General features: G+C 43.9%; 3 protein-coding genes across 4 annotated transcripts; all 3 read left to right on the top strand.

Annotated features, from left to right (window-relative positions):
* Window positions 1-8,368: 8,368 nt before the first annotated feature.
* On the top strand, window positions 8,369-9,016 carry LOC139379218 (E3 ubiquitin-protein ligase rnf152-B-like). Its single transcript, XM_071122027.1, has one exon. It carries the CDS (start codon window positions 8,369-8,371, stop codon window positions 9,014-9,016), a length of 648 nt encoding a protein of 215 aa, XP_070978128.1.
* A 602-nt stretch (window positions 9,017-9,618) lies between these two features.
* Window positions 9,619-29,591, top strand: LOC139378972 (segment polarity protein dishevelled homolog DVL-2-like). Its single transcript, XM_071121628.1, has 14 exons — window positions 9,619-10,100; window positions 18,075-18,144; window positions 19,459-19,619; window positions 20,226-20,335; window positions 20,845-21,065; window positions 21,199-21,268; window positions 21,685-21,824; window positions 21,948-22,024; window positions 22,140-22,207; window positions 22,864-22,995; window positions 24,927-25,058; window positions 26,964-27,140; window positions 27,362-27,589; window positions 27,758-29,591. The coding sequence occupies exons 1-14, from the start codon at window positions 9,940-9,942 to the stop codon at window positions 28,321-28,323; spliced, it is 2,313 nt and encodes a 770-aa protein (XP_070977729.1). The 5' UTR covers window positions 9,619-9,939; the 3' UTR covers window positions 28,324-29,591.
* Window positions 29,592-29,715: 124 nt separating this feature from the next.
* LOC139379446 (uncharacterized) lies at window positions 29,716-45,260 on the top strand. Of its 2 annotated transcripts, none has more exons than XM_071122256.1 (8): window positions 29,716-29,995; window positions 35,110-35,240; window positions 35,612-35,765; window positions 36,211-36,310; window positions 36,484-36,659; window positions 37,282-37,415; window positions 41,576-41,714; window positions 43,883-45,260. In XM_071122256.1, exons 2-8 carry the CDS (start codon window positions 35,217-35,219, stop codon window positions 43,993-43,995), a joined length of 840 nt encoding a protein of 279 aa, XP_070978357.1. In that variant the 5' UTR covers window positions 29,716-29,995; window positions 35,110-35,216; the 3' UTR covers window positions 43,996-45,260. The 2 variants fall into 2 exon arrangements, with proteins under 2 accessions (XP_070978357.1, XP_070978358.1); XM_071122257.1 differs by having other exon boundaries at window positions 41,582-41,714; window positions 43,883-45,257.
* Window positions 45,261-63,988: the final 18,728 nt, after the last annotated feature.

Here is a 63,988-nt window from a genome sequence, read left to right as displayed (position 1 = left end):
TACGACCTCATGAACTGTCATACATCACCAAACACGCCACCTTGGGTTTCTTCATTGTACCCAGACCAAAAACTGATTGAATGCGTTGCTCAGTTGTGTATAGAGCCATGTCATCATGGAATGCTCTGCCACTAGAGGTTAATCAGGCAAAAACCAAGTTTAGCTTTAAAAAACTGGATTTAAAAAAACATTGCTTTTCTTAAACATGGCTTTCGGACAAGATACCCCCCATGGCTATCCAACTCAATGGATTCCCCTTTCAGTGAGTGGACAGGTCAGTGGAGTTAGGGAAATGAAGAGCGGTCTGCCTCTTCATCAACAACAAATGGTGTGCTGACTAGAGCGTAGTGGAACTCTCGACCCATTGTTCACCCGTCTTGGAATACCTGATGGTCCAATACTGAATCTACCTCTCGAGGGAGTTTTCAGCTGTTATCGTGACTGTTGTATGCATTTCACCTCAGGACAAGAAAAATAACAATCTGGAACTTAACGAACTGTAAGAGACTATAAACAAGCAGGAAAACTTGCGACGCGGAGACTGCTTTTCTTGTTGCCGTCGATTTTAATTATTCGTCATTAAGACCCGTGATGCCCTATTTTCATCAACATGTCTCCTTTGCCCTCAGGGGCGATAAAGACCACTGTTATTCTACCACAAGCAAGCACACAAGGCCCTCCCTCGTCCCCCATTTTGGTAAATTAGATTATGACTCCGTACTCTTGCTTCCTGTTTACAAGCAGAAGTTCAAAACAGGAAGTACCCGCGACTCGCTCCTTTGAGAAATGGTCATCAGAATCAGAGATTGTGCTACAGGACTGCTTTGCTAGAGTTTATTAGAAACTGATACTCTACCCACAAGCAAGCATACAAGGTCCCCCCCCCCTTTCAGCAAATGATATCATGACTCCGTACTCCTGCTTTCTGTTTACAAGCAGAAGCTCAAACAGGAAGTACCCATGACTCGCTCTGTTGAGAAATGGTCATCAGAATCAGAGATTATGCTACAGGACATCTTTGCTAGGGCTGACTGGAATATGTTCAGAGTCTCTGCTGATAAAATCAACAAGCTTATGACCTTCGTCACCGGCTTCATTTGGAAATGCATCAGCGTGAAGGTTCGCTGCTTTCCCAATCAAAAGCCATGGCTTAAGACCGAAGCTGGCATTAAACTAAAGGACATGGCTACCGCACTCAGGGCTATCTCAGACAACACTGAGGCTACAGCTGAGGACAGGGGCCAAAGGAAGACCCAGCCTTGATCTGCCCAATGATACCTGTCTACCAGTTGAAGTCAATACATTTTTATGCACACTTCGACAATAACAACACCGTGCCGTGCGTGAGGGACCCTACTGACTCAGAGGACTGGGTGATCTCGCTCTCCAAGGCCGATGTAAGGTCTTTAATCTGGTCAACATTCGCAAGGCCTCGGGCCGGACGTTATTCCAGAGTGTGACCTCAGAGCATGCGCAGAACAGCTGACAGGCATATTCACAGTCATTTTCAACCTCTCATTAGCCCAGTCTGCAATCCCCAAATCTTAAGGTTACCCCCATCATTCCTGTTCCCAAGAACATTATAGCTTCATGAAACAATAACTGCTGCCCTGTAGCACTCACACCTGTAATAATGAAGTGCTTTGAAAGGCTGGTTATAGCGTACATCAACTTCATAATCCTAGACACCCTTGCTCTCCACACTGTCCTCATCCACCTAGATAATCACCTTGGATGTACAATGGTCCACACACACACACAGTCTGTTGAAAAGGTTCAGCATGGGTCCTCAAATCCTCAATAAGTTTTATAGTTGCACCATTGAGAGCATTTTGACTGGCTGTATCACTGCTACAGAGGGTGGTGCGGACAGCCCAGTACATCACGGGGCCGATCTCCCTACCATCCAGGACCTCTATGTAAAGCAGTATGAAAGGAAGGCCTGGAAAATCATTAAAGCCACCCAAGCCATAGACCCATCATACTCAACTCTGGACCTCGAAGCCAGTTCCACACCATTTTTTCATTGTTCCCTCTAATCAGGAACTGATTTAGACCTGGGACACCAGGCGTGTACAATTTATTATCAGGTAGAACAGAAAACAAGCAGGCTCCGGACCTCATGGGGTAAGAGTTTGAATACCCCTGCCATAGACTGTTCCCTGCTTCTGCACGGTAAGCGGTACCAGTGCATAAAGTCTGACACAAACAGGCTCCTGAACAGCTTCTATCTCCAAGCTATAAGACTGTTAAATAGCTAACAGAATGGCTACACAGACTATCTAAGCTGACCTTTGTATTACATTTTGCACACTCACAGGACTCTACACACTCACGCACACTGACACTCCAACACACGCATGCTTAATTTGCTCACAAACACATCATATGCACACACATTTATACTGACTCTACAAGCACACACACTGACATACAAATCATCATATCTGTTTATCATATATCTTGATGTTTAGTCAACAACACATTTCACTGCACCTATCTGGTGTATGTGGCAATAAACAAGTTCCATGGTCTCTCCTATCATTGCTATACAGATGACTCAACTACTTTTCTCATTCCCCCCTTCTGACACCCGGGTGGCGACACGCATCTCTGCGTGCCTGGCAGATACCTCAGCTTTGATATCGGCCCACCACCTAAAGCTCAACATCGACAAGATGGAGCTGCTCTTCCTCTTGGAGAAGGCCTGCCCGCTCCAAGATCTCTTCATCACAGTCGACAGCTCCAGTGTCAACCACCCAGAGTGCAAAGAACCTTGGCGTGACTAGGATCTGCAAACATCAAAACAGTGACTCGCTCCTGCAGGTTAATCCGCAGAGGACGACCTTTCCTCACACAGAAGCAGCGCGGGTCCAAATCCAGGCACTCGTCATATCAGGTCTTGCAACTTACCCAGAATGCCGCAGCCCGCCTGGTGTTCAACCTTCCCGAGTTCTCCCATGTCACCCCACTCTCCACTGACTTCTAGTCGAAGCTCGCATCCACTACAATACCATGGTTCTTGCCTATGGAGCAGCAAGGAGAACTGCCCCTCCCGAACTTCAGGTTGTGCTCAAACCCTACATCCCAACCTGAACACTCAGTTCTGCCACCTCTGGTCTCCCTGCGGGAGGTCAGCTCCCGCTCAGCCCAGTCAAAGCTCTTCTCTGTCCTGGCACCCTAATGGTGTAACCAGCTTCCCCCTGATGCTACGACAGTAGAGTCCCCATCCATCATCCAAAAACGTCTGAAATCCTACCTCGTCAAAGAGTACCTTAAATAAGACATCTCAGTCTTATCCCCCCCTCTCCTCCCCCAAAATAAATAAACCTTGCATTTTCTACTAGCACTGCTGATAACTTCTTTATTTAGGAAAAATGTACTTACTATGACTGTGATATGTGGTTATCTTACATAGTTATCTTAAGATGGATGCACTAACTGTAAGTCGCTCTGGATAATTGTTTTCTAAATTACTAAAATGTCAATCTTTCAGGGATTTTTTTGTATTGCTTGTTAAACAAAATCGCTTACTCTAAAAATAATATTTCCCTTTTCTTTTTTTGAGCATCCAATATGTATTATTCATATTATACAATCTTTTTTATCAAGGATGCCAATAATTATGGGTCAGACTGTATATTTATATGTGAATAGTGTGTAAATATTAATGTATAATTGTAACACATATTCACACACAAAAATCATACCACAGTGCGCGTGCACAGACACACACGCTAACACGCACACACAATATTTGTGAAATGGGCAAAGGGTGATCTGTTCATGTCCTGTTTTTGGCTACCTATTTAATTTATTTATTTAACCTTTATTTAACTAGGCAAGTCAGTTAAGAACAACTTCTTATTTACAATGACGGCCTACCCTGGCCAAACCCTAACCCGGACCCATTGTGTGCCGCCCTATGGGACTCCCAATCACAGCCGTTTGTGATACAGCCTGGAATCGAACCAGGGTCTGTAGTGATACCTCCAACACTGAGGTGCAGTGCCTTAGACCGCTGCGCCACTCGGGAGCCCAACTGCCAACCAAACTTATTGGATCTGTATCGGGACCTTATTTGGCTGCATACAGTACATGCATGATCAGAGAAATGTTTTTCTGTAGATAATTCACAGAGGATGTTAACATATGCAATCGGTTTCCTATGGTCTTACAGACATACAGATAGAAGGCAAGACATTATGTGAGTTCCATTAGACCAGCACCAGTAACTCAACTATTTATCAGATTGCTGCTTTTTGAACTGATACCAAAATCATAAACAAATGAATTCCCCTCTTGATTGACATCCACAGCAATTTGACTCACAACAGTATGTCTTATGCTGTCATTCCGAATAACCTGTACATTGACAAAATCTATGTAAATACAAATGCTGTACTGTCAGGACAGTGAGAAGTGTCAGGGTTAGAGGAGGTGGCTACTACCTATTACGTGTCCCTGGTTACTAGTTACCACCACGTCACCTGGAGATGAATTAATTAATGTCAGGGCAACCAGGAGACAACCCTGGGCCCAGTAGGAGAGATGAGAAGATGTCAAGGGATGGGTAAAGCAAGGGAGGAGAGGAGATACAGGGTGAAGAATAGAAAGGGAGAGTAAGCGAGCCAGCAAAGATAAGAGGGAGAGAGGTAGATTTGATGTTTACTGTACGTGGTGGACAGAAGAGGAGGAAGATATGTATTATGTCTTAGTGAGAACTTTGGTACGGAGCCGTGATCCGAGGGGTGTGTAACTGTGTGTGTGAGGAGGTAAGTCTTCCTTATCTTCTGCCCACACTACATAGTGATGAAGTGTCAGTGAGTTTCACTCCCATGGTGTTTTGATATCAACTGACGTACATAGATAAAGTAGCAATATATTAATACACAGGCTATCATAACCGTTATCTGACACCATCAAGTAGGCCTACGTATTATTTGTTGTGCTTTCAAACTATAGCAACATTTATTTAAGATAATCGCAGGATTTGCTGTGATTAATCACACTTTTTTATTTAACAAGGCAAGTCAGTTAAGAACACATTCTTATTTACAATGACGGCCTAGGAACAGTGGGTTAACTGTCTTGTTCTGGGGCCGAAGGGCAGATTTTTACCTTGTCAGCTCGGGGATTCGATCTTTCGGTTACTGGCCCAACGCTCTAACCACTAGGCTACGTGCCGCCCCGACATGCTCAAATTAAGCTGTAGTTTAAGATTTTTCATACAAAAAACATTACAATAATATTGTTTTCTTAATTTTGTCTAAAGTAACGGTTAGCTAAATTAGGTAAATTGAGAAAGCACACTTTAACCTCAATCTTATTTTTTACATTGCATTGTTATTTTTAGTGGTATAGATCAGTGGTTCCCAACCTTTTTGGGTACTGTACCCTAAAACACTTTGACCTGCATGTAGTAACCCCTCATGCTTGTGCGACCGGAGTGATTCATAGATTCATAGGTGTAAATTTGACAAAATGTGGGTTTATGCACCCAGTGAAGTTTGGCAGACTTGTTTTCAATGTCAGGGAAGTAGGAGTTGAACTCACTGTTGAGTTTGGATAAATGTGAGCATACTATTTGCACCATAGGAAAAGGTTTGGTGTCATGTAAAAGGTTTGGTGTCATGCTGCTGGAAACAACTTATTAGCCCCATCTTCACAGTTCCTCTCCCAGAGTTTCATCTTCTTCATGAATCCACAGACTTTGTCATACATGTTTAGAATGTGTGTCTTTACCAGGGGTGCAACTTTCACTAGGGACATTATGAAATTGCATTTTTGTCCTCCCCCGTTTTATCATTGGAATGTGATACAAAACAAGGCCACGGTGTGCTGGTCGGATAGGCTGTTTGGAGTGTTTATCTGACTAGATAAAAAAATATTGATATATATTATGTCCCCCTCACTACTCCCTTGTCTTTACCTCACAGAGTTAGATTCAGGTTGTTCAGTTTGCTTAACACATCAGCAAGATAGGCAAGGAGGACACCCCAGTCTGTGTTCCACAAGGGGTGTGAGTGCTCAGACAGAAAATCACTTACTTCAGCACACAGCCAAAAAGCCTCTGTTGCGATTTCCCTCGGTAGAGACAACGGTGGTCGTCGCTATGAAGCAGTAGCTGCTGGTGCACAGTCCCACTATCATCACAGAGCCTTTCAAACATTCGGTGATTGAGACCTGGATATTATAAAGTGAATCACTTTCACTGCATCCTTCAAAACATCATGCATCTCAGGACTCATTATCTTGCTGGCCAATGCCTCTCTGTGAACGATACAGTGGGATTTACCTTCTTTGTGTGGCCAATTAACGTTAATAATTTCCCTCTCTCAGGCATTGATGCAGCACGATCCCGTGCCCACACGAACACAGGTTTTCAAATCCAGATTGTGCTCTGTGAAAAAGCTGTCAATGACGTTAAACACAGCCCCACCTGTACTTCTCCCCGTTAGCTTCTTGCAGAACAGAATGTGCTCATTCATTACCGAAATGTCTCTGTATCACAAAAACGAAATCAACTGGGCTTCCCCATTGACATCAGACGATTCGTCCAACTGTAGAAAAAAAGCTTATTTTTTTCCCACCAATTGATCAACGATATCAACGCCCATGTCATAGATCCTACGGCACACTGTGTTATTTGACAATTGTAACGTCTTCAGTGCATCTACTTCTGTCTTACCATTCGTAGTTTCTGTCAGGATAACAGCAGCAGGCATTATAGCCCTTGGAGCAAAGGATCACGAGCACTTGGCGCGAGCAGAGGATCAAACGTTGAGCCAACCCGCAGGCAGGCAGAGGCCAGTAAAGTCAAAAAGTAGGCCTAAAAATCTAAAATAACTACATATTTCACACCAGTGACCGCAGTAAATGTTTTCCTGCGTAATAACATTTTAATAAATGTACTATATATTTTTGGTAATATTTTTCCCAATATTTGTTCTTCTACCAAATACCCCCTGGGGACTGCCCACCTACCCATAAGGGGACGCGTACTCCCGGTTGGGAAACACTGGCAAAGATTATGTATTTGGTATGTTCTCAATGTATTTTGAATGCTTTCAGACAATTTGATTACCGGTAATAATGATTTAAAAAAATGCATGTACTAAAATTACAAAAACGTAACATGAGTTAACTGATTAACTCTGACAGCCCTAATGTTTGCCATTCTGTGTCATTTGTGTCTGTGCATGTCTAGGAGTTGGAACAAGTCATTAGAATTATTGTCAACCAAATTACACAGGGTAAATGTTGACCAAATTTGTGTGGAATATCTATTGAGGTTATTGAACAAAATCAAAGCTATAACTTCATTACTTTGATCTTATTACATGTACAGCTAGATCAATTCCAGTTGTAAATGTGTTTCTTACCATCTCTGCTCCCGTGGCCCAATACAAAATAGATCCCTACTGCTAGGCAACTGCTCTCTTGAGTCAGGCTTGCCTTGCTCTGTCCCGTGTGAGTGGAGGGTTGGGACTAGAATAGCACTGTTTATGAAAGTACACTGTGATCTTAATGAGGTAAACACATAAATGCCTGAGGAAATATCAGATGAGTATGCTACACTTGAATTGGCCCTATTATGCAGCAGTGGAACAACGCTCAGAGATTAGATCATTGGCAGTTTACTTGAAACAAATCTATATTTCACTAGTCAACTATCAGTGGAATTCCAACTCAGTAGGCCTGAGGCTGTTCTTCTGCATTATATGAACTTCGCGTTGGTGTTGTTAGCGCAACACCATTATAATGTTACCTAGCTTGCAGCAAGAAATACCTCAAACACAACGAGAGAGAGAGAGAGAGAGAGTATGTGTGTGTAGGCCCCAGTAATCACTTCCATCCACAGCTCCTGTCCTCCTTTGTTTCTCTACTTCCACTGTTCCGCCTTTTTTAAAGTTTATTTTTAATTTATTTTTACCTTTATTTAACTAGTCAGTTAAGAACAAATTCTTATTTTCAATGACGGCCTAGGAACAGTGGGTTAACTGCCTGTTCAGGGGCAGAACGACAGATTTGTACCTTGTCAGCTCGGGGGTTTGAACTTGCAACCTATTTCCTCAGCTCCAAACTGCTAGGGACAAAGGGGCAGGCTTTACATCGATTTAACGTTTTAACCCCATATAGGCCAATTTTATTTTCTCTATGTTACACACATACTGAAACAGGATGAAATGGCCTATACTATAGGAAACACGTATACTGTACATATAAGAATATAATCAATATTTGATCATATCATATCTCCCTCCAGGTTCTGCAGACATACAAGAGAACATCTGACAGTCTAACCCTGAACCCCCTCTCCCCCTTCCACTCCCATTCCCACCTCCATCTCACCCTCTCACTCACCATGGCTGAGCCCCCGGAACCAGTGCTCTTCCAGGGGCGCCCAGTCTCAGCAGCCACCCCCAGCCTAGGGGAGTCCACAGATGTGGAGTGTCCCATCTGCTACCAGGAGTACAACCAGAGCAGCAAGTGTCCTCGCATGCTGGAGTGCCTCCATGTCTTTTGCACCGAGTGCCTCCAGAGGATCCAGCTGTCCCCGTATCCAACTGACCCCTCGGACCCCCAGAGCCCTCCCAGTCCTGCCATCTCCTGCCCCCTTTGCCGCCACCCCACCACGCTGGAGACAGGGGACCCCGTCACCTTGCCCTGCAACTCCCGCATCCTGGCCCAGCTGCCGCCCATGGCCTTCCGCATGCCCACATCGGTGGCCACCCGACTGGCCACAGTCACTCAGAGTGTGGTCCTCTCCCTGGAGGCCAGCAGGGATTCTCGCTTCATCATCCTGCCCACAGTGAGCCTCCGGGTGGAGCAGATGCACCCCAGCGATAGGCCCCACAGCGGAGGTGGAGGACTGGTTGATGAGGTAGAGGTGCTGCAGCACCACAGGAGGACCCTGGTATGTGTGCAGCTGCTAGCTGTGGTCTTCTGGGTGTTGTTTGGGGTGACCTGCATAGTGGCGGTAGTGTTCGGGCCAAGCTTCTTCTGCAAATGAGGGGAGGATGAACACTTTTACATGCATCCTTCTTTCCTTGATTACTTTCTAAAGTAAGGAAATGTGTATTGTCAAAATATTTGAATATGGCCTCGATCCAGAATGAACTATAGGCCTACCTCAAACAGCCTTGAAACTGTAAAATACAAATATGCTTACAAGATCAAAGTTGATGTATACAGCCTCATAATCAGATTTAGTTGATGTAAGTAGCGCTAATGTTGTTCAGAAAATTCTGTATACAGCTCTGTTTTCTGCTATGCACTGATTTAGAGTTCCCTCTAGTGGTGTAATATAGGCCGTTCTCAACTGTAAAGATGGGCATTAATGGAGTTTTTATTATTACATTGTACTACAGTCCTTGGCTATTTATTAAAAGCATTTCATGTCTGTTTCATGTTTTGACTTCCACGTGTGTGTGTGTGTTTAGCATAACGGTTATCATCATGAAGATGAATTATGTTGTGGAATAAAATTCCTGGAATATTTCTACAGACCATTGGATACAGACAGACGGTGGCACGTTGAGCGAAAACGTAAAGGGAGCATACCTGACGTCATACGCCGCGTTGGCTTGTAATAGTCGAGAGAAAAGTTTTAGGCCCCCCCTTGTGTTTTTGTTGGGGGAGAAATTGTGGGTAGCGGATCTTGTGAATGTAGCGTGTGCGTGGTTTTTAACCCCTTCGCCATTAGGGAATTATATATTTTTCTTTGGGGGATATAAACTAAGGCGATATGTTCGTGATATAAGTAGATGTTAAACTTTTTTATTAGTTCTGGCCAGGGCAAACTCACTGCTGGCTAGTGTTGTAAGAGCACTTCTCCTCACCCCCTTCTCCCGTTAGCATAGCTAGTGTTAGCTAACTAGCTACCTTTCTCTTCCATAGTTTGTGTGGTACAGCTGAAAAAAAGTTGCTGGTGAAATGGCGGAAACCAAAATAATATACCACATCGACGAGGAGGAGACGCCGTATTTGGTGAAGATTCAGATTCCTGCCGAAAATATCACTTTGTTGGATTTTAAACAGGTCTTGAACAAGCCCAACTACAAATTCTTCTTTAAGTCTATGGACCAGGACTTCGGGTAAGTGAGAGCCAGTGATGCATGATTGTGCGGTGTCGTGTTGTGGGTTTCAAGCAAATTATGATAATAAAGAAAACCAACCCGAGTCCAGTAGTTGATTAGATACATTGTTGCAAAGTCTATTTATCTTTGACTATACTCCCAAAGACACAAAGGGTGAACTGTTGCTACACTTTATTAACGTTAGTTACAATAGTTAAGTTAACTGGTAACCATTTAACTGGATCAACTTGCATGATCCAATGTTGCAAATGAAAGGTGTCATTCAGTAACTATGTTTACAGATTTAAATGCGAATATGAATAAAACTGCATTAAAAAACATGCGCATTTTCCCACCAGATATGTTTTTATCAAATTGACCTGTTGCAGCAGATTAAAGGCTGTGCGTGATGACATTGTGCACATATAAATTCAATGGTGTGCAATTCGGGGCGTTCCTGCCCCACCCCCTCGAGCATCCAAATAGTTACTTCATGAACACCCCCGCCAAGTACCCCATTGGTCCATCCCCCCTCCCCCGGTTCAAAAGGGAAATAAAACTATCTGGGGTTTTTTGTGCCCACCCCCGGAGTATGCCTTGCTAGCCAGCTGGTCGCTACCGCCTGCCGAACCCCTGCCCTTACTGTTGTTAACAGAACTGCGGGAAAACAGTGCCTGCCAGGTGGGGGCTAAGGACACGTTGTCACCCCGCCTTCCGCTAGCACAGCTGGTGGGAGGATGGGGGATACACCGTGTGCTAGCTATCTTGTTAATTAGCGACACCGTGTGCTAGTTAGCTAGCACGCAGTGTCACTCTCGCATGCTGTACACAGGAGAAAACCGAGGGCGGAGGGCTGCAGCGACACTGTGTTAGCTAACTCGCTAGCTTGCTAGTTAGGGACACCGTGTGTTAATTAGCTAACGAGCACACAGTGTCGCCTCCTGCCTGTTGTGTACTGGACTAGTTGGCTAAGCTAGCACACAATGTCCTTCGCTCCCGCCTGCCGAACACCTGCCCTCGGCAACGTTGACAGAAATGCAGGGACGAAGAACACTGTTTACCGATGTACGGCTAGCCAGCAGCTGTTGTCGGCCCCACCCCTTCTATGGGGTTTATTGGTGGCTGGCATCCAACGTTATTGTGCATTAACACCACCTACTGTACTGGAACTCCCCCGCATCTTAAAAATGGTTCAATAGAAGTATAAATAGGTGTTCCTGCAGATGCTGGAATGCCCACATGCAGGAACGCACTGAATTGCAGGTCGCAATTGCACCTTTCTCGATGTCCCATGTAACAAATTAAAAAAATACACATTAAATGGGTTTCCATTGCATTGTCAACTCTACTGATGGTTTTCTCAAACATTTCAAATCAAATTACACATGGCTAGCAGATGTTAATGTGAGTGTAGTGAAATGCTTGTGCTTCTAGTTCTGACAGTGCAGCAATATCTAACAAGTAATCTAACAAATCCATAACAACTACCTAATACACACATCTACATGGATGGAATAAGAATATGTACATGTAAAAATATATGGATGAGCGATGACCAAGCGGCATGAGCCAAATGCAATAGCTGGTATAAAATAGTGTATATACATATGAGATGAGTAGTTTAAGATATGTAAACATAAAGAGGCATTGTTGCGCCTTCTTCACCACACTGTCTGTGTAGGTGGACCATTTCAGTTTATCCGTGATGTGTACGCCAAGGAACATAAAATGTTCTCCTTTCTCCACTGCTGTCCTGTTGATAGGGGGGGTTCCCCCTCTGCTGTTTCCTGAAGTCAATGATCATCTCCTTCGTTTTGTTGATGTTGAGTGAGAGGTTGTTTTCTGACAACACAGTCAGTGCCCTCACCTCATCCCTGTAGGCTGTCTCGTTGTTGTTGGTAATCAAGCCTACTACTGTTGTCGTCTGCAATCTTGATGATTGAGTTGGAGGCGTGCATGGCCACGCAGTCATGGGTGAACAGGGAGTACAGGAGGGGGCTTAGCACGCACCCTTATGGGGCCCCAGTGTTGAGGATCAGTGAAGTGGAGATGTTGTTTCCTACCCTCACCACCTGGGGGTGGCCCGTCAGATAGTCCAGGACTCAATTGCACAAGGTGGGTTTGAGACTCAGGGCCTTAAGCTTAATGATGAGCTTGGAGGGTACTATGGTGTTGAATGCTGAGCTGTACTCAATGAACAGCATTCTTACATGGGTATTCCTCTTGTCGAGATGGGATAGGGCAGTGTGATGGCGATTGCATCGTCTGTGGAACTGTTGGGGTGGTATGCAAACTGAAGTGGGTCTAGGGTGGAAGGTAAGCTGGAGGTGATATGATCCTTGACGAGTCTCTCAAAGCACTTCATGATGACAGAAGTGAGTGCTACGGGGCGATAGTCATTTAGTTCAGTTACCTTTGTCTTTTTGGGTACAGGAACAATTGTGGCCATCTTAAAGCATGTAGGGACAGCAGACTGGGATAGGGAGCGATTGAATATGTACGTAAACACACCAGCCAGCTGGTCTGCGCATGCTCTGAGGATGCGGCTAGGTTGCCGTCTGGGGACAGCAGCCCTGCGAGGGTTGACACATTTAAATGTCTTACTTACGTCAGCCACGGAGAAGGAGAGGGGGGGCCCGCAGTCCTTGGTAGCGGGCCGCGTCGGTGGCATTGTATTATCCTTAAAGCAGGCAAAGAAGGTGTTTAGTTTGTCTGGAAGCAAGACGTCGGTGTCCGTGACTTGCCTGGTTTTCTTTTTGTAGTCCGTAATTGCATGTGGACCCTGCCACATACATCTCGTGTCTGAGCCATTGAATTGCGACTTCACTTTGTCCCTATAATGACATTTCGCTTGTTTGATTGCCTTACGGAGGGAATAAGTACACTGTTTATGTTCGACCATATTCCCAGTCATCTATCCATGGTTAAATGCGGTGATTCGCGCTTTCACGTTTGTGCGAATGCCGCCATCTATCCAAGATTTCTGGTTAGGGTAGGTTTTAATAGTCACATAGGGTACAACATCTCCAATGCACTTCCTTGTAAACTCACTCACCGAATCAGCTTATAAATCAATGTTATTCTCTGAGGCTGCCCGGAACATTTCCCAGTCTGAGTGATCAAAACAATCTTGAAGCGTGGATTCCGATTGGTCAGACTAGCATTGAATGGTTCTTGTCACGGGTACATCCTGTTTGAGTTTCTGCCTATAGGACGGTAGGAGCAAAATTAAGTCGTGGTCGGATTTGCCCAAGGGAGAGCAGGGGAGGGCCTTGTATGCATCAAGGAAGTTAGAGCAGCAGTGGTCCAGTGTATTTCCCACGCGAATGCTACAAAAAATGTGCTGATAGAATTTAGGTAGCATTGTTCTCAAATTTGCTTTGTTAAAATCCCCAGCTACAATAAATGCATCCTCAGGATATATGGTTTCCAGTTTATATAAAGTCCAGTGAAGTTCCTTGAGGGCTGTTGTGGTATACGCTTGAGGGGGGATATATGCGGCTGTGACTATAACCGATAAGAATTCTCTTGGAAGATAATATGGTCTGCATTTGGTTGTATGGAATTCTAGGTCTGGTGAACAAAAGGACCTGAGTTCCTGTATGTTGTTATGATTACACCACGAGTCATTAATCATGAAGCCTTCACCCCGCCCTTCTTCTTCCCAGAGAGATGTTTATTTCTGTCGGCGCGATGCATGAAGAAACCCGGTAGCTGTACCGACTCTGACAACATATCCCGAGAGAGCCATGTTTCCGTGAAACAGAGAACATTACAATCTCTGATGTCTCTCTGGAAGGCAACATATGCCCTAATTGTCTACCTTGTTGTCTAGAGACTGGACATTGGCGAATAATATACTCGGAAACGATGGGTGGTGTGCATGCCTTCGATGTCTGACCAGGAGGCTGCTCCGTCTAACTCTTCTGCAGCAACGTTGTTTTGGGTCGGCCTTTTTGATTATCTCCAATGTCCTGGTTGGTGATCCGAACAAAGGATCCGCTTCCTTTATAACATGTTTGTGTTATATAGCGAGTGTGCCCACTCTAGTATTGGCACATGCGCTCTAGCCAACAGCTCGCAGATATACAGTGCAGGCATAGCCTACATGAGATTATTATGGACAGAAGAGCAAGATTGTTTTGATTTGTCAAACGGCATTTGATCATGTCGCCAGAATAAGACCCTTAATATTTATTAGAAAGGAGCATCAAGTTCATCACCTTGCACTTTCAACACCCTGTGAAGTTCATCATAACTTATTTAATCTGTAGCCTAATAAACGGCATGCTTTCCCTACAAGTCTTAGTGGGGACCACACGTTATTGTGTGACTTCGATATGATGGTTATTATTACATGTGCATAAAAGGGTTTCCAGCGACATTTTATCACATAATTAATTTTTCAGACCCAAAATGAGTCCACCTTGTCTAGTGTATTTTGTTTTGTCGACATTTGGAAAGTTTACTTAAAAATGTTCTGTTTCCGTCAGCTCTGTTGTGGTATTTTTCTCTATCCGACATGTACTTTACTCGCACCAAAAGGTTGGATGGAAACCTGGTTAGTGGTTAGTAACCAGGTTTCCATCCAACCTTTTTATGCGAGTAAAGTACATGTCGGATAAAAAACATACCACAACAGACCTGACGGAAACAGAACATTTGTCTGTAAACTATATGTACGCTAGACAAGGTGGGATCTTTTTGTGTCTGTAAAATGTAATTATGGGAGAAATGTAGCTGGAAATGCTTTTATATGCATATATGGATGTAATAACCATCATATCGAAGTAAAATTGGAGTAACGTAATGACATGTTGTGTAGTCCTCCCACTACGACTTGGATAAAGCATGCCGTTAACTTCACAGGGTGTCCCTTTCCAATAATTATCAAGGGGCTTATTCTGGTGGCATATTATTATTGATGTTGGGCAAATATTGTTGCTGTTCTGTCCATAATAATCTCATACAGGCTTTACCCGCACTATCTGCGAGCTGTTGGCTAGAGTTCACATGCCAAAACCAGAGTTGGCAAATTTGCTACTTAACGCAACATTTTTCTGTGCCAAAACCATCAGTAGAGTTGAAAATGCGATGGAAACCCGTTTTACTTATTATTTTTTATTCGGTACATGGGATAACACATTTTATGTGTACTACGTCGGCACGCACAGACTAATCCGCAACAAGTGCATTTGATGGAAACGCATCTCTGGTGGGAAAATGTGCATATTTTATTTATGTCGATTTTAGAATATTTGCGTAAAAATCTGTCGCCAATTAGTTACAAAATTGGCTAGTGGGAGAAAATAAGTGTCATGAGAAGGGGGAAACGCTTGAGTTGATCTAATGTTTGGAATAGGGGTTTGTGATTTTATCTTTAGACAGTTAATGCAACAAGGTGACACATTTGGTTGGCCTGTTAGGCTATTATAATAGTATTTAATTGAGTTCAATAAGCACAATGTCCCATAACGTTACCCAGTTTTGTGTATGACTGTCGCCTATCAAAGACGTAGTGGATGTGGGGGGTCAATGACTGCACAAAGAAAGCCAAACCATCTCTATCCATCACACCCCTCCTGATCTCTCATAGCTAAGACCAGGCAAACATACTAGTATCCAAATATGGGTCAAAGCATAACTTCCGGCATAAATACTGTCTTTACATTGGACACCACAATGAAGAAAAACCCTTCTCACCCTGGCTGTTCTCATCACTAATTCCCATCTCTCTCTCTCCATGAGCTTGTGAAATCCTCAGCTTTTCTTCCCTTTTGGGAACTGGACCAAGTTTTTGTCTCCCCTAACACCCTGGCTTGGCTGGCTGCAACCCCTGTATACCTCCCTTTCTCCTCTCTCTCTCACTCTCTCTCTTTTCTCCCATTTAAATCCTCCAGACTGAAAGAGCTGTCTGCTCTCGCAATTAATCTTTCTTTGGTGGCTGCCTGTCAGTTGTGCATTTCCCTAGGTTGAATGGAATGCATGTTTGTGGTGGAGTTTGACTGATGAGACCTAGGGCTTCTGTTAAACTCATTACTTGCAGTTAAACTGCTGAAGTTTTGTAAAGCTAGTAAAACGTACTTTGATGTCTCTCTCGGATGTTACTGAACGCGAAACCAAGACACCATGTTATGTTTTTAAAACGGGCACTAAAACAATCAAATGCTCCAGCTTCATTAGTGGGCCTCCCGGGTGGCACAGCGGTCTAAGGCACTGCATCTCAGTGCTAGAGACGTTACTACAGACCCTGATTTGATTCCAGGCTGTATTACAACCGGCCGTGATTAGGTGTCCCATAGGGTGGCGCACAATTGGTCCAGCGTCGTTAGGGTTCGGCCGGGGTTGGCCCTCATTGTAAATAGGAATTTATTAACTGACTTGCCTAGTTAAATAAAGGTTAAATCCATTTTTAAAAATGTGAGTTGTAGTCAAGCCGTTGGAAGTGTCTGACTCCTGGGTTTGTTAGACCTAAGCCTACTTCTACCACAACCACAACATTTTGAAACATCTCAAGAGAGTCAGTTACAAGTAGGCTACATTTAAACCCAGCTCAAAGGAGTCAGCTGCCCAATCAAAACAGAGCTAGTCAGCCTGAGGCCTCAGTAAAGTAACTAAAGCATTGGTGTGTGTGTTTGCCTGTTCTGTTTGTGTTTTGTTTCCTGGAGTGCGAGCCAGCTGTCAGACAGGCTGTGTGTGGCAGTCAGAGCAGAGCTGAGCAGTGTGGAACAGAGCAGACCAGATCGGGGACCAGGGGTTGGACAGAGGCCATTTGCTTGGTGTCTGGCCGTGGCAGAATCAACAGGAAGAGAGTGGGGTGGGGAGCATGGGGAGAGGGGTCGGGGTAGTCGAAGTGAATGGTGGTTTTGGGTGTGCTGTGCGAGAGATTAGTAGATGGGAGAGAAAACGTGTGTTTGCTTGGGATGTGCGAGGCAAAGAAGTAACGGCTAGGAGGGAGGTGCTGGGCAAGAATGTCAGGTTTTAGGATTCCAAGGGGATTCTGAATTTCCAAGATGTGTTTGTGTTTGAGACATTTTCGAGTGAGTTGGTGAAATAGTTTGAGGGGGAGTTCATTTTGTTTGGAATGGTGAGGTATGCAGACTATTACCCTGTTAGGGATAGAATGTTGCATCTGTCCCTTTCTGGACGCAATCTGAGTCTGACCTCTTAGCAAGAAAGAACAGGATAGACAGAGGGCAAGAGAAAGGATTGAAAGAGACTGAGCGAGAGATGACAAAGAGGGCACGATAGGGGGGTAAAGACGGGTTCTCACATTCACCCACTCCAGCACTGTCACACAAGGCCCGCCTCCAGCCTGTGACATGCCTCCCCGGTGCCCACAACAATCTGTCCCTGTGCTGCTTACACTCAAAACAACAGCTGCTCACACTCACCCATAAAACCAACCCTCAACAGCTGCTTACAAAACCCCAGAGTTGGGCAGAGCTGACCATACTACACCCCCCCCCCCCCACACACACACACACGTACACACAAAATGGTGCATGTGTACACACACACACACTGGCCAACCAAACCACACACACAAAACATCAGGCGTAGAGGCAAATGAAGATGAAAAAGCTTAGCTGTAAGTCTTTAGGCAGTCGGTTAAATGTTTCCTCTACACAGTACTCATGTCAAGCTCAGGTCCTAAGTACTGCAGTAATAACATAGTGGCTCAGACAGACAAATATTACATAGCAGACTCTGTCTCACTGACGTTGTATAAGTGGATGCAGAGGAAAAGAAGAGTGATGGATTTCTAAGTCTCAAGAAACAATGGCTGGTCCGTGAGAGTTTCAGATGTAGTTGTAGGGAGTGTGTATCTATCTCCGTTGTGGTTCGGTAAGGACGCTGAGTCATTGGGAAACGAACGCAGCGGTGTCTTCGTGTTGCTCTTTACGTCGGTCTCTGCGTATGACTTTACAGTATGTGTTTGTCTCTGTGTTTTCACTTAGCCTCATCTCTTTTTTCTTATCTTTTTTTAAGGGTGGTGAAGGAAGAGATCTCAGACGACAGTGCCAAGCTCCCCTGCTTCAACGGACGAGTGGTGTCATGGGTAAGGGCAAACTGGTAGAGGTAGACGGTCCACAGCTATCTTGGACCAGTGAAAGGGCAGCAGTAGAAGGGAGACAGAGGGGGAATTCCTGAATCGCTACAAACTATTTTTCCAGGACCGAATTGTAAAAGTCAAGTTCCCAAGTCGGAACAATACTGCTGTGTTGGACCTAGCAGTTCAAATGTATCATAAACTGCTCAAAGTGAGCTTTGAACCAGAGCCAGAGATGTAGGCTACAGACTCTGGCAAACTCAGTCTGAGTTTCAGAGTTTAAAACGATCTCCACACTGGCGTCAAGTTCCAAGACCATTACACGATCTTCTAAGAATGCCAATTAGAACGTTATTGTCATGGAACGTTTGGTGCCAACATGGCGGCCATTTCTCTACCGACCTCTGTGGCTATGACCCTGCTTTAACTACTAAAAGGGCACTGACAAAAACCCACTATCATGAACACCTTGGTCTGTGAATGTAACTACGTCCTCAAATGTCCTCACTTATGATCATATTACCTACCCTAAAGAACATGCAGGATATGAGTCCTGCAGACAAAACATTGTGACTTGTCCCGGTTGGGAGGAAAACATCTGCCAAGTGCATATGAAGGAGAAGAAAGCAGAGAGAGCGGGATTAAAAGGGTTGGACAAAGAGAGGAGGCCATAGGGACTGACACATGATAGGATGGAGGGTCCCAGAGGGATGACTGCTCTATAGTCAAACAGCCATTTAGAAGAACGAGGGAAGGAAGAGAGCTTAAAGACAAGAAAGGGGGAGAAGTGTTCTGTGGCACTGTGTCTCTGACACCTTAGAGGGGATATTCAATCAAAACTGGGGAAGGTTCAGGACAACTGTATCCATGAAACTAGAACACATTTGAATGGATGCTTTGTCTCCTTTGTCATAGAGAAATTGAAATGTATAGAAACCCAGAATCTTTGTTGAAAGATAGTTTGTTGGCTTTTTAGCCCCTCTCCAGGCAGACTGGTCTGTGTAGGAGGAGTATGTTGGGTCTGTAGGGAGTAGGTCATTGGATGCCTTGCGCAAGGTCAGAGATTGGCAACTGGCGAGCCCGTTGAAGGCCCTTTGAGTAAAAAACAAAGTTAACAACCTAAAAAATTGACTGACAACAAAAACTAGAATAATAAATCCTCTTCTTCCACCTGTTTTATTTTAATTTGAAATGTTTTGTTTTATTTTATTTTGTACATTTTTTTATCCTCCATCCTCACCATCATCCTCTTTCAACTCCTTTTCCCCTCTTTCCCTCCTCTGTCCACCCCTTCCAAATCTCTGTCCCTCCCGCTCTCCTCAGTTGGTTTCATCAGACACGCCAGGAGCAGCAGAACCAGTACCACCAGTCCTTCCTCCACCCCCAGCAGAAGTCCTGCCCCCGCCCTCACCCCCTCCTCCTCTCCCACCCCCACCTGTCGAGAGGACCGGGGGCATCGGTGACTCCAGACCCCCATCGTTCCAGTATGAGCGCACACCCTCTCCCACAGTCCCAAATAATCAGTGTGCTACTCTAATGTATCTCGTACTGTATCTAACGTATACTATGACAGAATACCTCAGTCACTCCAGCTATCATGTTACCTACTGTTAAATACAACGGCCCATTTGAACATGATCTGAGCCTGTGCCGCCTATTGACAGTAAGCACCTGGTCTGGGAACAGGTTCTAGTTACTGTCTGTCTAGGTTATAATACACTGCAAACCTGGGTTCAGATAGTATTTAAAATCATTAGCTGCACTATATAGAGTTTTCCTGGTGCAATGGGACCAGTGGAATGGCCCCAAAAGTACAAACCCGCCCATCTAGCACTCAAGGCAGACTAAAGTAATCGCTCAAAGTTCTTGAAAATTAAGATTTCAAATACTATTTGAACCCAGTTGTGATATACAGTACCTCTACTAGGCTTAATCCATTGCTTCCTATTCATACACATTGTCCTCATAGGTCGTAATACGATCTGTGTTGTGGCCTATATTATTAGACATTAGGTGTGCGCTGCTATTTGTGTTTTATTAATAATGTATGTTCCAGAGCTTTCCCTACTTTAACCCTCTCCCCTATGCAGTCCCAATGCAGCAGGCAGTGTGGAGAACCTGGATGACCAGACAGAAACAGAGTCTGTGGTGTCCTTCAGGAGAGAGAGACCCAGACACAGGGAGGCCATGGAGCAACATGGTGAGCACTCTGCACCGCCTGCTCTTTGTCACATGATGGTTTCCACTAGATAGAACAGCCACAAAGTCGAATTGGCTAAATCATAAAAATTCATGAAAACAAGGTTGTTATTTTTGGTCATAATTTAAGGTTAGGCATAAGGTTAGCAGTGTGGTTAAGGTTTAAAATCTAATTTAACAAAATCTATACAATTTTTAAATAGGCAGGGTTTAGGACTTTGAGGCTGTGGTAACTATTGATGAACCATGATGGAACGGCACTGGGTCATGTTCAGTAGGGCACTGTAATGGAACATTTTACAATGGAAAATGACAAAGAGCGTTTCTTATTGGGCAATGTCAGGCTTCCATTTCAAAATGTTTTGTCTACTGAACGCAACCCTTGTTCTAGTGGTAATAGCAATTGACATTGATAACATGAATAAACATGAAATCCATAGTTAACCCTCTATCTCTCTTCTTCTCCCCCTGCTCTCCTATCTGTCGCTCTCTTGATCTCTGGTGCGTCAGGGCCTAGGATGAACGGCCAGAGCCGCATGGAGCGCCACCTAGCGGGCTATGAGAGCGCTACCACGGTGATGAGCAGCGAGCTGGACACCACCAGTTTTTGTGACTCTGAGGATGACGACACCATGAGCCGGTTCAGCAGCTCCACAGAGCAGAGCACGGCGTCCAGGCTGCTCAAACGCCACCGCAGGCGCAAGAAACAGCGCCCGCCCAGGCTAGAAAGGGTAATGAATACACTAGTTCTTCTTCCCCCCCCCTCTCTTAATTTTTGACTTAAGTTTGCGACATAAACCGTTTAAGTCAGAAATGTCCCATTCTGTGTTGGAATTTATTGCGTTTTCCCTTTTCTTGTCCCAGGCGTCGTCGTTCAGCAGCGTGACGGACTCCACCATGTCTCTAAACATCATCACCGTCACGCTCAACATGGGTCAGTAACGTTTCGGCGTCTGTTTATTTTAGACCACCTAACCAGTACTCTGCGTGTCCATTTTGGAAAAACCTCCAGTCGTTCTGGAAATAGCCGGGTGAAACCTGCCTGGTCTTTGCAATAGCTCACGTTCTGGGAAGTGAAACGGAACTTAAGCGCTCAGTCTGCTTCACCAGGCTATAGACATCCACCCCTCCCAACACATTTCTGCCCTGTGACCTGAACTCCATGTCTCACTACCACTTCCTCCCCTCTCTCCTCCTGTCATGTCTCTATCCTTCTCTCTTCACTTGCTGTCACTTTTTTTTTTTTTTTTCACCAACTCTTACCACCACCTCTCAGAGGTTCTTTATCTCAGGGAACTTTCTTCCTAAAAGTTTGAGATGAAATAACCGATATCCTCTTCCTTCCCACAGAGAAGTATAACTTCCTAGGCATCAGCATCGTGGGCCAGAGTAACGAGAGAGGGGATGGGGGCATCTATATCGGTTCCATCATGAAGGGAGGGGCGGTGGCTGCCGACGGACGCATCGAACCCGGGGACATGCTGCTTCAGGTGTGTGTGTGTGACTGACCGGGGTAACTAGATATATATATATATATAACTGGTAATTGATTACATGAGGTATTTGTTCTCGAGTTGGACCGTTCATATCTACGGACTCTCTTTCTCCTCAAGGTGAACGACATCAACTTTGAGAACATGAGCAACGACGACGCGGTGCGCGTGCTGAGGGAGATCGTGCACAAACCGGGGTGCGTTTCAGACCTAAGGACTTCAGTACATTTACACGGTCCAGCCCTTTTGCCTGCGCTCAATGGGAAATGCCAGTTGACACGCGATGATGACCTGTCCTTCTCTCTCCCTCAGGCCCATCATCCTGACAGTGGCTAAGTGCTGGGACCCGTCACCTCAGGGCTACTTCACCCTCCCCCGCAGTGAGTAGCAGCCTGCACGCCTCGTCTCTACCACAGAGTTGTACAGCTACTCTGTCTCTATGATCTTTGACACTGAGTGTACATAACATTAGGGACACCTTCCTAATATTGAGTTGCACTCCTTTTTGCCCTCGAAACATTCTAAATTTCTCGGGGCGTGGACTCCACAAGGTGTCGAAAGCGTTCCACAGGGATGCTGGCTCATGTTGACTCCAATGCTTCCCACAGTTGTCAAGTTGGCTGGATGTCCTTTGGGTGATGGACCATTCTTGATGCACACAGGAAACTGTTGAGCATGAAAAACCCAGCAGAGTTGCAGTTCTGACACACTCAAACCGGAGCGCCTGGCACTTAAATATTTTCTTGTCCCGTCACCCTCTGAATGGTGCACATACACACTCCATGTCTCAATTGTCTCCAGGCTTAAAAATCCTTCTTTAACCTGTTTCATCACCTTAATCTACACTGATTGAGGACGATTTAACAAGTGACATCAATAAGGGATCTTAGCTTTCACCTGGTCAGTCTGTCTTGGAAAGAGCAGCTGTCCCTAATCTTTTGTACACTCTGTATAGTGGGGCCATCAATACTTTATCCTATGAAATGCCAAAGAAATTACATTTTTGAGATCTCGTGTACCCCCCCTCTCGCTGTAGATGAGCCGATCCGGCCCATAGACCCAGCAGCATGGGTGAGCCATTCGGTAGCCCTGGCGGGGGCCTACCCTCCCTACACCGGCAGCTCTGCTCTCAGCACCATCACCACCACCTCTGTCACTGAGACAGAACGTGAGTACTGCACGCTCTTTCTTTTTTCTTCTCTCTCTTTGGCTACTCTCTACATATTATCGCTCTCTTTTCAACTTTCTCACTCTTTTAAACATTTACCTTCTCGCTCTTTCTCTCTCCACTTGACTGACCCCCAGTCTACTCTCTCTTACTTTGTTTTCCTCTCTGTTTCTCTCATTTCTGCCCTCCTCCCTCTCTCTATCTTTTATTTTTATTGTGGTCTATCCATTCCTTTGTCGCGTGCCAGGCGTTTTATACCCGACCTTGGCACAGGAAGCACCGGCCACATCTGTCTTTCTCTTCTAGACTACAGCTTTTTTATGTGGTCAATGATGGCTGTCTACCTCCCTCGGTTTTTACCCTTCCTTTTCTAAACTCAGCAGAAAAAGAAACGTCCTCTCACTGTCAACTGCGTTTATTTTCAGCAAACTTAATGTGTAAATATTTGTATGAACATAAGATTCAACAACTGAGACATAAACTAAACAAGCTCCACAGACATGTGACTAACAGAAATGGAACAATGTGTCCCTGAACAAAGGGGGGGGTCAAAGGTAAGTCAGTATCCGGTGTGGCCACCAGCTGCATTAAGTACGGCAGTGCATCTCCTCCTCATGGACTGCACCAGATTTGCCAGTTCTTGCTGTGAGATGTAACCCCACTCTCCCACCAACATTTCTGGAGGGAATGGCCCTAGCCCTCACCCTCTGATCCAACAGGTCCCAGACGTGCTCAATGGAATTGAGATCCAGGCTCTTCGCTGGCCGTGGCAGAACTAACATTCCTGTCTTGCAGGAAATCACGCACAGAACGAGCAGTATGTGGCTGGTGGCATTGTCATGCTGGAGGGCCATGTCAGGATGAGCCTGCAGGAAGGGTACCACATGAGGGAGGAGGATGTCTTCCCTGTAACCCACAGCGTTGAGATTGCCTGCAATGACAACAAGCTCAGTCTGATGATGCTGTGACACACTGCCCCAGACCATGACGGACCCTCCACCTCCAAATCGATCCCGCTCCAGAGTACAGGCCTCGGTGTAACGCTCATTCGTGTGACGATAAACGTGAATCCGACCATCACCCCTGGTGAGACAAAACCGCGACTGGTCAGTGAAGAGCACTTTTTGCAAGTCCTGTCTGGTCCAGCAACGATGGGTTTGTGCCCATAGACGATATTGTTGCCGGTGATGTCTGGTGTGGATCTGCCTTACAACAGGCCTACAAGCCCCGCAGTCCAGCCTCTCTCAGCCTATTGCGGACAGTCTGAGCACTGATGGAGGGATTGTGCGTTCCTGGTGTAACTCGGGAAGTTGTTGTTGCCATCCTGTACCTGTCCCGCAGGTGTGATGTTCGAATGTACCGATCCTGTGCGAGTGTTGTTACACGTGGTCTGCCACTGTGAGGACGATCAGCTATATCTCACATTGGAATTTATTGCTCTGGCCACATCTGCAGTCCTCATGCCTCCTTGCAGCATGCCTAAGGCACGTTCACGCAGATGAGCAGGGACCCTGGGCATCTGACATTTGGTGTTTTTCAGAGTCAGTAGAAAGGCCTCTTTAGTGTTCTACGTTTTCATAACTCTGACCTTAATTGCCTACCGTCTGTAAGCTGTTAGTGTCTTAACGACCATTCCACAGGTGCATGTTCATTAATTGGTTCATTGAGCAAGCATGAGAAACAGTGTTTAAACACTTTACAATGAAGATCTGTGAAGTTATTTGGATTTTTACGAATTATCTTTGACAGGTTCCTGAAAAATGGACGTTTCTTTTTTTTTGCTGAGTTTATATCTCTCTCTCCTCAAACCTCTCTCCTTTTATTTCTCCATCTATCTTCTTCATTTTCTTTATTTCTATCTCCCCCTCTCTTTTTCTCCCTTTCTCCTTTCCTGTATCTCTTACTCCTTCTCTCCTTCTCTATCACTCCAGGTTTTGATGACTTCAACCTGTCCCTGCACTCTGACATGGCGTCGGTGGCTAAGGCCATGGCCTCCCCAGAGTCTGGCCTGGAGGTCAGAGACAGGATGTGGCTCAAGATCACCATCCCCAATGCCTTCCTGGGTGAGTTAGAGCATGGGGCCATAGTCAGGCCTCTGTATCAAGATAAAAAGGAAACATTTAAAGGGATCAAACTAATGACACTCTTTCCTCTCGCTCTCTCGTGTCTCTCTCATGTCTCTCTCTCTCGTGTCTCTCTCTCTCGTGTCTCTCTCTCTCGTGTCTCTCTCTCTCGCGTCTCTCTCTCTCTCGCGTCTCTCTCTCTCGCGTCTCTCTCTCTCGCGTCTCTCTCTCTCGCGTCTCTCTCTCTCGCGTCTCTCTCTCTCGCGTCTCTCTCTCTCGCGTCTCTCTCTCTCGCGTCTCTCTCTCTCGCGTCTCTCTCTCGCGTCTCTCTCTCTCGCGTCTCTCTCTCTCGCGTCTCTCTCTCTCGCGTCTCTCTCTCTCGCGTCTCTCTCTCTCTCGCGTCTCTCTCTCTCGCGTCTCTCTCTCTCGCGTCTCTCTCGCGTCTCTCTCTCTCTCTCGCGTCTCTCTCTCTCTCGCGTCTCTCTCTCTCTCGCGTCTCTCTCTCGCGTCTCTCTCTCGCGTCTCTCTCTCGTCTCGCTCTCTCTCGTCTCGCTCTCTCTCGTCTCGCTCTCTCTCGTCTCGCTCTCTCTCGTCTCGCTCTCTCTCGTGTCTCGCTCTCTCTCGTGTCTCGCTCTCTCTCGTGTCTCGCTCTCTCTCGTGTCTCGCTCTCTCTCGTGTCTCTCTCTCTCGTGTCTCTCTCTCTCTCGTGTCTCGCTCTCTCGTGTCTCGCTCTCTCGTGTCTCGCTCTCTCGTCGCTGTCTCTCTCTCTCGTCTCTCTCGCTCTCTCTCGTGTGTCTGTCTCGCGCTCTCTCGTGTCTCTCTCTCGTGTGTCTGTCTCGCGCTCTCTCGTGTCTCTCTCTCTCGTGTCTCTCTCTCTCGTGTCTCTCTCTCTCGTGTCTCTCTCTCTCGTGTCTCTCTCTCTCGCGTCTCTCTCTCTCGCGTCTCTCTCTCTCGCGTCTCTCTCTCTCGCGTCTCTCTCTCTCGCGTCTCTCTCTCTCGCGTCTCTCTCTCTCGCGTCTCTCTCTCTCTCGCGTCTCTCTCTCTCTCGCGTCTCTCTCTCTCTCGCGTCTCTCTCTCTCTCGCGTCTCTCTCTCTCTCGCGTCTCTCTCTCTCTCGCGTCTCTCTCTCTCTCGCGTGTCTCTCTCTCTCGCGTCTCTCTCTCTCTCGCGTCTCTCTCTCTCTCTCTCTCTCGCGTCTCTCTCTCTCGCGTCTCTCTCTCTCGCGTCTCTCTCTCTCGCGTCTCTCTCTCTCGCGTCTCTCTCTCTCGCGTCTCTCTCTCGCGTCTCTCTCTCTCGCGTCTCTCTCTCTCGCGTCTCTCTCTCTCTCGCGTCTCTCTCTCTCTCGCGTCTCTCTCTCTCTCGCGTCTCTCTCTCTCTCGCGTCTCTCTCTCTCTCGCGTCTCTCTCTCTCTCGCGTCTCTCTCTCTCTCGCGTCTCTCTCTCTCTCGCGTCTCTCTCTCTCTCGCGTCTCTCTCTCTCTCGCGTCTCTCTCTCTCTCGCGTCTCTCTCTCTCTCGCGTCTCTCTCTCTCTCGCGTCTCGCTCTCTCTCGCGTCTCTCTCTCTCTCGCGTCTCTCTCTCTCTCGCGTCTCGCTCTCTCTCGCGTCTCTCTCTCTCTCGCGTCTCTCTCTCTCTCGCGTCTCTCTCTCTCTCGTGTCTCTCGCTCTCTCGTGTCTCGCTCTCTCGTGTCTCGCTCTCTCGTGTCGCTGTCTCGTCGCTGTCTCTCTCTCTCGTCTCTCTCGCTCTCTCTCGTGTGTCTGTCTCGCGCTCTCTCGTGTCTCTCTCGTGTGTCTGTCTCGCGCTCTCTCGTGTCTCTCTCTCTCGTGTCTCTCTCTCTCGCGTCTCTCTCTCTCGCGTCTCTCTCGCATGTGTCTGTCTCTCTCTCTTGTGTGTGTGTGTCTATCTCCAGGTTCTGATGTGGTGGAGTGGCTGTACCACCACATCGAGGGCTTCCAGGACCGCCGCGAGGCCAGGAAGTACGCCAGCAACCTGCTGAAGGCCGGCTTCATCCGCCACACGGTCAACAAGATCACCTTCTCAGAACAGTGTTACTACATCTTCGGAGACTTCAGCGACTGTGAGAACTGTGAGTACCAGGGGGGCACTTATGCTGAAGAAAAATCATTTTGATTGCTTGGATTTTTTTATTTGAATGAATTTATTTGTTGAAAGGCTAATGTCTATATCTTCTAGCTGTAAGAGCTTATTCAAACCCTTTGCCCAAATTAGTTCTTCAACCAGTTAAAGTTGAACTCTCTCTCTCCTTGCCCCCTCCCTCATTACTTCTCCCCTCCCCGTCCCCCCCAGACATGGCCAACCTGTCCCTGATTGACAACGATGGCTCCAGCGGGGCCTCCGACCAGGACACCCTGGCCCCCTTGCCCCTCCCGGGGGCCACGCCTTGGCCCCTGCTACACTCCTTCCCTTCCTTCCAGTACCCCCACCCCTACTCCAGCCAGCCCCCACCCTACCACGAGCTGTCCAGCTACAGCTTCGCTCCAGGCAGCACGGGCACAGCCAGTCAGCACAGTGAAGGTAAGACCAAGGGGGAGGTAGGGAAGGAGGGAAAGATGTCCGGGGAGGGTGTCACATTGGTGGCCAATGTCCAAATCGTGACAGCATTATGGAAACTAAAGAAATAACCATAAATGTGTGAGATCTGGCAGTTGTAATCAGTTCTAACCCCTGTGTTTGTCCCCCTAGGGAGCCGGAGCAGTGGGTCAACGCGGAGCGAGGGGGGTGAGAGGCGACGAGGCAGTAAGGGGGGTCAAGGCAGTACGGCGGGAGGAGGAGAAAAGTCCCCCTCTGGAGGAGGGGAAGGGGGGGACTCTCGCTCGGGCAGCGGCAGCGAATCAGAATACTCAGTCCGCAGCAGCTTGAGGCGGGGCCACGGCTCGGCCACGCCTAGCGAGCACAGCCACTCCTCACAGCGCTCGCATCATCATCATCACCGCATGCCACCGCCGCCCCACATGTCGCCCTATCCCCCGGGGATGCCCATGCCCTACAACCCTATGATGGTGATGATGGTGCCCCAGCACCCACACCCACACATGGGACCCCCAAACATGGGACACCCCCACCAGTACCCCCAGCAGCACCCCTCGGTCCCCATGCACCCGGGCATGGGCCCCTCTGTCCCTGGAGGACCACCCGGGGCCCCCCCAACCCGTGACCTGGGCTCTGTTCCCCCCGAGCTGACGGCCTCGCGCCAGTCCTTCCACCTAGCCATGGGCAACCCCAGCGAGTTCTTTGTGGATGTCATGTAGTCTGATGATGTGCGTGTGAAGTGAGTGACTATTGATGTGAGGTTTAGGAGTTTCACTCTTTGGGGACTGAATATTCTAGTCTATGCTTGTGGTCTGATTAGGACCTAGTAGATTGGTGTCACTCATTTCATGTCTGGTAAGAACAGGGTTCAACAGTGAGTCAGAGGAATTTTGGCACAGTATCATAAAAGACATGAAATGCATCATGTCTGGTTTCCCTTTTCTGAATATACTGACATACATCTTGACTTGCAACTCCGAAACATGCTGCTGGACTCTCCATGTCAGAAAAGCAACTCTTCTCGTTTTATTTAAAACGTGTGTGTATTGGTTTAGTTCTGCTTCTGAAATCGCCGATTTCAAATTCTATTGGTCACATACACAATTTAGCATTTGTGATTGCGGTTGAAGTGAAATGCTTGTGTTCCTATCTCCAACATTTAGTTAATAGCGTTTGGCTGACTGGGTGGGTGTGAGTAACTGTAGTGGTGGTTCATTGAAACGACTGAAGTAACGAACTGGCCAAATGAGCTGTCGCCAAGTGTACTGAGATGACTCGGACAGTAGAGGGCGCCACTTCCTCTTTTATAGGTGAAATTGATCATGTGTTGATAATGGCATTTGGGGCTGTATCACGTGACTCATAAGTGCCTTATTTTCAGCCATTAGCCTCCTAAAATACATGTATGAAATGTATTATGTCTCATCAAGCCCATTTTTTTTTCATGAACTTGTGTGCCAACTAGTTTTTATTGTATTATTTTTGCCTTTGTATATATCTATAATAACTTCATGTAAATGCAATAGTATAGAATAGTGAACTTGTGAAGCTATAGGTCAAACAATGACAGACAAACTTCTGTCTGGCAATCAGAGGATAAAGACCTCAAATGACAAGAATGGGTACCATGTACTGTAACCATGTCTAGGACTATGTGGCATAAGAAATGGTACTTCAGGCTGACGAAGACACACCAAAAAAACTGTACTTTTGGGATTGAATCATGAGTTTTCTCTTCAAATAACTGTGATTTCCCCCTCATCCTCTTGCCTCATATTTTGTATGTTAATGACACGCGTTAGCATCCATTTTGTACGAAGGAATATATAGATGACGACAACGATGATGTATAACCGAACCATAAAGGTGCTAGATGAAGTATAGCAGTGTCACCTTGGTGTCCTTCTTGTTTGATTTCATTGTCACTTTTTGTTTCTGTATTTTAGAATAAATTTGTAATAGACTGAAAATGAAAGACTTTTTTTTTTACAATATCTTGTGAATGTAAATGGATTTTAGAGAAATATTAATGTCCACCAACTTTCCAGAACAGTAGATGGCGCTATGATATGCGTTTTCTTTGAAGAAGTTTTCTTTTCTTGACTCTTCCCACTTTGAAATAAGGAAACCAGACTTTCTCGTGCTGCCGAAGTCCGGGGTGTATTCATTAGTCAGAATTTCCGACTAAAAACATGAGTTTCTAACGTTTTGCAACAGAAACTGTTAGAAACTCACATTTTTCGTTTGGAGTTATTGGGCAAATTCAAGTAGTTCCCTCCCAATGCACGACCTGTGCGTTGGCATCGCCCTGGGTGTTCATCGACTTCAAGGGCATCCTGCTGTATGGCAACCCTGCCCAGAAAGAGAAGTACCTGCCCAAACTAGGCACAGGTAAGAACCAGACAATTTATTTATTTTTATTTCACCTTTATTTAACCAGGTAGGCAAGTTGAGAACAAGTTCTCATTTACAATTGCGACCTGGCCAAGATAAAGCAAAGCAGTTCGACACATACAACAACACAGAGTTACACATGGAGTAAAATAAACATAAAGTAGAAAAGTAAGTCAATGTAATACAATGTGAGCAAGTGAGGTGAGATAAGGGAGGTAAAGGCAAAAAAAGGCAATGGTGGCGAAGTAAATACAATATAGCAAGTAAAACACTGGAATAGTAGATTTGCAGTGGAAGAATGTGCAGAGTAGAAATACAAAATAATGGGGTGCAAAGGAGCAAAATAAATAAATACAGTAGGGGAAGAGGTAGTTGTTTGGGCTAAATTATAGATGGGCTATGTGCAGTAATCTGTGAGCTACTCTGACAGCTGGTGCTTAAAGCTAGTGAGGGAGATAAGTGTTTCCAGTTTCAGAGATTGTAGTTCGTTCCAGTCATTGGCAGCAGAGAACTGGAAGGAGAGGCGGCAAAATGAAGAATTGGTTTTGACCAGAGATATACCTGCTGGAGCGCGTGCTACAGGTGGGTGCTGCTATGGTGACCAACGAGCTGAGATAAGGGGGGGACTTTACCTAGCAGGGTCTTGTAGATGACCTGGAGCCAGTGGGTTTGGTGACCAGTATGAAGCGAGGGCCAGCCAACGAGAGCGTACAGGTCGCAGTAGTGGGTAGTATATGGGGCTTTGGTGACAAAACGGATGGCACTGTGATAGACTGCATCCAATTTATTGAGTAGGGTATTGGAGGCTATTTTGTAAATGACATCGAAGTTGAGGATTGGCAGGATGGTCAGTTTTACGAGGGTATGTTTGGCAGCATGAGTGAAGGATACTTTGTTGCAAAATCGGAAGCCAATTCTAGATTTAACTTTGGATTGGAGATGTTTGATGTGAGTCTGGAAGGAGAGTTTACAGTCTAACCAGACACCTAGGTATTTGTAGTTGTCCACATATTCTAAGTCAGAACTGTCCAGTGTAGTGATGCTGGATGGGCGTGCAGGTGCAGGCAGCGATCGGTTGAAGAGCATGCATTTAGTTTTACTTGTATTTAAGAGCAATTGGAGGCCACGGAAGGAGAGTTGTATGGCATTGAAGCTCGTCTGGAGGGTTGTTAACGCAGTGTCCAAAGAGTGGCCAGAAGTATACAGAATGGTGTCATCTGCGTAGAGGTGGAGCAGAGACTCACCAGCAGCAAGAGCAACATCATTAATGTATACAGAGAAGAGGGTCGGCCCAAGAACTTAACCCTGTGGCACCCCCATAGAGACTGCCAGAGGCCCGGACAACAGGCCCTCCGATTTGACACACTGAACTCTATCAGAGAAGTAGTTGGTGAACCAGGCGAGGCAGTCATTTGAGAAACCAAGGCTGTTGAGTCTGCCGATAAGTTCCTAACTTCCCTGAAAAGTTGCATATCGCGGGGGCTATTCGACGCTAATGCAGTACGCCACAGGATGTTTTTGTGCTGGTCAAGGGCAGTCAGGTCTGGAGTGAACCAAGGGCTATATCTGTTCCTGGTTCTACATTTTTTGAATGGGACATGCTTATTTAAGATGGTGAGGAAAGCACTTTTAAAGAATAACCAGGCATCCTTTACTGCCGGAATGAGGTCAATATCTTTCCAGGATACCCGGGCCAGGTCGATTTAGAAAGGCCTACTCGCTGAAGTGTTTTAGGGAGTGTTTGACTGGTCGTTTGATCGCGGACCCATTACGGACGTAGGCATTGAGACCGTGATCGCTGAGATCCTGGTTGAAGACAGCAGAGGTGTATTTAGAGGACAGGTTGGTCAGGATGATATCTATGAGGGTGCCTGAGTTTACAGATTTGAAGTTGTACCTGGAGGGTTCCATGATAATTTGGGTGAGATTGAGGGCATCTATTTTAGATTGTAGGACGGACGGGGTATTAAGCATATCCCAGTTTAGGTCACCTAACAGTACAAACTCTGAAGATAAATGGGGGGGATTAATTCACATATGGTGTCCAGGGCTGGGGGGGGTCTGTAAACAAGCTGCAACAGTGAGAGACTTACTTCTGGAAAAGTATTAGCTCGAACTGTTTGGGCACAGACCTGGATAGCATGACAGAACTCTGCAGTAGATTGCAACTCCAACCCATTTGGCTTGGGGGAAAATGTATACACATACATAGAGGCATTTTTCGACTATGATTTTACCACTCAGAATCCAGAATGGATATGACAATGTGGCAGCACAGGATGTAATACACCCTTACAACAATCTACTTTTTGATCTTCTTGACTTCTTATCTGGTAAACTGTTACTGTGTGTCAAGAAAAGAGCCCCAATTAGGGGTTAGTGTACTCCGGTATAAAAGGACTGGTTTAGATGAAAAGCTATTGCCCTCTGCCCCCGTTCATAGGGGCATGAGAGACTCGTCACTGGTAGAATTGAGTTGCCACTTTATTGGCCCAAACACCCACAGACCCACAAGGTTGAGGTTACTCACGGACAGTAATTAGTAAAAAATAAAAATACATGTTGCATTGTGTCTTCTAACTGTCCAAGAATAGGATCCAAAGTGTTAGGAAATATTTGTTCCCATAAATACAAAGGAGGATGTCTCTCCTCATACCTCTGGCTCTGTGGTGCACAGTCTGACTAAAGTGCCTATCAGGAGAGAATATACATACAGGTCAACGGTGCCAATTGAAAGTCAAGGGGTGTGTCTGCCTTTTGGATTACTCTCTCTTTACAGAGAACCCCTGTGGATCAAGTCAAGAGCTACCCTTCCCCTTTCAGTCTGGTCTGCGCATGTCTGAAAGTGACACAGCCAGCAGCCAAGAGTTTTTCACAGTATGTCCCAAAAAATATTACACTCATGAATGTAGGTAAAATGCTATTATGTATTAGATCCAGTACAATGGAATAACTAAGACCTGAATTTGAATGCAGCGTGTTCCGATTCCTTCTTCTCTTTCTGTCCAGCAGGGTCAACCAAAAACACTTGGTCTGATGGTTATTGGTATTGGTATTGATCCCTTAAATGGTTTTGCTATTAAATGACCCATATCACAACCCTCATACCTCTTCACAAACATGTACCTAAATCAATTTTGGGAAAAGGATTTTACTCACAAGACGTAGGAATTTATTTTTCCAGTTAGAAATAGTAGGCCATGCATCAAATAACTATTTTCATCAGAAAAACCACCCTCAAATGCACTGTTGCATTTTGTAAGTTGTCTGCAGGTTATGGAAACTGTTCTAATACTCAACGTAGAAGGATTTGTCTTAATATACAGTATATGAAAGTGATGCTATGAAAATAATTATTTCACCTTATCAAGCTCACTCTAACAAATCACTGCCTATTACTGTGAATAAAAAGAGCATATGAAACATTGTTTTTCATGAGGCCTACCTGTGCCCCTTACTTTAAGCACCTCTGTTCGAACACCTCTCCTATCCTTGATCCATTCCACATACAGCCATTTGCGGATCTTTTCAGTGTCCATGTGAAAGAGAGTTATTGCGAGGCTGGAACATTTGTTAACTTAAATGTTTAACACCCATGTGAAATGAAGGCCTGCAAAGCTTACAGATTTAAGTCTAATAGCATGATATGAAAGTAGACAAACATCAGAGTGTGCGATATGAAGGTATAGTCAGTGGACATTCTGAACCTTGTTTGAAGTCACTAGGTCACATGACCAAGGAGCTATTGAAATTTTACATTTTGAAAAATGTATGTAAAATCTTGTTAGATGAAAATGGACAAACTAAAGGGTGTGCAATATAGAAGGGCAGTCAGTGGACATTCTGGACCTTGTTTGGGTCAAGTAGGTCACATGACCAAGGAGCTATTGAAATTGAATGTAAAAAGAGTTTGTACTTTGTTCACGCTCCCTAACTAATTCAACTAAGAATAAAAAATGCTGCTCACAATTTCCACATGTTTATTAGCTTTGGAAAGTGAATTAATGTCCAAATCATGAAAATATACCTGTGCAACGTCCTGCGCAATTTTTCCAACGTAATGACACTTATTTGGAGCCTGTGGCTCAAGTCAATAGCTTTCAAACTACATTTGAAAGCGCGAATATCCGTTGAATATCCAACTTCAAACCTTCTTTACCTTGGTGTCCAAAATACAATAGTCGACTTCAGTTACTGCACTTTTATGGCAGTTTCAAAACTGCAATCTTTTTTTTGTAAGGGCATTAAGGATTCCATCTTTAAAAGTCAGTTAAGAACTTGCCTTCTGCCTGTAAGAAGCCACCTAGCTGTGAAGGGGTTGCTGGAAGGGTTAGCTAGTGTTGTGGCAACCAGCTGGTTTTCCGAAAACAAGATAATGAATTGAGATTAATCTGCCTGAATCCTGCTTTGGCAAGAATCAACATGTCTGGTTGCATGCACACACACACACTGCCCTGCCCTATTCCCAGCAGTATGTATATTCATCACTTTTCAGGTAGAACAAATTACCAGCAGTACTCCGGATCTTTTTATAACCTCTATGATCGAGACATCAATCACTATCCTGTGACCAATCAGATCTGAGGCAGTTGCATTGTTCTCTCAGTTTGGGAGACCACTGCTTGACAATTCTGAGATCCTTACCTTTGGAATTCCGTACAGGACAACATGATTTTGAAATGTATCTTGGTTCTACAATACTTTATTTGTTTCGTCGCAACAGAGATTGCAGTTGAGAAAGGTAATGCAATTGTGTGAACTTTACATTACCTTTTTAAGTCCTACTGTATGTGGCAGAAGTTGTTTAATCATTTTCAGTAGGAAAGCCTTTTAAAATGAAAGTACATGTTGGATTCCCGAGCCAAATCTGCATCCATTGTAACATGTTAATTTGAAACGGGCTATGATTATTTGCCTATTATTTTTGATGTAGCCTAACTATAAAGCATATGGGTTATGCTTGTTGTTACTTTGCCCCCGTGAGTCATATTGTTCAGAAATTCTAAGTAGGGCATACTCCAAACAGATTTGTGGATCAATATATATAGCAGTCGGTCATCACATTGCCATACAGAGTAGTTTACACTGCTCATCTCTTGTCACCTCTTCAGCTCTCACTGAGCCGCTCAACCTGTCATTGACGTGGGAGTCTGAATTCCGTATAAAGCTGTCGTGGAACGCACCAAATAATTTAGATGCATCATGCAAGGTGAACTACATGATCACTACAACGATCGGAGAGGTGAGTCGACTGTTTCACTCGGGCCCACGAAAGGGACATTTATTTTAATACAAATATTAATTTGGAATTGATTTAATTACAGACTGGTTTGCACGCATAGACTGAATGGGGACACATATTCATGCATATTATAGAAAACAATCAAATGCAAAATATGAATCACAATTACATTTATATCAAAAGCCAAGTAAAATATTTATTCACCAATTTCAAAACCTTTCTTTATAGCTACTTTATAAATTATAACATCTTAAAGTATGAGAAACATCTGATATGAAGTGATGTTAACCTGTAGGCCATTTTAATATACACCATATTAATCTAAGATATAACACTGAATTTGAAATTACAGATAACATTTTTCTTTGCAGAGGAGACCCAAAGTAGAGACAACTTTCAAGTTGTATAAAGAGTATAGACTCTCTACGGAAGATGCAGTGAATTACACAGTGCAAACAAACCCCAAACACTGCACAGGTAGAACCATAAGCAAACCTGTCAGCAAATCCATCACTAAACCCACAGGTAGGTAACAATCACTGGGGCAAATCCTAACTTTGAATTTTCACTTAGTCTCCCTCTGAAATCATTGCATGACTAAGTGAAAAGTTGGCTTAAGTGGAAGGTGTTTTCCCTTTATGAATTGGGACAGGAAAACCCCTCTGAACTATATCCAATGTGTCTACTGTAATATGAACAATGTGCTGCGATTAATATTGTTTTACATGTTTGAAATTCCCTTGCATTTAATTCTAGTTTAAGGTAGGTACTGTACATCCAATAAAATATTGAACACAGGGTTGAGCAAACAGCCACACAGCTTAAGGTTATGCTGGATGGAAAACCTTAATAGGTCAACATTTAAATCTCCATCTCTCTTTGTCAGATCCTATTTTTGTAGTCTGCCATGAGTCTGTTCTCTCTCTCTCTCAAATATATATTTATTTATTTATTTATTTATTTATAACAGAGTTGGTGAAGAACTTCCAGTGTTCCCTCTACTCCTCCAAGGCCATGAACTGCAGCTGGCTTCCAGTCAATCAGGCCTCAGACCTCCAGCTCTACTATGGGTGAGAACTATTCTACTTCCTGTCAAAATCCCCTAATACATCCCCACCCAATTCAACGGATAACAACTGAACTGGTAAAATAACTCCTGGAACACTGAATATTTGTCAGTTGAGCTGTGTCGGTTTAGCTGAGCAGTGACAGATTGTCATCCCTCTCATCCCTTATGTTTCAGATACCTTGGTCCCTCCCACATAGCAGCATGCAGTGAGTACCAGTACAGAGATGGTCAGAGGACAGGATGTCACCTGAGAGGATCCTTCCTTCAATATGACGTCTACTTCAAGGTCAATGGGACTCTCGATGGCTTATCTGTACAGAATAACTTCCTGGTGCTTCCTAGATATCATGGTAAGAATAACTCCATACCACATTTTTTTAACAGTTAAAAACAAATGTTTACGATATCCTCATGGTATGATCTGAAAAACATTCAAACACATTTACCTCAGGAAGTGAAGTCAGTAAAAATGTTGTCACGCCCTGACCGTAGAGATCCTTTTATTCTCTATGTTTGTTTGGTCAGGGTGTGACTCGGGTGGGAAAGTCTATGCTTTCTGGTTCTTTGTTTTTGGCAGGGTATGATTCTCAATCAGGGACAGCTGTCTATCGTTGTCTCTGATTGGGAATCATACTTAGGCAGCCTTTTTTCCTTTTCTCATTTGGGGGTTGTTGTCTTTGTTTAATTCATGTATAGCCTTACGGAGCTTCAAGTTCGTTTTTGTTGTTTATTGTTTTGTTGGCGACGTTTAAAAAAGAAAGAAAAATGTAGGCTCACCACGCTGCACCTTGGTCCGGTCATTTTCAAGACGACGTTCGTGACAGTCGTCAATATAAAAAAGCTTTATCTTTATGAAAGTAGACCAACCAGTGAGTAATTATATGATATGACTATTCTCTCAAGTATGCAATACTGTTTATTAATAATACTCTCATTTATCTAATGTTATACTATCTGTCTGATTCCCTTCAGTCAAGCCCCCGGCCCCTAAGGTGAAGATCACAGAGGAAGGTAGGAATCTCATCCTGAGCTGGGACCCTCCGGACATAGGCGCTGTCCACTGCTGGAATTTCATCTTAAAATACAACAAGTGTCAAGAGTCTCTGGTAAGCCCTGGATGTGTGGATATTTTTTTTTATTTATGTCACCCTTTATATATCCATGAAAACAATCTACAAACAATAACCCATAATGACAAAGTGAAAGAAGATTTAGACATTTTTGCAAATTAACAAAAATAAAAACAGATACCTTATTTACATAAGTATTCAGCCCCTTTGCTATGAGACTCAAAATTAAGATAAGGTGCGTCCTGTTTCCATTGATCATCCTTGAGATGTTTCTACAACCTGATTGGACTCCAACTGTTGTAAATTCAATTAATTGGACATGATTTGGAAATGCACACACCTGTCTATATAAGGTCCCACAGTTTAGAGCAAAAACAAAGCCATAACGTCGAAGGAATTTGTGCGTAGTGCTCCAAGACAGGATTGTGTCGAGGCACAGCTCTGGGGAAGAGTACCAAAACATGTCTGCAGCATTGAAGGTCCGCAAGAACACAGTGGCCTCCCTCATTCTTAAATGGAATATGTTTGGAACCACCAAGACTCTTCCTAGAGCTGGCCGCCCAGCCAAACTGAGCAATCGGGGGAGGGCCTTGGTCAGGGAGGTGATCAAGAACCTGATGGTCACTCTGACAGAGCTCTAGAGTTCCTCTCTAGAGATAGGAGAACTTGCCTGAAGGACAACCATCTTTGCAGCACTCCACCAGTCAGGCCTTTATGGTAGAGTAGCCGGACGGAAGCCACTCCTCAGTAAAAGGCACATGACAGCCTGCTTGGAGTTTATCAAAAGGCACCCAAAGACTCTCAGACCATGAGAAACAAGATTCTCTGGTCTGATGAAACCAAGAATGAACTCTTTGATATGAATGCCAGGCGTCACATCTGGAGGAAACCTGGCATCATCCCTACGGTGAAGCATGGTGGTAGTAGCATCATGCTGTGGGATGTTTTTCTGCGGCAGGGACTGGGAGACTAGTTAGGATCGACGCAAAGTACTGAGAGAACCTTGATGAAAACCTGCTCCAGAGCGCCCAGGACCTCAGACTGGGGCGAAGGTTCACCTTCCAACAGGACAACAACCCTAAGCACACAGCCAACACAATGCAGGAGTGGAATTGAGACAAGTCTCTGGATGCCCTTGAGTGGCCCAGCCAGAGCCCAGACTTGAACCCGATCTAACATTTCTGGATAAACCTGAAAATAGCTGTGCAGCAATGCTCCCCATCCAACCTGACAGAGCTTGAGAGGATCTGCAGAGATGAATATGAGAAACTCCCCAAATACAGGTGTGCCAAGCTTCTAGCGTCATACCCAAGAAGACTAAAGGACATCGTCCCCACAGTGACCGTACGTACATATCCCAACCAGAAGCCATGGATTACAGGCAACATCCGCATCGAGCTAAAGCCTAGAGCTAACACTTTCAAGGAGCAGGACACTATTCCGGATGTTTATCAGAAATCTCGCTATTCCTTCAGACGAACCATCAAACAAGCAAAGCGTCAATACAGGATTAAGATTGAATCCTACTACACCGGCTCTGATGCTCATCGGATATGGCAGGGCTTGAAAACTATTACGGATTACAAAGGGAAACCCAGCCGTGAGCTGCCCAGTGACACGAGCATACCAGACGAGCTAAATGCCTTTTCTAGTAGAAAGATGAGGAAGGGAAGCGCTACTAAGGTACACAATAGTACATTTTGGTAGCTAGAAGGTGCTCTTTGGTAAAAGGGGTAAATTGGTCATCAAAAAGAGAGGAGGACCAAGGCACTCTTCATATATACTTTGTTTCTATTAAACATGCCATACGAATAAAGGCATTTTAATTAATTATATGAACAGTGCCTTCTTCCTCCTTTCTTTTTAAATGCCTTTTGCCTTCGAGGCAAGCAACACTGAAGCATGCATGAGACCACCAGCTGTTCTGGACGACTGTGGAATAACTCGGTAACCGATGTGAGCAAGACCTTTAAACAGGTTAACATTCACAAAGCCGTGGGGCCAGACAGATTACCAGGACGTGTACTCAAAGCATGTGCAGACCAACTGGCAAGTGTCTTCACTGACATTTTCAAACTCTCCCTGGCCGAGTCTGTAATACCTACATGTTTCAAGCAAACCACCATAGTCCCTGTGCCCAAGGAAGCGAAGGTAACCTGCCTAAATGATTACCACCTCGTAGCACTCACGTCGGTACCCATGAAGTGCTTTGAAAGGCTGATCATGGTTCACATCAACAGCATCCTCCCAGATATCCTAGACCCACTCCAATTCGCATACCACCCCAACAGATCCGCAGATGATGCAATCTCAATCACACTCCAAACTGCCCTTTCCCACCTGTACAAAAGGAACACTTATGTGAGTGCTGTTCATTGACTACAGCTCAGCATTCAACACCATAGTGCCCATAAAGCTCATCGCTAAGCTAAGGACCCTGGGACTAAACACCTCCCTCTGCAACTGAATCCTGGACTTCCTGACGGGACGCCCCCAGGTGTTAAGGGTAGGCAACAACACGTCTGCTACGCTGATCCTCAACACTGGGGCTCCTCAGGTGTGTGTGGTTAGTCCCATCCTGTACTCCCTGTTCACCCACGACTGTGTGGCCAAACACGACTCCAACACCATCATTAAGTTTGCTGACGACACAACAGTCGTAGGCCTGATCACCAACAATGATGAGACAGTCTGTAGGTAGAAAGTCAGAGACCTTGTAGTGTGGTGCCAGGACAACCTCTCCCTCAATGTGAGCAAGACAAAGGAGTTGATCGTGGACTACAGGAAAAGGCAGACCGAACAGGCCCCCATTAACATCGACTGGGCTGTAGTGGAGTGGGTCAAGAGTTTCAAGTTCCTTGGTGTCCACATCACGAACAAACTATCAAGGTCCAAACACACCAAGACCAAGTGAAGAGGGCACGACAACACCTTTTTTTCCCTCAGGAGACTGAAAAGATTTAGCATGGGTCCCCAGATCCTCAAAAAGTTCTACAGCTGCACCAATCTGGTTGCATCACCACCTGGTATGGTAACTGCTCGGCATCTGACCATAAGGCACTAAAGAGGGTAGTGCGTGCGGCCCAGTACATCACTGGGGCCAAGCTTCCTGCCACCAAAGTCATAGACTGTTTTCTCTGCTACTGCACGGCAAGCAATACCGGAGTAACAGGTCTAGGACCAAAAGGCTTCTTAACAGCTTCAAACCATAAGACTGCTGAACAATGAATCAAATGGCCACCGGATTATTTACATTGACACCCCCCATTGTTTTTTTTACACTGCAGCTTCTCACTGTTTATTATCTATGAACTTCACGCATACCTACATGTACAAATGACCTTGACTAACCTGTACCACCGCACATTGACTCGGTACCAGTACCCCGTGAATATAGCCTCGTTATTTTATTGTATTACTTTTTATTATGTTTTACTCTAGTTTATTTGGTAAATATTTTCTCAACTCTTTCTTGAACTGCACTGTTGGTTAAGGGCTTGTAAGTAAGCATTTCACTGTTGTATTCAGGGCATGTGACAAAGTTTGATTTTGATTTGAGGTCCTTCAACAAAGTACTGAGTAAAGGGTCTAAATACTTATGTGAATGTAATATTGAAGTTTTTTTTTTATATGAATTAGCAAACATTTCTAAAAACCTATTTTTTTTTCTTTGTCATTATAGGGTATTGTGTGTAGATTGATGAGGGGAAATAAAACAATTTAATCAATTTTAGAATAAGGCTGTAAAGTAACAAAATGTGGAAAAAGTCCAGGGGTCTGAATACTTTCCAAAGGCACTGCACGCCACTCAGCCGTGCCGTTGTTATACAGGTTAGTCTCACGGAGATAAAAATCTATTTTGCAACAGGGAACTTTTCAGAAACTGTGTTTTGTAATAATACTTAATGATCCATGAACAAATACACAGCTAAGATTAGCTGGCTGCAGACAGAATATGTGTCAGATGAGGGGATGGGCGTTCTGCTATTGTCAACCTGAGACCGTCCACGTATGCGAATTACACCAATAAAAATAGAGCTTTAGTCACTGGACAGTATTTACATTGTTTTTACAGACCTACTGAATGTGTTAGAATAAAGGGCTTTGGACATCTGCTGTGTGTGTGCGTGCATGGGTGTGTCAGTCAAATAGTACACTTTGAGTTCCACTTATGATTCGGTGTATGTTTCTTCCAGGGTAAGGAAATACAATTGGAACGTGTACCAGGGAAGGTTTCATATGACCAGAGATGCCAGTACAGAGTCAAGCTTAAAGCAGTCTATACGAAATGGTGTGGGGAGGGAGGCAGCGACTGGAGCGAAGAGGAAATCTATGGTACTTTCTCCTCTTTCTTTCTCTACATTCTCTCCCACAGACAGTGATGTCCTGTAATTGTGTTACCGATTGTGTTACCATACCACCATGTTCCCGTTATCAAATAAAATAGAAGACAAATAGAATAAAACATATATATATATATATATATATATACCAGTAGTCTATAGTCTCTATAATAGTATATGTCGTCTTAATAGAGTCCCTGCCCATCTTCTAAAAATGCCTGGAATGCTACATCTTCAAACAGTATCTTAAATAATCCCACAGCGCCCCCCAAAGATATACACTGCTCAAAAAAATAAAGGGAACACTTAAACAACACATTGTAACTCCAAGTCAATCACACTTCTGTGAAATCAAACTGTCCACTTAGGAAGCAACACTGATTGACAATACATTTCACATGCTGTTGTGCAAATGGAATAGACAACAGGTTGAAATTATAGGCAATTAGCAAGACACCCCCAATAAAGGAGTGGTTTTGCAGGTGGTGACCACAGACCACTTCTCAGTTCCTATGCTTCCTGGCTGATGTTTTGCTCACTTTTGAATGCTGGCGGTGCTTTCACTCTAGTGGTAGCATGAGACGGAGTCAACAACCCACACAAGTGGCTCAGGTAGTGCAGCTCATCCAGGATGGCACATCAATGCGAGCTGTGGCAAGAAGGTTTGCTGTGTCTGTCAGCGTAGTGTCCAGAGCATGGAGGCGCTACCATGAGACAGGCCAGTACATCAGGAGACGTGGAGGAGGCCGTAGGAGGGCAACAACCCAGCAGCAGGACCGCTACCTCCGCCTTTGTGCAAGGAGGAGCAGGAGGAGCACTGCCAGAGCCCTGCAAAATGACCTCCAGCAGGCCACAAATGTGCATGTCTGCTCAAACGGTCAGAAACAGACTCCATGAGGGTGGTATGAGGGCCCGACGTCCACAGGTGGGGGTTGTGCTTACAGCCTAACACCGTGCAGGACGTTTGGCATTTGCCAGAGAACACCAAGATTGGCAAATTCACCACTGGCGCCCTGTGCTCTTCACAGATGAAAGCAGGTTCACACTGAGCACGTGACAGACGTGACAGAGTCTGGAGACGCCGTGGAGAACGTTCTGCTGCCTGCATCATCCTCCAGCATGACCGGTTTGGCGGTGGGTCAGTCATGGTGTGGGGTGGCATTTCTTTGGGGGGCCGCACAGCCCTCCATGTGCTCGCCAGAGGTAGCCTGACTGCCATTAGGTACCGAGATGAGATCCTCAGACCCCTTGTGAGACCATATGCTGGTGCGGTTGGCCCTGGGTTCCGCCTAATGCAAGACAATGCTAGACCTCATGTGGCTGGAGTGTGTCAGCAGTTCCTGCAAGAGGAAGGCATTGATGCTATGGACTGGCCTGCCCGTTCCCCAGACCTGAATCCAATTGAGCACATCTGGGACATCATGTCTCGCTCCATCCACCAACGCCACGTTGCACCACAGACTGTCCAGGAGTTGGCGGATGCTTTAGTCCAGGTCTGGGAGGAGATCCCTCAGGAGACCATCCGCCACCTCATCAGGAGCATGCCGAGGTGTTGTAGGGAGGCCGCACACACTACTGAGCCTCATTTTGACTTGTTTTAAGGACATTACATCAAAGTTGGATCAGCCTGTAGTGTGGTTTTCCACTTTAAGTTTGAGTGCGACTCCAAATCCAGACCTCCATGGGTTGATAAATTTGATTTCCATTGATAATTTTTGTGTGATTTTGTTGTCAGCACATTCAACTATGTAAAGAAAAAAGTATTTAATAAGAATATTTCATTCATTCAGATCTAGGATGTGTTATTTTAGTGTTCCCTTAATTTTTTTGAGCAGTGTATATTTTTAATACTAACTCACTTGCCTTTTGTGAACTCGCACTTGAGTTTTTCCCCCTCTGCTAGCACTCTGCTAGCACTGACTGCTGATAGCTACTTTATTGAGAAAAAATGTACGTACTTTGACTGCGATATGTGGTTGTCCCACCTACTGTAGCTATCGTAAAATGAATGCACTAACGCCAAGTCACTCTGGATAGGAGTGGATATGATTCAAATGTAAATGTGTTTAGATTGATTGAGTGGAAAAGAGATATAGGAAATGTGATTTCACTCATTTTGGTGGTGCATTTTGGGCTTATTTTTTGTGTGTTCTTTTTCAGGCACAGAAATAAGTTTATCCCCCAAGATTCCCCCGAGGACCCTAACTGCACTGCTTAAGAGTGTCCGGAGTGGGAGCTCTGCAATCGATCATAGATCAGCACTCCAACTCTGAAACCACTCATGACTGAAATTCTTCCTCTCTCTATACCTCTCTCTTTCCTTTCTTCTGTGCTGCTCAAGCAGCTCTGGATTTCTGTGCTTCTCCACCCTAGCTTTTGATGCAGCCTTCTTTCTTTTGTAAAGTTTGGCACATGTTTGCACATCTCAAAAGTAGTCTTATGTCTCAAAAGTAGACTTAAAAGGGATAGATCACCAAAATTACAAACGTACATTGGATTCCTTACCCTGTAAGCAGTCAATGGACAAGGCAAGACAGCAGTCCATGCTTTGGTTTATAGCACAAAACCACTGCAAGTGGATATCCCCGATTTTTATAAGCATATTTCACATTCCATGTCCAAATCATCCCAGTGCCAAAAATTGATTGTCTAGCTCAATAAAGTTAGTTTAAGATGATTTGGACATGAAATGTGAAATATGCTAATATCACAGATATTCAGTTAAATTGGTTTTGTGCTATCAATGTTAAAAAGATGGAGACCGTGACCAGGTAAACAAAACCCAAGCAAGGATTGCTGTGTTCTCTTGTTAATAGACTGCTTACAGGGTAAGGAAGCAAGCAGAATACTACCCTGTACCCCACTGCTGGCTTGCCCCTGAAGCTAAGCAGGGTTGGTCCTGGTCGGTCTCTGGAGACCAGATACTGTTGGAAGTGGTGTCGGAGGGCCAGTAGGATGCACTCTTTCCTCTTGTCTAAAAATATATATATATATATATATCCCAATGCCCTGGGGCAGTGATTGGGGACATTGCTTTGTGTAGATTGCTGTCTTTCAGATGGGATGTTAGATGGGTGTCCTGACTCTCTGTGATCACTAAAGATCCCATGGCACTTATCGTAAGAGTAAGGGTGTTAACCCTGGTGTTCTGACTAAATTCCCAATCTGGCGACCTAATCATCCCCAGCTTCCAATTGGCTCATTCATCCCCCCTCCTCTCCCCTGTAATTATTCCCCAGGTCATTGCTATAAATGAGAATGACTTCAGTCAATTTAACTGGTAAAATAAGGGTTAAATAAAATTAACACAAATTACATATTGGTTTATTTAACTATCCATTTAAATCCACATCCCAGGCCATTTATTGTGTAGACACACCTATATGCAAAAACACAAAAATGAATGATACAGATAAGCACCAAACAAGACCTGGAAATTATATGGTGTTGATCTTTTCCTGTTGGCGTTGAGACATACAGCTGGCTTGGGGTTTGTATTCATCTTGTGAAAAAGAGAAAATAAAAATAATTATAAGAATGTCTGGGTTTATGTGTGTGTCTCTCAGTCCGCATTGTTCCTTGAGAGTTTGTTTTATCTGTTTTTAAAACTGATTTTGATTGATTGCCTAACTTACCTGAGGTGGAAGATAATTCCATGTAGTCATTTCTCTATACAGTGCTGTGCGTCTCCCAGCCTCTGTTCTGGACTTGGGGACTGTGACGAGACCCCCTAGTTACATGTATTGTGGGGTAGGTATAGGTTTTTAGCGATGTGTTAACTGGCCAAACAGACAATTTGGTACTTTCAGCACATCTTACAAAGACCATCAGGGATGCAGTCAATCTCTCCTTCATTCTGAACCAGGAGAGACTGACTTGCATGTTATTGACATTTGAGGGCCAGACGTGCTGCTCTGTTCTGGGCCAGCTGCAGCTTTTCTAGGTCCTTTTTTGTCGCACCTAACCATACAACTGGGCAATAGTCAAGATGTGACAAAACCAGAGCTTATCAGGACTTGTTTGGTTGCATGTGATGTTAAAAAAAGCAGATAATCTCTTTATCACAGACAAACCTCTCCCATCTTTACAACAATAGAATCAATATACTTGGACCATGACAGATTACAATCTAATAGAACACCAATAAGTTTAGTGGTCAGTGGAAAAGATAAACACCACAAGTCTGGAAATTATTTTTAATTCATTTTGAATGGTTTGCATTGTTATAGCTGAGCCGGGTTTTCAAAACATATGGTCTAGGATGGGGACATCTGTTGACCGAACACCACTTTTGGTGTTCTAAAAACAACAGATAAACTTTGGATTTTTAATTGTAATGTGCCTTTGAAAAATTATAAAAATTGTTACTTTGTTTTTTAGCAGTGGTGGGACGCGAACGGGTCATGCAGGGATTCTGATTGTTCAGATTTTTTTCCCTTCAGGTTTTTGCTCTCAAAATAACACTTCTAATAAAATAACAACAAAATTGGATGTGATAACAATGCTTAAACCCCATCAGGAGACCATTTTTTTTTAGGTCTGGGAAAAACCTGAAAAAAGTAAATAATTGCATTGCGGTTGCCCTTTTTAATTCAAGTGTGCATGCACCTTGAACTGTTGTTTGGTTAGCAGTGTATCTGTTGCGCACATAGTATGATGGAGTTACATTGTACATGCATCAGAAACAGTTTCTATCATTACCGTAACTGAACTTTGAATTACTGTCACAGACAACCATATGGCATGTTATTGATAAATGAGCATTACGGTAATGAGAAGGCCAATAGCAAATTTAGCTAACCAAGCCGTTATGACTCAGCTAGAAAACTTACATCATCAATTCATGCTCTTTCTAATCTATTATACTGTAAATAGTTTCACTATTCTCAAACATAAATATTACACAGTTATGGTAATCTAAAATGGGTAAATGGTGTGTAAGAGGACAATTATCAAATTAAAACATAATAAAAGAGAAAAGACTCACTTACCTTGTAGCCATCTTTGATCTTCTCTTAATAATGTATTATGGGTAAAAAAAATAAAATAAAAATTATTTTTTACAGGAACTGAACTTTTTACAGGAACTGTAAAAAAAACACGACGATAATGAGAAACAAGTGCTTGGACACATGTTTTTCTGTCTGAAATAAGACTTGTTTATAATGTGAATACCCAGAAATGATAACTGTCTTTGAATATGTAACACATTACACTTTATAAATTAAATGCATGTAAAGTCCTGCAAAATTGACCTGGACGTGTTACGGTAATGAGACTGAGTAAACACAAAAATAATATTGGAGCCCAAAACAAGTTAGAGACAAAAACTAAGCATATATAGCTGAATTCATCACAGACATGGTTTCATGAGAATCACCCACATAAGTAATAAATAATCAACCAGTACAGATATCAATTGCCATACTCGCAGATATCAATTGCCATAGTCAACTCCATCATATTTTTCCTGCCAAGATAGGATTTACCCTCCATCCTCCTCTTCCAAACCTCTCCTTTCCAGTTTGAAGGGTATTTTCCTGCACTGGACTGACTGGTTCATCTAACTAACATTAGCTAACTACATGGTTGACACTGCAGCTAGCTAATTTAGCGAGTTTATTTAGTAGAAATCTAATGTGAAAGCTATTTAAACTATTGCAACATCTGATTTATCTGTTCACTCTCTATGCCAATGACAAGTTAGCCAAGAAGCAGAGATAATATGGGAAGCTATAAACAGGAGATTAATCATTATCTGTCAGATTCTGGATTAGCCTAAAATAGCGGGTTAGCTACTTAGCCATTTGATTAGCACTCGCCCTCAAAACACAATTTCAGCAGCAGAATTAAATCAGAGAAATACTTACTTCTGATTGCGTCTCGCTTAGAACCCACAAACAAAAATAAACCCACAAACAAAAATATCATCAGGAGTGAAGATATGCGTTTGACGGACAATTTCGCCAGCCAATAGAGCCAATGAAAAGATATTTTGAACACATTTTATTGGTCCAGGGGTTGTGAAATGTTCATACAGATGTAAAGGGGAACCAATAGTATTGATTCATGTATTACATTTTTTTGTTTGTTACAAGAGCTGTGTTTTAATACTCATACTTAAAAAATATCTAATCAGTACAGGAAGTACATGTGGGAACACAAGTATATATAAATAATATACAAAGGACAATTGGGCTAGGGGGTACAATATCACATTACACAAGGACCTTAAGGGACATACATACACTTAACTATAACAGCTTTTTTGTTACTAGAGTATTTCATTGTCTTAAAATATAGTTCAATTTGTTTTTGTAAGGTAAGAAAATGTGGTGTTTGTTTGTAAATTTACATTTGTGAATATGACATTTGGCCAAAAGAATAATGAAATGAATTACATAAAATTGTTTCAGCTTTTTTCTATCGTAGGTAAAGAATCCAAGCAGTACATCTCTCCACAATAGTGTAAAATCTTCATAAATGTGTTCAATTATAAATCTACTAATGTCTTGCCATAGTTTCCTTACATGAATACAATGGCAAAAAAGTTTCTGGGTGGTCATTGCAGAAGGTACAATTTGAGTTTGTGTTTTCCTTAAACTTCTTCACAAAGTGGTTGGCAGGACAATATTTATGAACAATTTTAAAGGAAAATTCCTTAATTTTGTTAATAAGTATGTGTGTGGCAACATCCAAACTTTTTTCCAAAAGATATTATCAATCAAACCATTCCAATAAGGCATTACATAACCTCCTACTGAAACAAGGTTTGTATTGCTCTGTTGTTGAATGGACCAAAAGAGAAACAAATCTTCCCTACTGATGAGTCAACAGGGTTAATGGAAGGTATGAGGGAATGGCATCTGAAACAATTGCAAAATCTTTAGGTGTTACAGGGACCTGTGGTGGCCCTTTTCTGCTTTACCAAATGAGGAGACAGTTACAAACTTCACACACCAGTCAGAGTTACACTTAAACTACATCTTTTTAAAAATAGTTTTGAAATAGCCTTTTTCACTTTCAATGATGCACCATTTCTAATGAACCATAGAAAAGTACAAAGATCTTTTATAGCCAAGATACACCCCTCTCAACGTACATAACGAACCACAGATCTTAGGAACAGTTCACAAAGGTTAAGATTTGTATGAAAGATATCTATAAAACATAGCAGATAGTTACTGCTGTGTCAACAGTTCTCATTGTAAAGACCAGTGTCTGGCCCCCTTCTACTCCAAACTGGAACCCGTCTCACCCTGGTACGGTATAGCACAAAAAACATTACCTTAACGATCTGGAATGCTCTTTAGGCTTTATTACCCAAAGACATCCTAAATCTCCTCTGTCAGTGCTATCTCATAGAGGCCCATCCTCAGTCGAACACACACACACAATACTCTATTCTGTCGAATGTAACAACTATTATAATGTAATACAAAGATTATAATATAATCTTACAAGCATTATAACAATCTTGCAATTTTCCACGACAGACCTTGTAAAGTGATAAGAATTCCTTATAACCAAGTTTTAAAAAACTCTGCATTTACAAGTTGGCTCACCAATAGGATAATATTTTGGAACCAATATTCTAAAAACAAATAAGTATTTTTATACAATATATCCCGATTAGTCCATATATAATATCTGTGTGGAGAAAAATTATGCTTGGAAATTAAGGACCATGACAAGAAAACCTGCTGATGAAAAGCAGAAAGTTTCACTGGAACTTTGTCAATATTTTAATTGCAAACCAACATGAAGTTAAGGCCACCAAAAGTAGAGAGGACATGAGGAATAAAATTCCACATAAAAGTGGGTCTTCTTAGGAATTGTTTTATCCAATTGATCTTAAAAGTATTATTTAAGGTAGTAATGTCCAGAAAATTCAGCCCACCATACTCATACGTGTTCATTACAACAGTTTTCCTCATGTAATGGGTACGGTTTCTCCACAGAATCCAGAGTCCAGCATCACTACTTTGGACGGTTCTGACTTAGAATATGTGGACAACTACAAATACCTAGGTGTCTGGTTAGACTGTAAACTCTTCTTCCAGACTCACATTAAGCATCTCCAATCCAAAATTAAATCTAGAATCGGCTTCCTATGTCGCAACAAAGCATCCTTCCCTCATGCTGGCCCTCGCTTCATATTTGTCGCCAGGTCATCTATCAGTCGTTGCTAGGTAAAGCCCCACTTTATCTCAGCTCACTGGTCACCAGAGCAGCACGCACCTGGAGCAAGCTCTCCAACAGGTATATTTCACTGATCACCCCCAAAGCCAATTACTCCTTCGGCCGCCTTTCCTTCCAGTTCTCTACTGCCAATGACTGGAACGAACTGCAAAAATCACTGAAGCTGGAGACTCATATCTCCCTCACTATCTTTAAGCACCAGCTGTCAGAGCAGCTCACAGATCACTGCACCTGTACATAGCCAATCTGTAAATAGCCCATCCAACTACCTCAGACTTTCTCTATTGTATTATTGACTGTATGTTTGTTTATTCCATGTGAAACTCTGTGTTGTTGTTTGTCGCACTGCTTTGCTTTATCTTGGCCAGGTCGCAGTTGTAGATGAGAACTTGTTCTCAACTAGCCTACCTGGTTAAATAAAGGTGGTGAAATGAAAATGAATGTTTTACATTTTTTTACAGCTAAGTCCCCTCGTGTTCCCTGATTAAGAGGTGATGACTAATCCACTCCACTACCATTGTCAACTTTCTCCTGACATGAACTGAAGCCTCATCTCGTGTGCCTGCTCATCCACTGGCACATTGCAAGTTTCCCCTCCAAGCACTGTGAGCACTCCTATCAAATTTTTCTCATTACTGTATGTAGAGTCAATCACATACACAAACACAATCACATTATTACACATCAATGATTTTACTCCTTGCTTGGACTAACTCATTCTTAGCTCTTTTGTCAAACTGTGTAGTGTGTTGTGTTAAATCCTGTCCTGCAGTGGTCAAGTCTCTGAACACCTCAATTCACGCCTCATACTCTCATTCAATCACTGCTGTGATCCCTTTCCAACACTATGCAAGTAGCCCTCTCATTCCTATTCCTCATAATATTATACTATAAATGCCTTTATTAAATGCTTTAGGTTAAAATAATTAGTCTTTGACGAGTTTTGAAATACACTTAGTCATTTCTGTGCGTTCCGCGCCTATACCGTCGGTCTGCCATCCTCCTCAATTTTTCAAGTCACCAGCCTTCACTGGTTCCAATTCATCCCAGAGGTGCTTGATGGGGTTGAGGTCAGGGCTCTGTGCAGGCCAGTCAAGTTCTTCAACACCGATCTTGGCAAACCATTTCTGTATGGACCTCTTTTCTGTATGCCAGAGCGGATTGCAGAGGTCTTAAAAAAGAAGGGTCAACACTGCAAATATTGATTCTTTGCATCAACTTCATGTAATTGTCAATAAAAGTCTTTGACATTTATGAAATGCTTGTAATTGTACTTCAGCATTCCATAGTAACATCTGACAAAAATATCTAAAGACACTGAAGCAGCAAACTTTGTGGAAATTAATATTTGTGTCATTCTTAAAACTTTTGGCCACGACTGTATATACAAAGGTATGTGGACACGCCTTCAAATTAACACTAATGGCTTTATTATTCGTATTATTGATGACAGCATGCCAAAGGCCAATTACATGGTTGCTAATCTGCTTCTATCTCTTTTTTTATTTTCCGAATTATGGAAATGCTACGATGCTGTCCTGCAAGGCTTGGCGAAGACCAACAACGGAGAGGAGGGCTGGCATCGAACATGTTTTGTGACTCTTGGCACTACCCACGTCACCATTTGGAAGTTCATCAAGTTATTGCAATGACAGCAGCAAAGTGGTGAAAGGAGAATGGAGCAGCTACTTACTGGCGTTTCCCCGCCATGAAATGTAGAATCCTCATGAGACCAGAACATAAAGCACATTCTTGGAAGATTTGTTTCTTATTTTTTTACCCCCTTTTCTCCCCAATTTCATGGTATCCAATCGTTAGCAGTTAACATCTTGTCTCATCGCTACAGAGAGACGAAGGTCGAAAGTCATGCGTCCTCCGAAACACAACTCAACCAAGTCGCACTGCTTCTTTAACACAGCGCGCATCCAACCCGGAAGCCAGTCGCACCAATGTGTCGGAGGAAACACCATGCACCTGGCGACCTGGTTAGCACACACTGCGCCCGGCCCACCACAGTGACTCGCTCAATACAGAAGTGGTCAGATGACTCAGATGCTATGCTACAGTACTTGCTATGCTACAGGCTTGAACAGAAACCTGCACGCAGAGTAGCTCTCTAGGAGCAGACTTTGAGACCCCGGCTCTAAACCAAGTTGATGTTGTGTGATCCACTGACATCATGAATCATGTCTCCTCCACCGGAATACCAGGCTGGTGGAGATTGTGGGCATGGATGACCTGGGAGTTGGCATCAAGGCCATCCTGCTGTATGGCAACCCTGCCCAGAAAGAGAAGTACCTGCCCAAACTAGCCACAGGTAAGAACCAGCCTAAGACCTTATAGGTTGAAATGTGGCATTAAATAAACAGTGGAAGCCATCAACAGTGAGTGAGTATCTACTTCTCTTTCATGACAGCTGGAGCTAGAATTATTTTTGGGAGAAAGACTGGTGTGAATGCTTAGTTAATCTCGTTCAACTACTATTCTTCAGACTGGCTTAACCTATGTATGGTGTTGTGGATCAAATAGGGCCTGGCCTGTGTGTGGGTCTGATAGATGTTGTGCTTTCCTCCGTGTGTGTGTGTGTGTGTGTGTGTGTGTGTGTGTGTGAGTGTGTGAGTGTGTGAGTGTGTGAGTGAGTGAGTGAGTGAGAGATAGAATAGCAGCGTTCTGTCTGACTGAGCCGGCCAGTGGTTCTGACGCTACTTCTATTAAGACAATAGCGGTACGCTTGCCCTACGGAGAGTAATTTACGTTCAATGGAGGCAAGATCTGGATCACACTAGTCTAGGTTGTTCATTATGCATTCACATTCAGTGATCCCGGGCATCAATGGTTTACATTTCGCCTATCTTACTGTCCCTCATAACAATGGGGGCCAGGCTGAGATCTTCACAGTATTCGCCAAGACCCCGGTGAAAGATGAAAAGGCGGGAGAGATGAAGGACAAGATCACTGCCTTCGTGGTGGAGAGGAGCTTTGGAGGAATGACACAGTAAATAGTTAGATGGGTGGGGCATACAGTTAGCGAGGGATGGGATAGATGGTTAAGAGATAAAGAGATGAATGTGTTATACTGACCTTTTCAAGTGGAAAATCTGTTTATTACATTTTCACAAATCCTCTGTTCTTTCTTCCAACCTTGCCCGCCATCCCTCAGCCCCCTCTACCCCTGTCCTCATCTTCTTCTCCTCCTTCTAACCCTTCCCAGTGGTCCCCCAGAGAAGAAGATAGGCATCAAGGCGTCCAACATGGCGGAGGTGTTCTTTGATAGCTTGCTCGTGCCCGCCGACTGCGTTCTTGGCGAGGTGTGTGGCGGCTTCAAGGTGGCTATGAATCCTGAACAATGGGCGCTTCGGGCATGGCCACCACCCTCTTCAGCACCATGAAGGGAGTCATCACCAAGGCTGTAAGTTATCAGTAATAATGAGTATTGCCTTGAGTTCAACCACCCACCAACCCACCCCTGATTTTACACTAGTACTCACTAGGTTGACCACTAGTTTCAACACATTGGACAAGTGTAGAGCAAATAATATGGACATGTGACTCCCCCACCTTTCTTTTAGGTCTTATGGTTTAAGATTGGAACCCATCCATGTGTGTCTGGGCATTTACCTTATTTTACTATTTCAGTATTGATACAGGAACCGGTTTTGATTTTTACTTTACCATCTATGACGGCATTGTTTATTTTGTTAAATGTGATATGCAATTCTGGAGCGTGTAATGTCCGACGTTACGGTTTACTCTGTTTGCTACTTGAGTTGTCTTTCTCCCTCTCGTCCTGCTGAATGCTGCTTCGCACGCCAAGCCATGTCACTCAAGGAGAGAGCAGTTGCTCAACCACGGAGTTAAGAGTGCTTTCTTGCCGTTCATTCTGCTGTCTCCATGGTCAAATGCAGATGTTTGTGAGAACGATGCTGCTTTCTACAAGCATTCTATAATTACACTTTTAGTTTGTGTATTGTACTGTCTGCAAACTACTGTCAGCTAGTTTTCTTTTCTTAGCAAGTTCTAGCTAAAATAAATTGTGTTAGCCGCAAATGCTAATTGCTAGATAACTGGCTAGCTAGCTTGATAAATGTACTAAGTCAGAGCAAACTTAGCTAGCCAATAGAATACCACAGTATAAGTCATAATAACCATAAAACCTCGCAATCAAACAAGGAAATGGTTCCAGTCATTTTTCCCATAGATTTTATAAATACTTAAAATAAGGGCTGTTTTTCATGTAGGCTTATCCTGGCGTGACATTTCGCTAACCGTGTAAATTTCTCTAGAACAAGGTGACTTTTAATCAACATATTCGCCTGTATTTATCCACCCAAAATTAAATGCTATTTAGCTGCTAATGTCACCGTCATAAAGAACTACAAATGCCATGATGTCCTGGACAAGACTGTCAAATCGAGGCAAAGGTACGAATCTCTGGATTAGCGATCTAACGTTAGCAACATTTGTAATTAACATTTGAACTGTCTTGTGCAAGTTTTAAATTGACACAATAATTGTGAGCAAAGGTGTCAGCTAGAGATGACGTGCAGGAGCTCGCAGGGATGTGTAGTCTTCATGATGTCTACTTTGATGCTAATTAGTGTTTTCAAATCTGAGAGTAAATGGCATTGAATATATTGATAAAAGTCACCTTTTACATGGTTATCAAAATGTCACACCAGGGTAAGTTTACTCAAAACACAGCCCTTTTTTGAATGAATGGTGAAAAAACGATTGGAACCATTTCCCTGTTTCACTGTTAGGTTTTATGGGTACTATGACGTCTCCATTGTGGGGCCCTATACAGCCTGGTACCAGTGCTGGTGTAGGCCTACATAAGAATGTTGTTTGTGCAACGGTATCTTCCAAATCAGAGCGGAATAGGTGAATCATGAATATGTTAGCTAGATAGCTACACTTGGTAAAAAAAACGTGATGTAACATCAGATAAGTGTCCCTTGGAAACACTGACCAACACTTTGCTTCCTACCCTGTCAAGAATTCCTCCCTGGTTTATTAATTTATTGTCATGTGAAACAATGTATTAAAGGTGCTGCCCACTATATTCCAACTATAGAATTAGATGAATAATTTTCTTTCCATGATTCCAACACTTCACCAATTATTTAGGCATAGATTTTTGACCATATTATGCAGCTCTGTGGGGCACAGTCTGGAAATTATAACAAAAATTCAGAAAAGGATGAAAATGCTGAAAATTATTTTTGTTTGAAGTTGGATTTAACAATATAAAACATTCAGAATGGAGAAAGACCAATTGAAAAAACTTTTAATTTCTGTTTCCACTCTAGGGTCATTATCCGGAGGCTGCATTCATTGTAGCTGGGGATTTTAACAAGGCTAATCTGAAAACAAGACTCCCCAAATTTTATCAGCATATCGATTGCGCAACCAGGGGTGGAAAGACCTTGGATCATTGTTACTCTAACTTCCGCGACGCATATAAGGCCCTGCCCCGCCCCCCTTTCGGAAAAGCTGACCACGACTCCATTTTGTTGATCCCTGCCTACAGACAGAAACTAAAACAAGAGGCTCCCACGCTGAGGTCTGTCCAACGCTGGTCCGACCAAGCTGACTCCACACTCCAAGACTGCTTCCATCACGTGGACTGGGACATGTTTCGTATTGCGTCAGACAACAACATTGACGAATACGCTGATTCGGTGTGCGAGTTCATTAGAACGTGCGTTGAAGATGTCGTTCCCATAGCAACGATTAAAACATTCCCTAACCAGAAACCGTGGATTGATGGCAGCATTCGTGTGAAACTGAAAGCGCGAACCACTGCTTTTAATCAGGGCAAGGTGTCTGGTAACATGACCGAATACAAACAGTGCAGCTATTCCCTCCGCAAGGCTATCAAACAAGCTAAGCGTCAGTACAGAGACAAAGTAGAATCTCAATTCAACGGCTCAGACACAAGAGGCATGTGGCAGGGTCTACAGTCAATCACGGACTACAGGAAGAAATCCAGCCCAGTCACGGACCAGGATGTCCTGCTCCCAGGCAGACTAAATAACTTTTTTGCCCGCTTTGAGGACAATACAGTGCCACTGACACGGCCTGCAACGAAAACTTGCGGTCTCTCCTTCACTGCAGCCGAGGTGAGTAAGACATTTAAACGTGTTAACCCTCGCAAGGCTGCAGGCCCAGACGGCATCCCCAGCCGCGCCCTCAGAGCATGCGCAGACCAGCTGGCCGGTGTGTTTACGGACATATTCAATCAATCCCTATACCAGTCTGCTGTTCCCACATGCTTCAAGAGGGCCACCATTGTTCCTGTTCCCAAGAAAGCTAAGGTAACTGAGCTAAACGACTACCGCCCCGTAGCACTCACTTCCGTCATCATGAAGTGCTTTGAGAGACTAGTCAAGGACCATATCACCTCCACCCTACCTGACACCCTAGACCCACTCCAATTTGCTTACCGCCCAAATAGGTCCACAGACGATGCAATCTCAACCACACTGCACACTGCCCTAACCCATCTGGACAAGAGGAATACCTATGTGAGAATGCTGTTCATTGACTACAGCTCGGCATTCAACACCATAGTACCCTCCAAGCTCGTCATCAAGCTCGAGACCCTGGGTCTCGACCCCGCCCTGTGCAACTGGGTACTGGACTTCCTGACGGGCCGCCCCCAGGTGGTGAGGGTAGGCAACAACATCTCCTCCCCGCTGATCCTCAACACTGGGGCCCCACAAGGGTGCGTTCTGAGCCCTCTCCTGTACTCCCTGTTCACCCACGACTGCGTGGCCACGCACGCCTCCAACTCAATCATCAAGTTTGCGGACGACACAACAGTGGTAGGCTTGATTACCAACAACGACGAGACGGCCTACAGGGAGGAGGTGAGGGCCCTCGGAGTGTGGTGTCAGGAAAATAACCTCACACTCAACGTCAACAAAACTAAGGAGATGATTGTGGACTTCAGGAAACAGCAGAGGGAACACCCCCCTATCCACATCGATGGAACAGTAGTGGAGAGGGTAGCAAGTTTTAAGTTCCTCGGCATACACATCACAGACAAACTGAATTGGTCCACTCACACAGACAGCATTGTGAAGAAGGCGCAGCAGCGCCTCTTCATCCTCAGGAGGCTGAAGAAATTCGGCTTGTCACCAAAAGCACTCACAAACTTCTACAGATGCACAATCGAGAGCATCCTGGCGGGCTGTATCACCGCCTGGTACGGCAACTGCTCCGCCCTCAACCGTAAGGCTCTCCAGAGGGTAGTGAGGTCTGCACAACGCATCACCGGGGGCAAACTACCTGCCCTCCAGGACACCTACACCACCCGATGTCACAGGAAGGCCATAAAGATCATCAAGGACATCAACCACCCGAGCCACTGCCTGTTCACCCCGCTATCATCCAGAAGGCGAGGTCAGTACAGGTGCATCAAAGCTGGGACCGAGAGACTGAAAAACAGCTTCTATCTCAAGGCTATCAGACTGTTAAACAGCCACCACTAACACTGAGTGGCTGCTGCCAACACACTGACACTGACTCAACTCCAGCCACTTTAAATGGGAATTGATGGGAAATGATGTAAATATATCACTAGCCACTTTAAACAATGCTACCTTATATAATGTTACTTACCCTACATTATTCATCTCATAGGCATACGTATATACTGTACTCTATATCATCGACTGTATCCTTATGTAATACATGTATCACTAGCCACTTTAACTATGCCACTTTGTTTACATACTCATCTCATATGTATATACTGTACTCGATACAATCTACTGTATCTGCCTATGCTGCTCTGTACCATCACTCATTCATATATCCTTATGTACATATTCTTTATCCCCTCACACTGTGTACAAGACAGTAGTTTTGGAATTGTTAGTTAGATTACTTGTTGGTTATTACTGCATTGTCGGAACTAGAAGCACAAGCATTTCGCTACACTCGCATTAACATCTGCTAACTATGTGTATGTGACAAATAAAAATTTGATTTGATTTGATTTGATTTGATCTACTCATAAAGCATATTATTTTATTAAAACATCAAATACCTGTCAAACTGTCAAAAATGTGAAAAATATTGTGACATGGTATTTTGTCAATTGGTAGAATTTGACTTAGTATCCATTCAGCAGAAATGCTTTCTCTTTCATTTCCTCTCAGTCTCTCACTTTGTTGGTAAGCTAACACATATTTGAGTATCTTCTCTTCAGTCTGCTGCCTCCATCCAACCTTTTGTCACTCTTGTTTCCTTTGTAGTGGGTAGGATGGAATTTCCCCACCATACATTGTACAGGTTGGCACTGGTTTCTACAGTGCCATATCCTGTGGAAGCTTTAGGGTGCAGCGTGATTACATTTATGTATTCATTATTTCATTATTTGCAGATAATTTATTTGCAGGAGCTGTGAAAATATGGCGAAAAACAGCAGATAATCATGTTACTAACGAACAGTACACAGTACAACAGCAAAATGATATGCAAACACCCTAGTTACCATAAACAAAGACGTTGTAGTGAAAGTGTATTCTGTGGTGGGTCTTTTTCAGTAATTTGGTTATTTTGCTACTTCTAGCCCCCGTTCTAGATGGGAACCGTGGTTGTTTGTATGTTTGAGAGGCAATCCTTCAGCTCACAGCCCATGGGTGGTGGTTGCAGCTCACCCAAACACAAAGCACTTGGTTAAGGTCTCGAGTCTGCCTTTGCTTCCTCTGTTGCTAAATGCACTGATGAAATGCCCCCAATAAAAAAAAATACAAATTGTGTGCAGTCAAAATGACTGCTTTAGCGGTTCTAGGGTTAACCACACATATAACCTATGAGTGAGCTCAGAATTGGCAAGACATCGCACCTTCATGAAGCCCATGCCTCCCATGAACTGAATTCACTCATCAGTTACTGTCCACATTACTTACTGTTAAATAGAGAGAGAAAGTGTCAACATGCACACACACCACAGGATCATTCATTGCTAAAGAAGGCCTTCCAGTAAATTGCCCCCCTAAATTTGAACTCTGACACAGCCATTTCCACTTCCCCTGTTGACAGATAGACTTCCACATAATAAGGAAGATCACAGACAAACACAGAGAAATAAGATGGCAGACATTGTTGTCTAATGGATAGGGTTGAATATGTACAGAGGCAGAAGATCTTATGGATGGCAGTGTCAATCTGGACTGCATGGACCACAACAGTGTTAGTTGCTAGCCAATGAAAATTAGAGGGTGTGTGTGTGTTGTGTGTGCGGTGACCTGTCCTCTGTGACAGTACATCATGGCCATGTGGGCCACCTTTTCCTGGATTGCTCTATAGATGTGGATCTTGTTGTCAAACTGGATCCTGTTGACAGCATGGTCCGCCTGAGAGAGACAGGTCCTAATGAGCGTGAGAGGGATCTGACTAAAGAAAAAAGTCTGCAAAAAGTCCTCACGATATATTCATGTATTCTTAACTCACAGTAACAGAGTAGTTCTCCTTGCCACCATTGTGCTTGGACTTCTACCTATTGGGATTTCCAAAAGAAATACCCCAAAATCTATAAAAGGTTGAATTGAGTGACACAAATACTATTGTTCATTGTCACAAATTGAGGAAGCTTATACTTAGTCTCGCTTTGTCAGAGAAAGAGGACTGCGAACAATAAGAAACCTCACATCTTGAGACACAGGCTTGAATACTGGGCCTTGGTTACATGTTTTGGGGATTGCCATTATTTAAGTCATGTCACCCTCTGTCCTTTAGTTTTTCTCAAGAAGACTATACAGTATAACACACGGTTAGTGATAGAATCTTAATATCACACAGAAATGGAGTTAGAACTAGTTTTAGGAGGGCAAGTCATTTAAAAAAATAGCTTCCCCCCAGTTTCCCCTCCTCCTTGACAGTAGGTTCTGTTCTGCTCCTTCTGACAGTTGAAAGTGCTGTGTCCAGCTAACAATCACCCCGATAATTGCCTCGAAACTGACCCTAAACCATACCGAAACTAATTTCACACATAACAACAGATTAAATTAAGTAAAGGATGATGGGGTGAGTTGATGAGCGAGGAGAAGCAAACAATGCCTAATTTACTGTATGCAACAACCAACTGTGAATGAAGAACAGGGCTGGACATTCTATTGTATTGATTCACTAATTATAATCATCAAATGTTATGTACCCTATTATCAGTCCACCGAATAAAAAGCAGTCTTATCAGGGTACTCTGGCCTGCCTTGAGTATGCTACACAGTGAGAGCGTGCGTAATTATACATGCTTAACGGCTTTCAATATCTGGAAAAATATCCGCAGCAGCTGAGCGATTGTAGGAGAATGTAGTGATGATGTAGTCTTATGTTGGGAAGAGGAGAAATGTCACCGTAGACAATTTATTCACTTCAATGGCAATGCTTGCAAAGAAAACAAGTCTGGCTTGCACCATGAACATGAACAAGTGAGATGGGAGATTCCTCTCTCTAAGCAAAATAAGTAACCTGCACAGCAGTTGCAACCTTGCTGAAGAAAAACAAGGCGACTGGGTCACAATAATGAGAAAACCGGAGACTATTTACGCACTACCAAACAAAGATGTGTCAAGCAAGTGAAAGTTACAACATGTGTCAACTGTTAGAAGGGATAACAGCTAAATGAAACCCAACTGATGCCGAAGACGCAAACAAGCACCAGCTCACAATAATTGACTATTTTTGACTGCTGGCATATGGACACTTACATTAATTATAATGCCATTATTGCTTTTGTGCTGAGTTTTACTATTTATCAAGGCCACTTAGCGCTTATAATGATGTTTAGGCTGCTGATGTTTTTCATAATTTGACAATGTGTCTTGACCATGGTAAGGGTATTTTTGTTATAAAAATAAGCTGTTACGTGTTCCAACACATGCTTTCTTTTTCATAATTGTAATGAAGGCACTCCACAAATAAAATAAATTGAAGTTTAGATTTTTATTTTTATTATTTGTTTATTTTTAATATATATATATTTATTATTATTTTCGTATTATTATTATTTTGTAAATGTAGCCTACAGTAACATAAACGAGTGGCGCAGCGGTATAAGGCACTGCATCTCAGTGCTTGAGGCATCACTACAGACACTCTGGTTCGAATCCAAGCTGTATCACAACCCGCCATGATTGGGAGTCCCATAGGGCAGCATGCAATTGGCCCTGCGTGGTCTGGGTTTGGCCAGTGTAGGCCATCATTGTAAATAATAACTTGTTATTAATTTACTTGCCTAGTTAAATAAATACAAACCGTATCCTAATGTTAACCAATGCCTTCATAAACGCAACCACATTATTTTTGTGGCAATCCAGATTGAATTTACGAGCAGAACCGAAATCGTAAAATGTTTAGGTAGTAATTTGTTATGCTAACAAGCTAGCAAGAGGTAGCATAGAAATAGCATCAACTTCAGGTAGACAGGTGAAGCTCTAGTACACTCAACTGAAACGATACTGTTTGTTTACAGTATACTAAAATGAACTAATAGTATATAATATGTATATGAATTAAATATGTAGTATACAGTATGTTAGTATGGGTATTCAAACACATCTCTAGGGTTGGTACCCAAGCCGGCTGGTCGTTCGCTCTATTAGTACGGTTGCCAGAGACGAGACCCAGTTGTACAGTCTTTTTGTTCTGTATCTATGGACGCAACCCAGTGGCTGGCAACGTTCTTATCCCTTGCTTCCTAGCTGGCCAACTATGGCTAACTTAGTCACGTTAAACAGGGCAGACAGAATAACAACAGTAGCTTCATTTGTTTAAGCTGTTTTCAAGTGACATTTATTTGTATACATCCATAACAATGAGCTAATGAAGCACGATATCTCCTGGCATAGGAAATGTGCTCTCTCGTTATGAGGCTGTTCAGAGGAGCTAGCCAACAATGTCAAAGATTTAGCCTGGTGATAACTTGTGGAATAGACACCGTCTGGAATGCATTTTTAACACATCAGCCTCCAGGATTAGACCCACCCGAATAAACAGCAACGCACACTTCAGAAACCCTGTCATGTTGAAACAAGGCACTGCTGTTAGGGGTCATGGAAACATTGCTGAAAATGACATACAAGTTCCTAGGAACAAGTTGTGAAAGATTGTTGAAGATGATACAGCAGCAAGAGAGAGCCTTGCTGTGCTAAAATGTAGGTCACAGACTGTTTGTAAAGGTATGTATTTAAAACCTCTTGGCCCCAGCTCATAGAATAAAAGGTACAACCCAAATTATACCAAGCAAGATGTTTGCCCTATCTTGATCAGGTCGTTATTGTAAGAGAGAATGTGTTCTCAATTGCTAACCTGGTTAAATAAAAATGTAATAAATAACAGATCATTAATCTGCTCACCATCCCTGGTCCAGGAAAGCCCCTGGGTGTGCAGGCTTTTGTTCCAGCCCAGCACTAATACACAATCTTCAACTAAGCCTAATCGATAAAGTGTATTATTGATGGACTGGAAACAAAAGCCTGCAAGCCAGGTAGCTCCCTTGTACCGGAGCTTGTGACAACTGCTGTAGGTCATCATCTCTTAGTTATTGTACTGCACTGTACTGTTGACCACTAATCAGGAATACAGCAGCTCAGTTTAGTATTAGTAGAAATAAAACGGGGTGGTTCGACCCTGAATGCTGATTGGCTGACAGCCGTGGTATATCAGACCATATGACTAAACATGTATTTTTTTCTGCTCTAATTATGCTGGTAAACAGTTTCTAATAACATCATACATCTGGCCAGTGTGAACACGAAGCCAACAGACACTACAGTATGTACCACTCAGTCTATTTTCAGAGCAGTGATAGTTCCTCTTCTGCTTCCTCTCAGCTCACTGTGTCTTCTCAAGAGTGATAAAAAAACATACTCACTGCAAGCGGAGGCTCTGTTGCATCATATTGTTGGTTCTACATCCAACTGGCCAAACCGTTCACTGTTCTTGGGATAAGTTCCGAAAATTAATAAAGATGTCTAGGTTGTTAAATTGAGCTTCACGCAGTAAGAATATTAGTAGTAGTTTAGCTTAGATTCAACCTCCTTCTCAACTTGAAATGTTGACATGTTTTGTTGTTTTGTGTGTGTGTGTGCATGTGTGTGTGTTCATGTGTGTGTGTGTTTGCTTGAGCACAGAATCTTACGGATCTTCAAGGGAACTAGGTGGCATCCTCTAGCGATTCATGGCTCTCAACAGTTTCCGGCTAACAGAGAGTCAAAGGTTACTAAGTAGAATACCAGGAAGCAAAGATTTAATAAAACATATTTGTCCGAATGTAAAGTCCCCTACTGTACTGTGAGCTGTATGGACTGTATCAGGTGCAATAACCTGCGTTGATATTATTTGCTGTTCTCTTCCTTTCTGACTTGAACTCTGTGTACATACCATTATAGCATTACTCTTAAGATGTGAATCTAGCTATACAAATTGAACACAAAGTGTGTGTGTAAAGAATGCTGATAACCAGCTAAAATGCCTACAGAAGACTCTGGCTGGAGAACTCACCAAGCAGGCCAAGAGGTTGGTCTCTCTCTCTCACTCACTCACTCACTCACTCACACACACACACACACACACACACACACACACACACACACACACACACACACACACACACACACACACACACACACACGCACACGCACAAAAACACAAACACAAACACACATTACGAACATCATGCATTGTTCCTCCATCCTTCTCTCTCCCTGTCTCTATGTGTCGGAAGGCAGATTGGGGCACAGGGCTGACACTACAGGGAACACAAAGCAGAGAACTGGTGAGTATATTAGTGTGTTGGTGCCTGACTGTACGTGTTCCTCAGTTTGCCGTTGATATTTTTGTGTTCTGTGGACGATTCAAGCCAGTGAGCAGATGGGAGCCCTTGTTGAAGTGCCGCTCCTCAAACACGGCAGGAGGATCCTAGTTGAGTGACTAAGAGCGCTGTCCACGTGACTGGATAGGTGCTGCTAGGACAGTGGCTTGGATGGTGATACTGTTGTATGTAAGCCACTGCAGTGGTGAACATGGTTGTTGTGTGATTGTGTCAATCAG

This window comes from Oncorhynchus clarkii, chromosome 21 (assembly GCF_045791955.1).
Source record: "Oncorhynchus clarkii lewisi isolate Uvic-CL-2024 chromosome 21, UVic_Ocla_1.0, whole genome shotgun sequence".
NCBI lineage: Eukaryota > Metazoa > Chordata > Actinopteri > Salmoniformes > Salmonidae > Oncorhynchus > Oncorhynchus clarkii.
The sequence above is the reverse complement of the archived record's forward strand: the minus strand, read 5'-3'. Positions and strand labels throughout refer to the sequence as shown.

What these genes read in the sequence shown, in the direction of transcription:
- LOC139379446 (XM_071122256.1), top strand. Translation starts at nt 35,217, where the DNA reads ATGATCACTACAACGATCGGAGAG. An exon ending in ATCCATCACTAAACCCACAG is followed by an intron (nt 35,766 to 36,210) that starts GTAGGTAACAAT and finishes TATTTATAACAG; the next exon opens with AGTTGGTGAAGAACTTCCAG. An exon ending in GGTGCTTCCTAGATATCATG is followed by an intron (nt 36,660 to 37,281) that starts GTAAGAATAACT and finishes GATTCCCTTCAG; the next exon opens with TCAAGCCCCCGGCCCCTAAG.
- LOC139379218 (XM_071122027.1), top strand. Translation starts at nt 8,369, where the DNA reads ATGGCTGAGCCCCCGGAACCAGTGCTCTTCCAGGGGCGCCCAGTCTCA.
- LOC139378972 (XM_071121628.1), top strand. Translation starts at nt 9,940, where the DNA reads ATGGCGGAAACCAAAATAATATACCACATCGACGAGGAGGAGACGCCG. An exon ending in ACGGACGAGTGGTGTCATGG is followed by an intron (nt 18,145 to 19,458) that starts GTAAGGGCAAAC and finishes CGCTCTCCTCAG; the next exon opens with TTGGTTTCATCAGACACGCC. An exon ending in CTACTTCACCCTCCCCCGCA is followed by an intron (nt 22,208 to 22,863) that starts GTGAGTAGCAGC and finishes CTCTCGCTGTAG; the next exon opens with ATGAGCCGATCCGGCCCATA.